The 72,089-nt window shown below is 41.3% G+C and overlaps 1 protein-coding gene across 1 annotated transcript; it reads left to right on the top strand.

The window, feature by feature from the left end:
• The first annotated feature begins 18,747 nt into the window (after nucleotides 1-18,747).
• On the top strand, nucleotides 18,748-48,430 carry LOC120050709 (cholecystokinin receptor-like). The gene is made up of 5 exons (XM_038997277.1): nucleotides 18,748-18,919; nucleotides 28,527-28,775; nucleotides 43,352-43,613; nucleotides 47,307-47,434; nucleotides 47,856-48,430. Exons 1-5 carry the CDS (start codon nucleotides 18,748-18,750, stop codon nucleotides 48,428-48,430), a joined length of 1,386 nt encoding a protein of 461 aa, XP_038853205.1.
• Nucleotides 48,431-72,089: the final 23,659 nt, after the last annotated feature.

The raw sequence follows: 72,089 nt of genomic DNA, 5'->3' as shown, positions 1-72,089 counted from the left end.
TGTGCTTGCTAATTCAAGAGGGAAATCGTTCGTTCTGGATCGAAATAAAGACGTTTCTGAACAAAGGACCCCTTGGAGAACATTCTGATGGAAGATCAACAAAGATAAGGACCCAATTTGGGATGCTTTTTCATATATCTGTCGAACTGTGCTATGCTACCGTTTGACTAGAATCAATGCTGCTGTGTGCTAGCTAATGTAGTAAGCTAATATAACGATATATTGTGCTTTCGCTGTAAAACACTTCAAAAATCGGAAATATTAGCTCTATTCACAAGATCTTTGTCTTTCATTAGCTATCCACCATATATTTTTCTGAAATGTTTTATGATGTGTAATTAGTAGTTGACGTTGGTGTCTGTATTTTCTCTGGCTACTCCCGTGCGATTTCTGACTGTAGCTATGATGGTAGCAGTAATGTAAAACTGATTTATAGCTAAAATATGCACATTTTTTGAACAAAACATAGATTTATTGTGTAACATGTTATAGGACTGTCATCTGAGGTAGTTTTTTCTAGGTTATTTAGGTTGGTTCTAGGTTAGTTAGGTTGGCTTGTGCATGCTACTTGCATCCTACTTGTGCTTGTGCTGAAAAATGTCTGTCCTCTTTTTTATTTGGTGGTGAGCTAACATAAATATATGTGGTGTTTTCTCTGTAAAACATTTAAAAAATCGGACATGTTGGCTGGATTGACAAGATGTTTATCTTTCAAATGCTGTATTGGACTTGTTAATGTGTGAAAGTTAAATATTTAAAAAAAATAGATTTTGAATTTCGCGCCCTGCACTTGAGCTGGATGTTGTCATAAGTGTACCGATGTCGGGACAGCCCGCCTAACAGGTTAAGCCTGTGTCTCACTGTCCTTTGTCTTCTGTCTCCAGGTCCATCTCTCCCCCCGGGTTATTGGTGGCCAGCAAGCGTATACGGTGAGACGCCTCCTGAAGGTTTGACCACGGGGTAGGGGTTTCCAGTACCTGGTTGACTGGGAGGAATATGGCCCGGAGGAGAGGTGCTGGATTCCTGCTAAAGACGTCTTGGACCCAGTCTCCAACAATCTACCTCCTGTGTCTGCATTTGGGTCTCGCCTTGATACTCATATTTGTCTTTAGGAGAAGATTATGACTGTTTTTCCGGAATTAGAGTGAAACGGAACACTGTGTGGAAGACTTCACCAGGGGGTCACCTGAAGATTAACTGTGCTGTTAACAGAACTTATTTAGCAGGCGAAACCCCGAGGACAAACCATTCAGATTTTTTTTTTTTAGGTCACTCTCTTTTCAATGATGGGAAACCAGATTTCTAAGGGACCTGCTTGCAGTTCCTACCGCTTCCACTGGATGTCAACAGTCTTGAGAATTTGGATGAGGTTATTCCTTTGTGTAATAAAGAAGTACGGCCATTTTGAACGAGAGTCACTCGACGTGTCAGGTTTGTTAGAGACGCGAGACCAGAAAGCATGCTACATATTGTTTAATCCTGTAATGAACACAGATCATCCCATCTTCAATTTTATCGATTATTAACTTTAAAAAATACCTAAAGTTGTATTACGAAAGTAGTTTGACTACTTTTAGTTTCTGGATCAAACGCGCCAAATAAATGGACATTTTGGATATATATTGACGGAATTAATCGAACAAAAGGACCATTTGTGATGTTTATGGGACATATTGGAGTGCCAACAACAGAAGCTCATCAAAGGTAAGGCATGAAATATATTTTTATTTCTGAGTTTTGTGTTGCGCCTGCAGGGTTGAAAAATGCTTATCTCTCTTTGTTTACAATGGTGCTATATTCAGATAATAGCATCGTATGCTTTCGCCGAAAAGCCTATTTGAAATCTGACATGTTGGCTGGATTCACAACCAGTGTAGCTTTAATTTGGTATCTTTCATGTGTGATTTAATGAAAGTTTGATTTTATAGTAATTTTAATAGTAAGTGACTCTCGTTCAAAATGGCCGTACTTCTTCAGATTTCCTTAACTCTAGGCTATTTACTGTATTACAAAAGCAATATTGAATTATTTGGTTGACATCGCAACCAAATCTTAACATTTAAACTATATTGAAAAAACATACATTACGATGATTTGTTCACATGTATCAAAAAAAATCTGAGCCAGAGATCATATTCACCTATAACGACGGTTTTCCAGGAGGCAATTCCAGGTCCAACTTCAGCCATCAAAAAAAAAATTATGGCGTACCTCTCACTCCAAGAGGTTGTATTCAATCCCAGAACGAGATATTCAAGTCCTTTCTGCTCTCACTTCCGCATGACACCCAAGGGAAGGTGTATGACGTGTTTCTATAGTCCCAAGTGACATGCCCTTTTATAGACAAGCTCTTGAAGAGAGACCTCGCTTTTGGAAATCTCACTTCCGGATAGGAAATGGGCTGCAGAAAGAGTTCTGGTTCACTTAGAGAAATAATTCAAACGGTTAAAGAAACTAGAGAGTGTTTTCTATCCAATAGTAACGATAATATGCATGTTGTACGAGCAAGAATTGAGTAGGAGGCCGTTTGAAATGGCCACCTCTTTCCAGGTTACTCAGTGCTGCCCCTTGCAGCCATAAGAAGTTAAATGTGATGAATCTAATGCTTGGATAGTTTCTCCTACTGTCACGATCGTTGGAAGCATACTCGGACCAACGTGCAGCGTGATCTGGGTTCCACAACTTTTATTAGAAATAAGTGAACCACACAACAAAACAAAAAAGACTAAACGAAACGACAATGGAGTGCTAACATGCAACTACACATAAACAATATCCCACAAAACACAGGTGGAATAAAGCTACCTAAATATGATTCCTAATTAGAGACAGCGATTACCAGCTGCCTCTAATTGGGTATCATACAAAATCACCAACATAGAAAAACAAAACTAGAACCCCACATAGAAATAATAAACTAGACTAACCCCCAGTCACGCCCTGACCTACTCTACCATAGAAAATAAGGGCTCTCTATGGTCAGGACGTGACACATACTGACCTTACTGAACCCATTATCTTTCTCAACCTTCAGTCTCAACCTTGACTGTGATTACTCATAATTATGAATTATGTTGTTTTAATTTGCTTGTTTTTTGTTGTTGCTGTACAGCCCTTTGAGATGTTTTTATGTTATGAATAACACTATAAAAGTATAATAAATTATTATTATTATTATTCATTTTATCTGAACCACTCTCTTAATCTTATTCTTTAACTTTTATTTTTGGTTTAGTTGGAGATGTGAATCCAACATATAATTTATTAACAAGTTAATAGGCTATGTATTGTATTGCAATAGTGATATTGAATTGTGTTTGGTTATCAACGCAACTGTCAGGGTTGTGTGCGGAGAATATTCGGAGTCAAACGCAGGACACAGGTGTTGAGCGAAACCACAGAGTTTTACTCAAAATTAATGCACAATTCCACAAATGGAAATAAACAGATACATACACGTATCAACCACAACACCTAACGCACAAACAATCACGGACAAAACAGAAATGAAAGCCAGAGGGTTAAACAGGGAACATGATGGGGGAATTAAAACCAGGTGTGTATAATACAGACAAAACAAAACGAAACTGAAAAATGGATCGATGGTGACTAGAAAGCCGGTGACGTCGACCGCCGAACACCACCCGAACAAGGAGAAGGGCCGACTTCGGCGGAAGTCGTGACAGCAACAAAATGTCAACATTTGAAGGGGATGTATCTTTTGTACCACTGACTTAGTCTGGCTCTAATTCCATTTTGTCTACAAATAAATAATGTATATGGTGGATTCATGCCTCTATCTTAACCATAAATCTAAGTTAAATAACAGGACTAAATCAAATCAAACTTTATAGAAAGTGCTTGTAGAAAAAAGAAGGTAGGGAAGCGCTGCTAAGGTATACAATAGTAGGTTTTTATAGACAGAAGGTGTTCTTTGGTAAAAGGGGCAAATTGATCATCAAAACGAAAGGAGAACCAAGGCACACGTCATATAATTAATTAAAATGTATTTATTTGTATTGCATGTGGTTACAGAATTCATTGGATAACACCTGGTAAGCAATACTATACACATTAAAAAAGTATAATAGATACAGTGGTGGAAAAAGTACCCAATTTTCATTCTTGAGTCGAAGTAAAGATACCTTAAAAGACAATGACTCAAGTAAATGTAAAAGTCACCTAGTAAAATACCACTTGAGTAAAATCTAAAAGTACATTGCTGGTCATCCCTACTGCCTCTGATCTGGCAGACTCACTAAACACAAATGCTTCGTTTGTAAATTATGTCTGTGTGTTTTACTGTGCCCCTGGCTATTCGTAAATTTAACAAACAAGAAAACCATGTTGTCTGGTTTGCTTAATATAAGGTCAGTAGCACATATCAAAGCTGGGTTGAGCTTGATTTAAAACCCTGGATGGGAGACCAAATGGATTGGTGTAGATAGATAAACTCTCCAGTAGGAGGTGCTGCCCAGCCTATTGTCATTTTTTTCAGATAGTGGATATAAAGATGAAGCTTGACATTGTTTCAAATGTACAAATTCAACTGATTTTATACAAGGTTTGTTGAAAATTGGTTACAATGATGACATAATCCTGTGGTAGAAATTTCACTCTCAAAAAGCATTTTTCTTTGATTACTTTTTTCAAATCCAATGTATTTTCAGTTTGTGCCCAGTGGGTGATGAATATGTTCTGTTATCAGGCGAGAGAAAACTTGTGGTAGAGCGTGGTGAAGAGAATGAGCCGGGGGAAGGTACAGTATGGTCCTCTCACTCACTGTATGACCAAATAACCTTTACCTATAGTTGTTAATTAAAAAAGAATGTACTTTTTCAATCTCACTCACCTCACCAAAACTGCTTTGCTATAATACCATTGATGTTTGATCCATGAGTGAGTGTTCAGTTAGTCAATGATGAATAGGTTCTGTTTAGCAGGATAGAGGAAATGTGTGGTAGATCATGGTGAAGAGAATGAGAATAAGCAGCGGGAAGGTATGACATTCCCACTCACTCATTTCAGTATGAACAAATCACCTTTACGTACAGTTATTCATAAAAAATCTCATGTACTTTTTCAATCTCACTCACTAAAACTGCTGGGGAGATGTTTTAACCTATTATCATCACATTTACAGTACATTGCTCTTCATACTGTCATTATTTTAGAAATGCATAACAATGTGGACATCTAACAAGTTTCCTAACACGTTTTTAGTATTTTTTGCCTATCAAAAGACAAGCTCAGTGTCATCGGGAACATCATGCGCATTGTCTTATTCGTGTCTCTCACTTTGGTTGTCATGGGGTTGTGTGGGCGTTGGGTTATGAAAGCTAAAGATATGGTACCACTCTTCCTTCTCCAGCTAAAATAATCCAACCAAACAGAGGACAATATCCATGTTTTACATTTCCTTGTATGTTTTGTCATGAAATCATTGTTGGGAGACTTTGGCCTAATCCCAAATGGATTCCTACCTTTTGGAATAATTTGATCGCTATAAGCAAAATTATGAAACTTTCACCTAGCCTATCCGAGGGCAAGGTGGAGTTGTTACAATATTGATTGCACCTGTCAAATCCTCTCAGATCTCCACAAGTGTATAGCGTCTAGCGGTCCATTTGGTCCGCTTACAGTATGTTAGTGAATGTCACCCCTGTGACCTACAGGAAAATGTTGTCCTGTGTGCATCCAACCACCAGAGGGCAGTGCAGTGTTCCAATGCAGAATCCCCACAGGCTGGCCCGTCTAACATGGAGATGACCACTATGGCTGCAGCTGCAGGGGCTGACTCCGCAGAAGACTCATGGGAAGAAGATTATGATGACTGTGAGCGATGCTGATCTGAGAAATACTATACAATAATACAATATGGCTAATATTGTGTAACTTCCACCAGTATAGTTTAACTGTAGATTAAGCATTAAAAGGGACATTTCACTTTTAGATGAAAGTTTAATATTTCCAGACCTCAAAAGGAGACGAGTAGACTAGTGTTGAGATATGTCAACAAACCCATAAGTTGTATAGATCCAGCTATAGGCCTCAATCACCAATGAATGGTAAAAATAAGTAACATCTAATTTCCTAGGTTAATTTGGTGCTCATCCATTCCATTTGTTTGGGGGTTGAGGAATATAGCTGGATCGACACAACCAATTGCCTGGGAATAGGATATTCTGTATTTTAACACTAGTTACCCTCTTGCAATCTATTGACTTTGATAAACATCTTCATTCTACATGGAGCTGTATTTCTATATTGATACTGTCAACAGGAAATCAGTCTAAGGTCAAACGTATGAAAATGACCAGTTGATCCCTGCTTATATGTGTCTGCTTTACTCATGTGCCTGCTTTACTCATGTGCTTTTATCCATATTAAAGAAGATTAATTAGATACATTGCCAGTTAAAATCAAAATGTTAAAGTGGTGCAGCAGAGCTTTTGTATCATTTCAGCCAGTAGTTTTGAAGTAGTGTTCACGAGCCAAAACGGGTTCACGGAAATTGTGCTCAATTGTGTACAACGTCAACCATTTCATATGATATGTTACATCACGCAAAACTATTCTATAAAATCCTGCAATTCGTATATATTATGGATTTGTAAGTGCTTAAGATCTCGTTCAATCTCTTTATTTAATAACAAGGCAACAGTAAAGATGTCATCCCTTACGAATGATGCAGAGGCTCACCTTTGGCCAATAGTCACAACAATTCAAGCTCAAAATGGGATAGGAGATATGCTTGTTCACAGTTTGAAATTACTAACATACGAACAGACGGAGACAGAGCCATAGTCTCCCCTCCGATTTCTTCGTGGTGCCAATTACACACCAGCGAAAAGCAAGACCGATGTGCGAGTTAAATATACTACCTTTTCACGTTTAGTATTTGTCAAAATTTGAATCTACTAGGGAAGACAGAACCTGCAAAGGAAGAAATCAACTAGGGAAGAAAAAGAAAAAGCAAATAGCCCAATACACAAACTCTGAGCCTCTATCTATTGAAGGGGAAATCTGGGATTGGTAAATCCATTTGGAAATTTGACCAGGGTGATCGCTTTGTTGTTGTTTGAATCTCAGATTGACCCTTTAATTCTGTGCTCATACATCAACTATTAATAGGTAGCTATTTATTCATGAAATCATGATTATTCAATTACATCAGAGGGATTCATTACCTTTTGCTCAGACATCAGGCTGCTTTTGCCACCAACAGAGAATATGTACTCAGACAACATATCCCTTCATCCAAATGATAGATGGATGAAATACCTAATGATGAAGGTAAATTCTCAGCATTAGGGTGCACTCTCCTGTGCTCATACATCACACACACACAGGCGCACACACACTGCAGTGATTTACAAGGCTTCTCCGTCAGACTCCCACTCATATTGGTCCTAAAAAGGGTCTAATTCAATGGCTTTCCCTTTTCATTACTGTCACTCACCATCATTACCCAAGATGCTTAGCGCCCTCTCTGAGCGGTCACTTACTCAACACAAAGTAGTACACAATAGGTCAGGCAGCAGAGTGTGCATTCCAAATGGCACCCTATTCCCTAGACTAGTGCACCACTTTTGACCAGAGCCCTATAGGCCCTGGTCACAAGTAGTGCACTAAATATCCATCAATCAATCAAATGTATTTATTAAGCCCTTTTTACATCAGCAGAAATTACAAAGTGGTTATACAGAAACACAGCCTAAAACCCCAAACAGCAAGCAATGCAGATGTAGAAGCATAGTGGCTAGCAAAAACTCCCTAGAAATGTAGGAACCTAAAGAGGAACCAGGCTCTGAGGGGTGGCCAGTCCTCTTCTGGCTGTTCTGGGTGGAGATTATAAGAGTACATGGCCATTAAGGTCAGCTCGTTCTTCAAGATGTTAAAACGTTCATACATGACAAGCAGGGACAAACAATAATCACAGTGGTTGTAGAGGGTGCAATAGGTCAGCACTTCAGGAGTAAATGTCAGTTGGCTTTTCATAACCGAGCATTCAGAGGTTGAGACAGCAGGTGCGGTAAAGAGAGAGAGCGAGAGATGGAGAGAGAGAGGAAATGAGAGTCGAAAACAGCAGGATCGGGGCAAGGTAGAATGTCCGGTGAACAGGCCAGGGTTCCATGGCCGCAGGCAGAACAGTTCAAAGTGGAACAGTAGCACGACCAAGTGGAATGGGAACAGGGACAGCCAGGAGTCATCAGGCCTGGTAGTCCTGCGGCATGGTCACGGGGCTCAGGTCCTCTGGGAGAAGAGCGAGAGAGAGAGATGGAAAAATTTGAGGGAGCATAGGACACCAGATAAGACAGGAGAATTACACCAGATAGTACAGACTGGCCCAAGCCCCCCGGCACAGACTATTGAAGCATAGATACTGGAGGCTGAAAGGGGGGGGTTGGGGACACTGTGGCCCTGTCCGATGATACCTCCGAACAGGACCAACCAGACAGGATAAAACCCCACCCACTTTGCCAAAGCACTGCCCCCAGACCACTAGAGGGATATCAACAGACCACCAATTTACTACCCTGAGACAAGGCTGAGTATAGCCCACAAGGATCTCCTCCACTGCACAAGCCCGAGGGGGCGCAGAACCGGACAGGAAGATCACGTCAGTTACTCAAACCACTCATGTTGAGTATAGCAAAAAAATCCTGGCACGATGTTACACACCCCTCCTAGGTACGGCATGGGAGAGCACTAGTAAGCCAGTGACTCAACCCCAGTAATAGGGTCAGAGGAAGAGAATCCCAGTAGAGAGAAGGGAGCCGTCTAGGCAGAGACAACAAGGATGCTTCGTCACTCTAGCACCTTGCCTTTCACCTTCCACCCCTGGGCCAGACTACACTCAATCATAGGACCCACTGAAGAGATGAGTCTTCAGTAAAGACTTAAAAGTCGAGACCGAGTCTGCGTCTCTCAAGTGAATAGGCAGACCGTTCCATAAAAATTGAGATAAATAGGAGAAAGCCCTGCTTCCAGCTGTTTGCTTACAAATTCTTCTAACTGTAGTGTATGTGTAGGTACAGTATGTTCGGCAGAACCAAATCAGAGAACAAGTTTGGAGCAAGTCCATGTAACGCTTTATAGGTTAGCAATGAAACATTGAAATCATTCCTAGCCTTAACAGGAAGGCAGTGTAGAGAGGCTAGCACTGGAGTAATATGATAGATTCGTTTGGTTCTAGTCAAAATTCTAGCAGCCATATTTAGCACTAATTTAAGTGTATTTAGTGCTTGATCCGGGTAGCCGGAGAGTAGAGCATTGTAGTAGACTAATCTAGATGTGAAAAAAGAGTGGATTAGATTTTGTACATAATTATTGAAGATGGAAAAAAGCTGCCCTAGAAATATTCTTGACACTGTATGTTCGTCTAAAGATAGATCAGGGTCCAGAGTAACACCAAGGTGTAACGGTTGTTCTCCTCCTCGTCTGAGGAGGAGCATGGATTGGACCAAAACGCAGCTGGTGATGAATACATGTTGATTTATTAAACAAGACGAACACGAAGCACACTTGAATAACTACAAAACAACAAAACGACGTAGACAGACCTGAACATGAGAACTTATAGAACACAAAGAACGCATGAACAGGAACCGACTAAAACAAACGAAACAGTCCCGTGTGGTAACAACACTGACACGGAAGACAATCACCCACAAACAAACGATGTGAACAGCCTACCTTTATATGGTTCTCAATCAGAGGAAACGTCAAACACCTGTTCCTGATTGAGAACCATATAAGGCTAAATACCAATTAACCTAAACATAAAAACACATAACATAGACTGCCCACCCAGCTCACATCCTGACCATACTAAACAAAGACAAAATAAAGGAAATAAGGTCAGGAACGTGACACAAGGTCCTTCAATGTGTTATTTTAGACGACTGTACAACCATCAAGTTTAATTGTCAGATCAATTGTCTGATTACATCTTGCGACCTAGAACTATCATCTCTGTTTTGTCCGAGTTTAAAAGTAAAAAATGTGCCTCCATCCACATCCTTACGTCTGAAACACAGGCTTCCAGGGTATGCAATTTTTGGCCATCACCATGTTTCACCTATGTTTCATTTAAATCTGTGTGTTGTCTGCATAGCAGTGAAAGTTGACATTGTGTTTCCGAATGACATCACCAAGAGGAAAAATATATAGTGAAAACAATAGTGGTCCTAAAACGGAACCTTGAGGAACACCAAAAACTACCATTGATTTGTCAGAGAACAAACCATCCACAGATGGTGTCAAAAGCGGCATCGATGGTGTCAAAAGTGGCACTAAGGTCTAACACGGAACCCAAACCGGCTGCGCGCATGCGCCATCGTGCGCCATCGTGCATACATTTATTTTATCCCACCACACAAAACGCAATCACGACACGCAGGTTAAAATATCAAAACAAACTCTGAACCTATGACATTAATTTTGGGACAGCTCAAAAAGCATTAAACATTTATGGCAATTTAGCTAGCTAGCAATTTAGCTAGCTATTCTATAAACCAGTGAGAAGATGGGAGAGGCAGGACTTGCAGCGCGATCTGCGTCAGAAATGGGAATGACTTCTATTTTAGCCCTTGGAAACGCAGACGCTCGTTGGCCCGAGCGAGCAGTGTGTGTGCAATAATTGAATAACATGGATTTCTTATAGGTGTGGTCAGCCTATAAGAGCACAAAGACCTTGGTTTGACGCCATTAAATAGTAATTTACCACCTTCACGAGTGCAGTCTCTGTACTTTGATGGGGTCTAACACTTTTGTATACATTATTTGTCTTCAGGAAGGCAGTGAGTTGCTGCACAACAGCTTTTTCAAACAATTTTGAGAGGAATGGGAGATTCGATATAGGCCGATTGTTTTTTTACATTGAAGGAGAGGCTTTATTACTGCCAATTTTAGTGAGCACAGGAAATAGCTCTTTCAGTAGTTTTGTTGGAATAGGGTCCAGTAGACAGCTTGACGGTTTAGAGGCCATTGCTATTTTTGTGAATGTGATGAGAGGTACAGGGTAAAAAAACTTGTCTCAATTGATCCTAGGTCCTGGTAGTTCTGTGCAGACTCAGGACAACTTAGTTTTGGAGAAATACGAATATTCAAAGAGGAGTCCATCATTTTATTTCTAATGATAATTATCTCTTTGTCGAAGAAGTAGCTTTGCGACAGTATAAAAACAACATTTTTGATTGTTTTTATTCTCCTTAATCAGGTTGGAAAAGCAGCAGTGAGGGCTCTTCGATATTGTACGGTACTGTCTTTCCAAACTAGTCGTAAGACTTCCAATTTGGTGGAACGCCACTTCCGTTCCAATTTTCTGTAAGCTTGCTTCAGGGCTCAGGTATTTTCTGTATACCAGTGAGCTAATTTCTTGTGACAAAGTTTTTTTGTTTTCAGAGGTGCGACTGCATCCAGGGTATTATGCATTCCATCATGCTATGGAATGTGGTCTCTTTAGGTTTTATCACCCAAAGACATCGTACATCTTCTGTCAGTGTGAAATCTCCCAGAGGCCCACTTTCAGTTCACACAAACACAATAGAGTTATAAGAACACTCTATTCTGTTGCACAAAACAACCATTTGATGCAATAACAGTATTATAAGATCATCTTCTAAATTGTCTCACAGTCCTTGGGAAGGTGGAGGGAGTCTGAAAAGGAATCTATGGGTTGTCTGAGATAGTGCGGCTTTTGATAATCCTTGTTTGGGGTCTGAGCAGATTATTGGTTGCTATTGCAGACGTTAAAGATGGTGGTACAATAGTCCAGGAGGAAAAACCTTTAGATCCACAATATTTATTCCACGGGACAAAACTAGATCCAGAGTATGATTGTGGCAATAAGTAGGTCCGGAGACAGGTTGGACAAAACCCACTGAGTTGATAATGGCTTCGAAAGCCTTTTGGAGTGAGTCTATGGACTCTTCCATGTGAATATTGAAGTCACTGAAAAGTAGGATATTACCTGCCATGACTACGAGGTCCAATAGGAACTCCGGGAATTCAGTAAGAGACGCTGTATACGGCCCAGGAGGCTGAATGTGGACCAGGAGGCCTGTAAACAGTAGCTATAAAAAGTGATTGAGCAGGCTGTATAGATTGTATGACTAGAAGCTCAAAAGACAACAACGCAGTCTTTTTTTTCGTGATTGAAATTTGCTTTCATAAATGTTAGCAACACCTCCACCTTTGCGGAATGTGAGGGAGATATGGTTACTTGTAAACCAGGAAGAGAGGCCTCATTTAACACAGTATATTCATCAGGCTTGAGCCATGTTCCAGTCAGGTTATGATCAGTGATTAGTTCATTGACTATGACTGCCTTGGAAGTGAGGGATCTAACATTAAGTGGTTCTCTTTTGATATGTGAGATATTTTCAAATTCTCTTTCAATAATGACAGGAATGGAGGTTTTTATCCAGTGAGATTGTAAAAGCGAACACCGCCTTGTTAAGTTTTGCCCGACCTAGAACGAGCAACAGAAACTGTCTCAATGGGGTTTCTGTGGACATGAGAACAGCGATTACTCACCTTGAACTGGACAAATAATTTTCCTTTAATGTGTTGGACAAGAGGGATTTACTCCAGACACCTGAACAGGCCCTCATGCCCGCCATTCGCAGGAGAAAGAGACGGAGGTTTTGCAGAAGGAGATCAGGGTTCCTGGTGACGATCCGGCAACGAGTGGCTAATCTGCCTTTGCCATCGGTACTATTGGCCAACGTACAATCGCTGGAAAAAGTGGGTGAACTACAAGTATGTATATCCTACCACGGGACATTAAAAACTGTAATATCCTAAGTTTCACCGAGTCGTGGCTGAACGACGACATGAATAACATACAGCTGGTGGGTCATACACTGTATTGGCATGATAGAACAGCAGCCTCTGATAAGACAAGGGGTGGCGGTTTATGTATATTTGTAAACAACAGCTGGTGCACGATATCTAAGGAAGTCTCAAGGTTTTGCTTGCCTGAGGTAGAGTATCTCATGATAAGCTTTAGACCACACTATCTACCTAGAGAGTTTTCATCTATATTCTTCGTAGCTGTCTAGTTACCACCACAAACCGATGCTGGCACTAAGACCACACTCAATGAGCTGTATACGGCCATAAACAAACAGGGAAACGTTCATCCAGAGGCGGCGCTCCTAGTGGCCGGGGACTTTAATGCAGGCAAACTTAAATCAGTTTTACCTAATTTCTACCAGCATTTACATTTTACATTTTAGTCATTTAGCAGACGCTCTTATCCAGAGCGACTTACAGTAGAGTGCATACATTTTATTAAATTTTTTACATACTGAGACAAGGATATCCCTACCGGCCAAACCCTCTCTAACCCGGACGACGCTATGCCAATTGTGCGTCGCCCCACGGACCTCCCGGTTGCGGCCGGCTGCGACAGAGCCTGGGCGCGAACCCAGAGACTCTGGTGGCGCAGCTAGCACTGCAATGCAGTGCCCTAGACCACTGCGCCACCCGGGAGGCCAGCATGTTAAATGTGCATCCAGAGGGGAAAAAACTAGACCACCTTTACTCCAACAGAGATGTGTACAAAGCTCTCCCTCACCCTCCATTTGGCAAATCTGACCACACTTCTATCCTCCTGATTCCTGCTTACAAGCAAAAATTAAAACATGAAGCACAAGTGAATCGGTCAATAAAAAAAGTGGTCAGATGAAGCAGATGCTAAGCTACAGGACTGTTTTGCTAGCACAGACTGGAAAATGTTCTGGGATTCTTCCGATGGCATTGAGGAGTACATCACATCAGTCACTGGCTTCATCAATAAGTGCATCGATGACGTCATCCCCACAGTGACTGTACGTATATACCCTCACCAGAAGCCATGGATTACAGGCAAGATCCGCACTGAGCTAAAGGGTAGAGCTGCTGCTTTCAAGTATAGGGAATCTAACCCAGAAGCTAATAAGAAATCACCCGATGACCTCCGACGAACCACCAACATCAATACAGGAGGACTAAGATCGAATTGTACTACACCGGCTCCAACGCTCGTCAGATGTGGCAGGGCTTGCAAACTATTACAGACCACAAAGGGAAACACAGACGAGAGCTGCCCAGTGACACAAGCCTACCAGACGAGTTAAATGACTTCTATGCTCGCTTCGAGGCAAATAGCACTGAAACATGCATGAGAGCGTCAGCTGTTTTGGACGACTGTGTGATCACGCTGTCCGTAGCCGATGTGAGTAAGATCTTTAAACAGGTTAACATTCACAAGGCCGCAGGGCCAGACGGATTAACAGGACGTGTACTCCGAACACGCGCTGACCAACTGGCAAGTGTCTTTACTGACATTTTCAACCTCTCCCTGTCTGAGTCTGTAATACCAACATGTTTCTAGCAGACCAACATAGTCCCTGTGTCCAGGAACACTAAGGTAACCTGCCTAAATGACTACCGACCCATAGCACTCACGTCTGTAGCCATGAAGTGCTTTGAAAGGCTGGTCATGGCTCACATCAACACCATTATCCCAGAAACCCTAGACCAGGCCTGGGCAATTCTAGTCCTCGGGGGCCTGATATGTGTCACACTTTTCCCCCCATCTCTAGCAAACACAGCTGATTTAAACTAATTGCATTTTTAACTGAAGATCATGATTAGTCGATTATTGGAGTCAGGTGTGTTAGCTAGGGCTGGGCCAAAAGTGTGACACCAATCAGGCCCCCGAGGACAGGAGTTGCCTAGGCCTTCCCTAGACCCACTTCAATTTGCATACCGCCCCAACAAATCCACAGATTATGCAATCTCTATTGAACTCCACACTTCCCTTTCAAAAATGGACAAAAGGAAAACCTATGTGAGAATGCTATTCATTGACTACAGCTCAGCGTTCAACACCATAGTTCCTCAAAGCTCACCACCAAGCTAAGGACTATGGAACTTCCCTGTGCAACTGGATCCAGGACTTCCTGATTGGCCGCCCCCAGGTGGTAAGGGTAGGTAACAACACATCCGCCACGCTGGGGCCTCTCATGGGTGCGTTCTCAGTCCCCTCCTGTACTCCCTGTTCAGCCATGACTGCACGGCCAGGCACGACTCCAACACCATCATTAAGTTTGCTGATGACACAACAGTGGTAGGCCTGATCACCGACAATGACGAGACAGCCTATAGGGAGGAGGTCATAGACCTGGCGGTGTGGTGCCAGGACAACAACCTCTCCCTCAACGTGATCAAAACAAAGGAGATGATTGTGGACTACAGGAAAAGGAGGACCGAGCACGCCCCCATTCTCATCGGCGGCGCTGAAGAGCTAGTCGCAGGTTGAGAGCTTCAAGTTCCTTGGCGTCCACATCAACAACAAACTAACATGGTCCAAGCACACCAAGACAGTCATGAAGAGGGCACAACAAAACCTATTCGACCTCAGGAGACTGAAAAGATTTGGCATGGGTCCTCAGATCCTCAAAAGATTCTACAGCTGCACCATCGAGAGCATCATGACAGGTTGCATCACTGCCTGGTATGGCAACTGCTCAGCCTCTGACCGCAAGGCACTACAGAGGGTAGTGCACACTGCCCAGTACATCACTGGGGCTAAGCTTCCTGCCATCCAGGAACTCTATTCCAGGCGGTGTCAGGAAGGCCCTAAAAATTGTGACCCAATTCAGGAAACTAGGCGTATGTCGCAAGTCATGACATCACAGGAGAGCCTTTTGAACTTTACTTTTTTTTTTTTATCAAATTGCATTTTTTGAAGGCTGCTGTCGATATGAGCACGTCAGTCTGTGTTGGTAATGTATTAGTCACATGCGCCGAATACAACAGGTGTAGACCTTAGAGTGAAATGCTTACTTACGAGCTATTAACTTCTTATGGCTGCAGCCCGACGCCGGTACACTTATGACAACAGCCACTTCAAGTGCAGGGCGCGAAATTCAAAATATATTTCTTTTAAATATTTAACTTTCACACATTAACAAGTCCAATACAGCAAATGAAAGGTACACATCTTGTGAAACCAGCCAACATGTCCGATTTTTAAAATGTTTTACAGCGAAAACAGCACGTATATTTATGTTAGCTCACCACCAAACACAAAGAAGGACAGACATTTTTCACAGCACAGGTAGCATGCACAAAGCCAACCTAACTAACCAAGAACCAACCAAACTAACCAACAAACAACTTCATCAGATGACAGTCTTATAACATGTTATTCAATAAATCTATGTTTTGTTCGAAAAATGTGCATATTTCAGGTATAAATCATAGTTTACATTGCAGCTACAATCAGAAATTGCACCGAAAGCAGCCATAATAATTACAGACACCAACGTCAAATACCTAATTACTCATCATAAAACATTTCTGAAAAATACATAGTGTACATGTAGGTCATTTTGCAGGGCTCTGGCAGTGCACCTCCTTGCACAAAGGCGGAGGTAGCGGTCCTGCTGCTGGGTTGTTGCCCTCCTACGGCCTCCTCCACGTCTCCTGATGTACTGGCCTGTCTCCTGGTAGCGCCTCCATGCTCTGGACACTACGCTGACAGACACAGCAAACCTTTTTGCCACAGCTCGCATTGATGTGCCATCCTGGATGAGCTGCACTACCTGAGCCACTTGTGTGTGGTCACCACCTGCAGAACCATTCCTTTTTTCGGGGTGTCTTACTAATTGCCTATAATTTCCACCTTTTGTCTATTCCATTTGCACAACAGCATGTGAAATTTATTGTCAATCAGTGTTGCTTCCTAAGTGGACAGTTTGATTTCACAGAAGTGTGATTGACTTGGAGTTACATTGTGTTGTTAAAGTGTTCCCTTTATTTTTTTGAGCAGTGTATATGTCTTAAGCTAAAGTGTACTGTTAGCTAGCTAGCTAACATTAGCTGGCTGGCTACCTAGCGGACGTTACTATTCGTTTCCCAGAGCTGTTTGATTTTCTAATTAGAGCCTAATGTTAGGCATTGTTGGCACTTTGTTCATTGTTGTTTGGCTGGCTCGTTAGCTAACGTTACGTGACGTGTGTACAACACCCGTTGAACATGGTCGGTGTCAGTAAACGTCTGCAAAAAGGCGTAATGAAATTGTTGCCAGCAGAGCTGGTTAAGCTGTTTTCATGTTATCCAAAGGTAAACAAATCATCGGTCAGAGCGTCAAGTGTGCGCTCCGAGAGCGAAACGAGATGGGTGGGGCTAAAGCTTCAGAGGGTGTGAACGATGCTGAATGGGTGTAGACAAAGAAGAGCTCTTCACTAGAAACCAAAACATTCAAATGTGATTTTCTCAAAAGTGAGTTTACAGGTTGATCAAGTTTCAAAGCAAAATTACTTTCCATTGTTCCTCAAATGCAGTGTATGATATACCATTTTGTAGCTCTGAGTCTCTACTTTTATCCAATGTATAAAACACAATTTCACATTTTGCTACATAAGGCCGAATCCAGGTGGTGAGTCACAATTGTAAAAGACTCCAGCCACCCTAGTCATAGACTATTCTCTCTGCTACCGTACGGCAGCTTAGAAAGAAGCCTCGATACTGTAAGATTTCTAAACTTTTAAAACCATGACTAGAGAGAGACAGCAAAAAGCTGCTGTTTATGTAAGTAAGTTAATTTTTTACGTTGTTATTCAGCACTGTCAACAATTTGTTCAACACTTTTATAAGCCATAAAATGCGCCTTCTACCTACTTCCACTCACGTTACAACCAGCACTGCAGCTGCAGTGAATGAGTATAGAAAAGGGCTTAGATAAGCTTGCATTGTTATTATTAGCGGCTTGTGTCTTTTTTAATACGAAGGAATATTTCCCTATCTCTGTTTATAGGAGGAACATTATGATTTGGTGCATGATGCAGAATTAATGCAGTGCAACTTGAGATCAGCTGGAAGACTGTGTCCCCTTTTCTCAACAGAGGTAGGGAGAGCAGAGGGACGGTGAGTTGGATGAGAGGCAGCCTCACCACTGCTCCCTCCCTCCCCTCAGACTGACAATCAGATGCAGACCATCAGTCCAGTAACATTTAAAAAGCTAATTATTATGCTCACTCAGCTGTGCCTCTCAAGAAATACAACAAATTATCTATTATCAGTGTGATCATATACCTATTATTTGGCAGGGCAATTTAAGCATAGGCAATATGCCATGAAAATATATTGCGCCTATAGCCTACTGCACAAACCTCATTGCTACATAACTGTTTTTAATAGGTTTTTTAAGAATTAAAAAAATAATCTGAATGGAAGACCTCGGCTTGCTTTCGGACTCAGAAAGTGATGTTGACTCAGAAAAGGTTGGTGACCACTAGGCTAAGGTGTTATATCTTCCACTGGGAGGCAGTGTCAAGCTACAGTATTTGCTACTGTGCTGCAGTTAGTAACTGCATGGCCCCTCATCCCAAACACCCCTCCCCAACGTGTGTTTTATAGTGATGCATTCTCTCTACATACCAGAAAATCTCTCCAGTCTCCACGCAACAATGATGCCAGTGTGCTCTCGTTGACTCTACACACGAATCTGCATCTTTCTGCGGACTGTCAGTTTATTGACATATATGACAGCTCGCCTACAGAACATTTCGATGTCAAAACGACAGGAGTGTAATTTGGAAATAATCCTCTGGACCAGACTTGCTACCATGGGCATTTTTGTGATGCACTCCACAACTGTAAAATTATTTAATGGAGATACAACTGATAAGGATGAAAAGTTATTGATTTGATTGATTTTAATAGTTTGAAGAACAGAGAAAAAACATGGCTTTACAAACTTCTAATGACACTTCTTTGTCAACATTCCTGGACTGTCTGCCACGCCTGCAGAGCAACTCATCTGTGAATGCATCTGGAAATATCAGCAAGGAAGTTACCAATCCCACCTGTAGCAATGCGTCTGTCATCACAAAACCCCCATCCATGCGGCAAAAAGGTAATACTGGAAGATTCATAAAGATTCTCTATAACAATCTCAGTTCTTTTGAGGTTCTTGAAACCTTTTCCTATCATTAAATTAATTACATGAGATTAATTCCTACATTAAATGATATGATGGGTTGCGAACAAAAGAGTGCTCTAATTGGCATTGTTTGTCACTGTAGTATAGGATTTAATTAAGTGAGAAATGCAGGTTGTTCACACCACATTGAACAATAGGGTAACTTGGAGGAAATGTATATCCACCTTAAGGTAAATGTATATTTTCTGACAGAAAAAAAAGTTACATTTGGTAAGATTTAGATATATTGCAAAATGCCCCCTGAAGATTAGTGACTTAATTGACTCTTAAAAGCTAAAGTCTAGGTATCTTATTTTAATTAAATAAATCAAATTTTGGAAAACAAAATGACATTGCATATGTAAACGACGTCATGTTGCTTGCTTAGAGATTACCACTTCCTCCTGATTTGGGGCATACCTTGCAAGAACTCAGGAGCTCTGCCATGGTAGCACAGGTGACACCCTCCTGAAGTGTTTTACCAGTCAGCACCACACAAAGCTAGTTATTCACTTGCGCAAGTGGGGTAACATCGGATAAAACAGATGAAATGTTTAGTTGCACAAGACTAGTGGCATCCAGGGAAAGTGTTGAAAATAAAATTGTTGACAAAAATTGGTTTCAGTTAGAATTACAGGTGGGGGGGGGGGGGGGGGGTTTTATCCCGGGGGTCATTTAACCCTAAGCCACCCTAACCACTAATTCAGTGTCGACATAAGGCAATGGTTCTTTATTAAGGCACAAACAATTGTTTATATACAGTACCAGTCGAAAGCTTGGACACGCCTACTCATTCATACTGTAAATCCAATCCATTTTTATTACTAATCAAGTCTGACAATTTTCATCCCCAGAATTCAACACACTATGAAAAGCGGTGACCAGTGATGGTCCCCAACTTGACAAAAGTGATCCGCTCGAACGCGACCATTGAGATGAGCACAATGCAAGACTTTGCTTTCACACAGTCACACAGGGTATCTGCACATGTGCATGGGTATGACTCAAACGCTGCTACAACATAGTAGCAATGTGACCAGAACAGCTGAGAGAACCAAATAATATAAAAATGAAATATACATATTTTTATAAAACTAGTCAAATGCATCTGAAAACTAACTGAAACTAAACTAAATTTAAAATAAAAACTGTTGAACTAATTTAAATAAAAATATATATATATGCACAAAACTATAATAACCTTGCTTCCATCACAATCATCGATTTTAGCTGTCAGTGTCACTGGCATTACAGTTGTCATTTTAGATCATCATCCCCATCTTTGATATCATAAAGGTTGTCAGAAGCGTTATGTTCATCTTACAGCATTTTGGTGATAGAAAGAAGCCACTCGATTGCTATAGGGAACAATGGATCAGATGCATGTCTTTGTTCTAACCAGGCACCTGGGTCAGTTAGGCTCAGTTTAGAATTTTCAATCACAATGAATGAGCTTAACATGGATAAGGGAGGGCTGAGCCTCTGAGACACTTCATACGACTCCGGCCACTGATCCAATGCACAGATAAGGAGACGACATGGACTTCCATTGATTTAACTGAAAGGGAGTCATTTTGGGAGCTGACACTGTCCTTCTGCATGGTTTAGAAAAAAATGTGTCATGAAGCTGATATGATACTGTCAACATTTATTCAAGTTCCCCTCGGGCACCATATATGGGGGTGGCGAGAGAGAGGGAGAGAGAGGAGAGAGAGAAGCGTTGTACTGCACCATAATAACGCCTAGAAGACCTTGTATCAGGGGTTTATGTATCAAGCAAGTTATACAGACGCCCCTTGCTATCTACTGGAGGTGGCTTAGAAATTCTGGGACCAAGTGAGTTTCAGGTATCCAGTGAGCATAGATGATCATGGTTTTCGCCTGATAGATTTAATGTGATTGGAAATTTGGTGGACAGAACCACTTATCTGATAACTGACGAAATCCTCCTCTCAGCCCACATCTCCTTCATACACCAGCCCCCAATAATTAAATCCGATCTCAAATAAAAAATATATTACATTTTTCACATGCTTCATAAACAAGAGGTGTAGACTAACAGTTAAATGTTTACTTATGGTCCCTTCCCTACCATGCGGAGAGGAAAAAAAGAGAAATAATAGAAAAATAATAACAAAAGGAATAAATGCAAACTGAGTAACAATAACTTGGCTATATGCACAAGGTACCAGTACCGAGTCAATGTGCAAGGGTACTAGGTAATTGAGATATATACTGTATGTTCTTACTATCAAGGAACAAGGCGAGGCCCAAATGCAGACACAGGACACAGATGGTTGGAGTCTTACAATGTTTATTGATCCAAAGGGACAGGCAAAAAGGTCAAAACCAGATCCGAGTCTAGGAGGTACAGAGTGGTAGACAGGCTCGTGGTCAATGCAGGCAGGTACAAAGTCCAGAAACAGGCAAGGGTCAAAACCGGGAGAACTAGAAAAAGGAGAATGCAAAAAGCAGGAGAACAAGAAACCACTGGTTGACTTGGAAACATACAAGACGGACTGGCACAGAGAGACATGAAACACAGATATAAATACACTGGGGAAAATAAGCGACACCTGGAGGGGGTGGAGACAAATCACAAGGACAGGTGAAATAGATCAGGGCGTGACACATATACAGTGGGGCAAAAAAGTATTTAGTCAGCCACCAATTGTGCAAGGTCTCCCACTTAAAAAGATGAGAGGCCTGTAATTGTCATCATAGGTACACTTCAACTATGACAGACAAAATGAGAAAAAAAATCCAGAAAATCACATTGTAGGATTTTTAATGAATTTATTTGCAAATTATGGTGGAAAATAATTATTTGGTCAATAACAAAAGTTTATCTCAATACTTTGTTATATACCCTTTGTTGGCAATGACAGAGGTCAAACGTTTTTTGTAAGTCTTCACAAGGTTTTCACACACTGTTGCTGGTATTTTGGCCCATTCCTCCATGCAGATCTCCTCTAGCGCAGTGATGTTTTGGGGCTGTTCCTGGGCAACACGGACTTTCAACTCCCTCCAAAGATTTTCTATGGGGTTGAGATCTGGAGACTGGCTAGGCCACTCCAGGACCTTGAAATGCTTCTTACGAAGCCACTCCTTCGTTGCCCGGGCGGTGTGTTTGGGATCATTGTCATGCTGAAAGACCCAGCCACGTTTCATCTTCAATGCCCTTGCTGATGGAAGGAGGTTTTCACTCAAAATCTCACGATACATGGCCCCATTCATTCTTTCCTTTACACGGATCAGTCGTCCTGGTCCCTTTGCCAAAAATGCCCCAAAGCATGATGTTTCCACCCCCATGCTTCACAGTAGGTATGGTGTTCTTTGGATGCAACTCAGCATTCTTTGTCCTCCAAACACGACGAGTTGAGTTTTTACCAAAAAGTTCTATTTTGGTTTCATCTGACCATATGACATTCTCCCAATCTTCTTCTGGATCATCCAAATGCTCTCTAGCAAACTTCAGACGGGCCTGGACATGTACTGGCTTAAGCAGGGGGACACGTCTGGCACTGCAGGATTTGAGTCCCTGGCGGCGTAGTGTGTTACTGATGGTAGGCTTTGTTACTTTGGTCCCAGCTCTCTGCAGGTCATTCACTAGGTCCCCCCGTGTGGTTCTGGGATTTTTGCTCACCGTTCTTGTGATCATTTTGACCCCACGGGGTGAGATCTTGCGTGGAGCCCCAGATCGAGGGAGATTATCAGTGGTCTTGTATGTCTTCCATTTCCTAATAATTGCTCTCACAGTTGATTTCTTCAAACCAAGCTGCTTACCTATTGCAGATTCAGTCTTCCCAGCCTGGTGCAGGTCTACAATTTTGTTTCTGGTGTCCTTTGACAGCTCTTTGGTCTTGGCCATAGTGGAGTTTTGGAGTGTGACTGTTTGAGGTTGTGGACAGGTGACTTTTATACTGATAACAAGTTCAAACAGGTGCCATTAATACAGGTAATGAGTGGAGGACAGAGGAGCCTCTTAAAGAAGAAGTTACAGGTCTGTGAGAGCCAGAAATCTTGCTTGTTTGTAGGTGACCAAATACTTATTTTCCACCATAATTTGCAAATAAATTCATTAAAAATCCTACAATGTGATTTTCTGGATTTTTTTTCTCATTTTGTCTGTCATAGTTGAAGTGTACCTATGATGAAAATTACAGGCCTCTCTCATCTTTTTAAGTGGGAGAACTTGCACAATTGGTGGCTGACTAAATACTTTTTTGCCCCACTGGAGTTAGGGAAAAAGTGACTAGGCAACAAGATAGATAATAAACTGTAGCAGCAGCAAATATGATGAGTCAAAATAGTTAGTGCAAAAAGGGTCAATGCAGATAGTTAACTTAGCTACCCAGACTAACTACCCAGACTAACTATCAGTAATATGGCTGGGGGGTAGAAGCTCTTCAGGGTCCTTTTGGTTCCAGACTTGGTGCATCGGTACCGTTTGCCGTGCGACAGCAGATAGAATATTTTATCACATGAGTGGCTCGGTGGCTTTTTGGGGCCTTCCTCTGACACCGCCTTGTAAAGAGGTCCTCAATACCCTCTGTAGTGCCATTTGGTCAGATGCAAAGCAGTTGCCATACCACCCAGTGATCACGCCAGTCAAGATGCTCTCAATGGTGTGGCTGTATAACTTTTTGAGGATCTGAGGGCCCATGAATCATCTTTTCAGCCGTCTTAGGGGGAAGAGGCATTGCCGTGCCTTCTTCACGACTGTGTTGGTGTGTGTGAACCATGATAATACCTTAATGGTGTGGACACAGAGGAACTTGAAGCTCTCGACTTGCTCCACTACAGCCCTATCGATGTGGATGGGGTTGTGCAGAGTGCTCCGTTTCCTGTAGTCCACGATCAGCTCCTTTGTCTTGCTGACGTTGAAGGAGAGGTGGTTGTCCTGGCACCACACTGCCAGGTCACTGATCAGTTTTTCACAATTCCTAACATTTAATCCTAGTAAAAATTCCCTGTCTTTGGTCAGCTAGGATCACCACTTTATATAAAAAAATTGAAATGTCAGAATAATAGTAGAGAGAATGATTTAGTTTTAATGATTCAAACCTGTGTGTATGTACATTTCCAACTTCAACTGTATTTACCTTACTGTGATTGTGTTAAATTAAAATGGCCCCAAAAAGAATAGTTTCTCAGCAAAAATGCAATTTCTCAAGCAAAAATGTTGCTAGTGCTGTCTGGGAGTGGTCTGAGAGAAGGGCCTAATTGGAAGAGCCTAATAGGAGGGAAGTATAACATGAAAACTAGCTTTTATTGGCAAAGAGGAGGGTAAGCTCTCTTTGTTATTGGTAAATTAACTTATACCACTTGGTGATGTCACCAGGCAGTCCAAAAAACCCAACCAGGAAAACAAGCTGTCTTTTCAAAAAGCTTTTACACTATAAGTGCATTATCATAATTTTCTCAATTTCACAGTATTATTCCAACCTCATAGTGTGGAAATATAAAGAAAACACAGAAAAATCATATTTTTACTGCACTGGAAGTCAGGATTTGTTATGTACAGAACAGTAAATAACCATTATCTGTTTACGTTAAAAATATACAATGCATTCTGAAAGTATTCAGACCACTTGACTTTTTCCACATTTTATTACGTTTCAGCCTCATTCTAAAATGGATTAAAAAAAATACACACAATACCCCATAATGACAAAGCAAATACAGGTTTTTAGAAATGTTTGAAAATGTAAAAAAAAAGAAATACCAGATTTACATAAGTATTCAAATAAAGCAGCTTTGGCAGCCTCGAGTCTTCTTGGGTATGACGCTACAAGCTTGGCACACCTGTATTTGTGGAGTTTCTCCCATTCTTCTCTGTAGTTCCTCTCAAGCTCTGTTGGTTGAATGGGGAGCGTCGCTGCACAGCTCAGGTCTGTCCAGAGAAGTTAGATCGGTTTCAAGTCCAGGCTCTGAATACTTTCCGAATGCACTGTAATCTTTAAGGTTTTGTTTCTATTGTTTGGATATACAGTACAGCCTAGTGTACATCATATAATAATATCTACCATTTAGTAGATGCTATTATTCAAAGCAACTTACAGCAGTGTACAACAATGCATTTCAGTACAGGGTGGCCCCATCAGGAATCGAACCCGTATTTATGTCATTGCTAGCTCCACGCTCTTACCTACTGCGTTACACAGGACCGGTCAAGTGTAGATTACTTTGTATAATTTGACCTTTAAAATGTATCTAGATTCAGCTCAGTTGATTATAGAGTAGCCAGGTTTTCTTCCACAAAACTGAAGTGTGTTTAGCAAGCCTCATGGGTAATTTTATGCATTTTTGGCATGGTGCCCAACAAGCAGACATTTTAAAAGTGCCAGCAGTAAGACAGCAAAAAATGCTTGGGTTAGTCTTGGCCCCTCTATGGTTTGCATCGCTCAAACACTAATTTACTTGAATAATGCTGATGTTATTCTAACTTATCTTGTTAGAAAGTAGACTATAAAGATAGTTGTTGTTTTCTTCAGTGTGTTAAGCTACAGCATATTTTTTAATAGTTCATCAATTAACTTATTGTTGTTGTTGGCGGGCTGTCAGGCTGGATGGCTGTAGATCAGTATATATTTATATAAAGTATATACAGTACCAGTCAAAAGTTTGGACACACCTATTCATTCAAGGTTTTATTTTTATTCTTATTATTTTCTACATTATAGAATAATAGTGAAGACATCAAAACTATGAAATAATGCATATGGAATCATGTAGTAACCAAATAAGTGTTAAACAAATCAAAATATATTTTAATTTTAGATTCTTCAAAGTAGCCACCCTTTGCCTTGATGACAATTGAAGACATATGGACAGAAAACCTGTAATCACTACTAGTGTAGGCTACCTGCTACTTTTCCCCAAGAATTTCTTATGAACAGAATTGCAAAGCGGGGCAGTATTGGTATTTCCAAAGCAGAAGTGGGGCATTTCGATTTGTTGTGAGCATTATGGTCGAGGAGCTTTGATTTAAGCACAGAAGTCTATTGATTAGTGAGAGAGTGCAGTGCCCATGCTGAAAGCCTTACCGGCGTGGCACCAGAGCAATGGGGAGCAGCTCGGGAGCATAAGAGCAGGTAGAGACTGATTAACTGTGGCAGCACTAACGCAGCCATTCTGTAACGGTGTAACCCTTAATTTCCACACACACCGGTTCTATTAACCCTGTGGCTCCCCCCATCACAGCCACAGACCTTACCGCAGACCAGTCTGATAGGTTATTTAACCTTTATTCATCCCACACCTAAGGTGCAAGGAAATTAAAGTCTGAATTACCTATCTCTCTAGACACCAATGGAGTCTACAGAGTTAACCAACCCTGTTAAAGGGTAATTTTAAATCTTAACAGTAATGTTAGGTAAGTCGGAAGTTTGTGGCTTTGTAAACAAACAGTGAATAATAATGTGATCTATGATTACAATGCGGTCCAGCCAAACTTTTTGTAAAGAATAAAGTGATGAGTAACAAACTGTCTCCTTTGATAAAATGAATTGTGCCCTGAAAAACAGCATCCAAAGGTTTAGGAGTAGAGGCAGCTGCACTTTAATAAATGGTATTACAATAATCAAGAACAGATATACAGTGCATGCGGGAAGTATTCACAACCCTTCAAATTATCCACATTTTGTTACGTTACAGCCTTATTTTAAAATGGATTAAATAGTTTTTTCCCCCCCGCTTCTCAACAATCTACATACAATATCGCATAATAAAAAAGAGAAAAATCACATTTAAATAAGTATTCAGACCCTTTACTCAGTATTTTGTTGAAGCACCTTGGCAGCAATTACAGCCTCAGGCTCTGTCAGGTTGGATGGGGATTGTCGCTGCACAGCTATTTTCAGGTCTGTCCAGAGATGTTAGATCGGGTTCAAGACCGGGCTCTGGCTGGGCCATTCAAGGACATTCATAGACTTGTCCCGAAGCCACTCCTGTGTTGTCTTGGCTGTGTGCTTAGGGACGTTGTCCTGTTGGAAGGTGAACCTTCGTCCCACTCTGAGGTCCTGAGCACTCTGGATACAGGTTTTCATCAAGGATCTCTCTGTACTTTGCTGCGTTCCTCTTTTTTTAATTTAACATTTATATAACTAGGCAAGTCAGTTAAGAACAAAATCTATTTACAATGACAGCCTACCCCGGTCAAACCCGGACGACGCTGGGCCAATTCTGCGCCGCCCTATGGGACTCCCAATCACGGCTGGATGTGATGCAGCCTGGATTCGAACCAGGGACTGTAGTGATGCCTCTTGCACTGAGATGCAGTGCCTGCTGCACCACACATAAAGGCCTGATTGGTGGAGTGCTGTAGAGATGGTTGTCCTTCTGGAAGGTTCTCCCATCGCCATAGAGGAACTGTGAGAGTTACCATCGGTTTCTTGGCCCTTCTCCACCCCTTAAAAAATAAATAATTAAAAAAGTAATTAAAAAAGGCCCTTCTCTCCCGATTGCTCAGTTTGGCCCGGGCGGCCAGCTCTAGGAAGAGTCTTGGTGTTTCCAAACTTCTTCCATTTAAGAGTGATGGAGGCCACTGTGTTCTTGGGGACCTTAAATGCTGCAGAAATGTTTTGGTACCCTTCCCCAGAACTGTGCCTCGACACAATCCTGTATCAGAGCTCTAGGAACAATTCCTTCGACCTCTTGGCTTGGTTATTGCTCTGACATTCACTGTCAACTGTGGAACCATATATAGACAGGGGTGTGCTTTTTCAAATCATGTCCAATCAATTGAATTTACCACAGGTGGAATCCAATCAAGTTATAGAAACATCACAAGGATGATCACTGGAAACGAGATGCACCTAAGCTGAATTTCGAGTCTCATAGCAAAGGGACTGAATACTTATGTAAATAAGTATTAAAAAAATATATATATAAATTTATCAAAAAATAAATTAAAAACTGTTTTCGGTTTGTCATTATGGGTTATTGTGTGTAGATTGATGAGAAAAACATTTAATCAATTTTAGATTAAGGCTGTAACGTAACAAAATGTGGAAAAAGTGAAAGGGGCTGAATACTTCCCGAATGCACTGTAAAGGTTGATTGCACAATCTGCTTCCTGCTGACTAGAGAGAAACAAGATATGTTTCTGTAAAAAACGGCTACTTTAAGTCTTAGTTTCTCAACAAGCTCAGTCATATGCTTTGTAAACTATAAGTCATTGTCAAACAATAAGTATTTGAAGTATGAGTATGCATCCTGCAGACATTAACCCTTGACTTTGGGGGTGACATTACTCTTGTAATCACTCAGCTCAGCAGATAGTCAATGGTGACCTTGTCCCGTCACATGCTGTCAGCTTCAAGCACAGGGTCCGTGACAGTGTAATGACTAGCATCAACTTCACTGGCATCCTTGGAGCTCTCTGTCCTTGCAGTCATAGATGCTCAGTTGCAGACCAGCAGATTGTGTTGCAGACCAACTATGGTGTGTTGTGATTATGCTCCGTATAAAATGATATAATACTGATATGTTTTAATATGTGATCATTGTCATCTGTCTCTCTCTCTCTCTCTCTCAGAGATGGACTCAGTGCGGATCCTGCTTTATTCTCTCATCTTCCTGCTCAGCGTCTTTGGCAACCTTCTGATCATTGTGGTCCTGATGGTCAACAAGCGCATGCGCACGGTCACCAACTCCTTCCTGCTTTCGCTGGCGGTCAGTGACCTGATGATGGCAGTTTTCTGCATGCCCTTCACACTCATCCCCAACATGCTGGAGGACTTTATCTTCGGAGCCGCCATGTGTAAAACGGTCACCTACTTCATGGGTAAGATTGTGACCGTCTGCAAAGCAGTCGCACTGCACAAATTCACCAATTATTAAATTGCATGTAATCTACATTGCAGTTGAGCATCAGATTGCAATATTATATTGGTGTAGTTACTGACATGGGCAACACTTATCCAGGCATTATGAGATTTGGTGCATGACAGCTTTGTAGACAGGCTGGATATTACTGGCCTGGAACTGTCACATAGATCTGAAAGCAATACATTACATTTTTTCAGTATTCTTACAAGATATCAGAGCATAATTAGGTTCTGGAGTCAATAATCTTTAAACAGTGGTTTGAGAGGTCTCTTCCTAGTGACATCCTGTTTTGGAGTCGTAACAATACCCAAAGGGGAATTAACTGTAGCTCTTTTATGCTGAGGTCAGGGTGGACACAACCCATCATGCCAGAGCCAGTTGGAGTGTCATATGTCCGCAGGAGTGTGACTTACGGATGAGCTGGCCCTTCATCAGGCTGAGCCCAATGGACCACAATAGCTCCCTGAGTCAGAGAGAGAAAAAAGAGAGGAGAGAGTGAGAGGGAGTGAGAGTGAGAGAGAGAGGGGAGAGGGGCAGACAGAGAACGAAAGAGAGAGAGAGAACGTGAGAGAGAGAACGAGAGAGAGAATGAGAGAGAGAGAGAGAGAGAGAGAGAGAGAGAGAGAGGACATTTCAAATTTCACATTTTATTTGTCATGTAAGGGATAAACATGGTATACACTGTCCAAGAAAATGCTTATTTGCAGGTTCCTTCCCGACAATGCAACAACAATAAGAAATACAAAAATATAATAATACAAACATAAAGTAAATGGCTCCGTAAAATATATTTGTTAAATTTATAGTACAGGACGGCACATTTTACAGTCCAACATGTGTTTTGGGGAAGGGGGGATTGGGGGGCAAGTGTTTAATTGTGAAGAATTTAGCAATCATAATAAGAGTCTGGTAGCAGCAGTTGCGATGTTTGTGTAGCATGAATGTGTGTTGTCGTAGAAATTCATTCTGAGAGAGACTGTCATTTCTTGAAACAATCATCCCGACACTGTTGACTGTTGGGCCGAGCAGCCTAACCTTTACAGAAATGCAGAGGTCTTTATATAGCTGACACTAAGAATGCTACACTAAGAATGCTTAGTCATGGCTGGTTTCACCCCTCCCATGCAGATTGGGGCATCATAAGCCATTCTGGGTTCATCCTGTCGTTATCTGCACGGGGTGCATTGTTTTAATCCCCACCAGGCTTAGTCTCCCAGATGCAAGGATGATGCTGGAGGACATTGTGGTAGTGGATGGAGTAATTCCCGTACCAGGCTGTGATGCAACCGGTCAGTACGCTCTCAAGGGTATAGCGATAGTTTTTGGAGAGGAGCCAGTGTGGCAGGCCAAATTTCTTCAGCCGCCTTAGAAAGTAGAGACGCTGTTGTGCCCTCTTGACAAGAGTGGTGGTGTTGTTGGTCCACTTCAAAATATTAGCCATCCAAATACTAGGAAGACGAGGCCGTATAGCCCGTCTTTTCAGCCAAGCTTGGAGTCATCCTTTTCTTCCTCTCCTTCATCACTGGTGTTGCCTTTGGTCATCTAGGGTCAGGAGCAACAGGTAAGCCCACTGTGTTGGGAACAAAAGAGCGAATGTAGTATTGCAGATTCGGGAGGCTGAGAGATATGTGTGTATCTTCCAATTCATGATCCAGAAATCTTTGCCAGTGGTAGGAAATTATTGAACAAACATTCTGAGCTAACAAAGTAATCATTAATAGCTATTTTAAAAAACTAAGTCGAGCAGGAACCAGCAACACCTGCTCCCTTCTCAGCACCACCATATTATCTTATCATAATAAAATGAAGGAAATGGATAGAGAGAAAGAAAGAAAGAGAGAGAGATCCCCTGTCTAACTCATCTAAAGGCCCATCACTTAAACACTTGCTGAATCAAACTTATTTGAACAGTTTATTTATTTCAGACATTGTATAAGAACAGCAGCAGGACAAAATAATAGCAGTAATCAATTAATGTTTGCTGTATTGATTAAATCAAACACATTAAATCCATCAGAAGTAGGGCTGTAGCGGTCATGACATTTTGTCAGCCAGTGACTGTCAAGCAAATAACTGCCGGTCTCACGGTAATTAATCCTAATTAACATAAACACATTTAGAATCCCCTGGCTTCTACGCATAGCCTACAAGCCACTGATTTTTTAAACCCTTTATTTAACTAGGCAAGTCATTTAAGAACAAATTCTTATTTTACAATGACGGCCTACCCCGGCCAAACCCTCCCCTAACCCGGATGACGCTGGGCCAATTGTGCACCACCCTATGGGAATCCCTATCACGGCCGGTTGTGATACAGCCTGGGATCGAACCAGGGTCTGTAGTGATGCCTCTAGCACTGAGTGTCACGTTCCTGACCTGTTTTCTGTTGTTTTGTATGTGTTTAGTCGGTCAGGGCGTGAGTTGGGGTGGGCATTCTATGTTATGTGTATCTATGTTGGTTAATGGGTTACCTGATATGGTTCTCAATTAGAGGCAGGTGGTTTACGTTTCCTCTGATTGAGAGCCATATTAAGGTAGGTTGTTTCACATTGTTTGTTGTGGGTGGTTGTCTTCCGTGTCTGTGTCTATGCACCACACGGGACTGTTTCGGTTTGTTTGTTCGTTCGTTCATTTTATGTAGTCTGTTCCTGTTCATGCGTTCTTCGTGTATATGTAAGTTCGTTAGTTCAGGTCTGTCTACGTGCGTTTGTTATTTTGTAATTATATAGTGTATTTCGTGTCAGTGTTCGTCTTGTCAAATAAATCATTATGTATTCATCACCCGCTGCGCCTTGGTCCACACTCTCACCCAAAAACGATCGTTACAGAACCACCCACCAACAAAGGATCAAGCAGCGGTGTAACGGGAGAGAGAGACAGCGCACGAAGGAGGAATGGACATGGGAGGATGTTTTGAACGGCAAGGGTTGCTACACATGGGAGGAGATCCTGGCTGGAAAGGATCGCCTCCCATGGGAACAGCTGGAGGCAGCTCGGAGAGCGGAGGAAACCGGAGAGAGGAACCGGCGTTATGAGGGGACCTGTCTAGCACGGAAGCCTGTGAGTAAACCCCAAAAATTTCTTGGGGGGGGGCTAGAAGGGAGAGTGGCGAAGTCAGGTAGGAGACCTGCGCCTACTCCCTGTACTTACCGTGGAGAGCGAGAGTACGGGCAGACACTGTGTTACGCAGTAGAGCGCACGGTGTCTCCTGTACGTGTGCATAGCCCGGTGCGGGTTATTCCACCTCCCCGCACTGGCAGGGCTAGATTGAGTATTGAGCCGGATGTCATGAAGCCGGCCCTACATATCTGGCCACCAGTGCGTCTCCTCGGGCCGGCTTACATGGCACCAGCCTTACGCATGGCGTCCCCGGTTCGCCTACATAGCCCGGTGCGGGTTATTCCACCTCCCCGCACTGGTCGGGCGACGGGGAGTATACAACCAGGTAAGGTTGGGCAGGCTCAGTGCTCAAGGGAGCCAGTACGCCTGCATGGTCCGGTATTTCCGGCGCCACCTCCCCGCCCTAACCCAGTACCACCAGTGCCTACACCACGCACCAGGCTTCCAGTGCGTATCCAGAGCCCTGTTCCTCCTCCACGCACTAGCCTGAAGGTGCGTGTCCTTAGCCCAGTACCTCCAGTTCCGGCACCACGCACCAGGCTTTCAGGGCGTCTCCAGAGCCCTGTACGCACTGTTCCTTCTCCCCGTACTCGCCCTGATGTGCGTGCCCTCAGCCCGGTACCACCAGTGTCGGTACCACGCACCAGGCCTATAGTACGCCTTGAGAGTCCAGTGTGCCCTGTTGTTGTTCCCCGCACTAGCCTGAAGGTGCGTGTCCTTAGCCCGGTACCTCCAGTTCCGGCACCACACACCAGGCCTACAGTGCGTCTCAGCCGGCCAGAGTCTGCCGTCTGCCCAAACGCGCCTGAACTGCCCGTCTGCCAAGCGGCGCCTGAACTGCCCGTCTGCCAAGCGGCGCCTGAACTGCCCGTCTGCCAAACGGCGCCTGAACTGCCCGTCTGCCCAACGCCGTCTGAACTGTCCGTCTGCCAAGCGCCGCATGAACTGCCCGTCTGTATTGAGCCTTCAAAGCCGCCCGTCTGCCATGAGCCTGCAAAGCCGCCCGTCTGCCATGAGCCTACAGAGCCGTCCGCCAGACAGGAGCCGCTAGAGCCGTCCGCCAGACAGGAGCCGCTAGAGCCTTCCGCCAGACAGGAGCAGCCAGAGCCTTCCGCCAGACCGGATCAGCCAGAGCCTTCCGCCAGACCGGAGCAGCCAGAGCCTTCCGCCAGACCGGATCAGCCAGAGCCTTCCGCCAGACCGGATCAGCCAGAGCCTTCCGCCAGACCGGATCAGCCAGAGCCTTCCGCCAGACCGGATCAGCCAGAGCCTTCCGCCAGACCGGATCAACCAGAGCCTTCCGCCAGACCGGATCAGCCAGAGCCTTCCGCCAGACCGGATCAGCCAGAGCCGTCAGCGAGCCATGACCAGCCAGAGCCGTCAGCGAGCCATGACCAGCCAGAGCCGTCATCCAGCCATGAGCAGCCAGATCCGTCAGCCAGCCATGAGCAGCCAGATCCGTCATCCAGCCATGAGCAGCCAGATCCGTCAGCCAGCCATGAGCAGCCAGATCCGTCAGCCAGCCATGAGCAGCCAGATCCGTCAGCCAGCCATGAGCAGCCAGATCCATCAGCCAGCCATGAGCAGCCAGATCCGTCAGCCAGCCATGAGCCGTCCAGCCAGGATCCGCCAGAGCCGTCATCCAGCCAGGATCCGCCAGAGCCAGCCAGCCAGGATCCGCCATCCAGCCAGGATCCGTCCCTCAGTCCGGAGCTGCCCCTTATCCTGGTGCTGCCCCTTATCCTGGTGCTGCCCCTTATCCTGGTGCTGCCCCTTATCCTGGTGCTGCCCCTTAGTCCGGTGCTGCCCCTTAGTCCGGTGCTGCCCCTTAGTCCGGTGCTGCCCCTTAGTCCGGTGATGCCCCTTAGTCCGGTGATGCCCCTTAATCCAGTGGGGTTAATGTGGAGGGTGGCCATTTGGAGAAGGCTACGAAAGCGGGTAGTGACTATGGTGGGGTGGGGAACTCGCCCAGAGCCTGAACCACCACCGTGGTCAGATGCCCACCCAGACCCTCCCCTAGACTTTATGCTGGTGCGTCCGGAGTTCGCACCTTGAGGGGGGGGTTATGTCACGTTCCTGACCTGTTTTCTGTTGTTTTGTATGTGTTTAGTCGGTCAGGGCGTGAGTTGGGGTGGGCATTCTATGTTATGTGTATCTATGTTGGTTAATGGGTTACCTGATATGGTTCTCAATTAGAGGCAGGTGGTTTACGTTTCCTCTGATTGAGAGCCATATTAAGGTAGGTTGTTTCACATTGTTTGTTGTGGGTGGTTGTCTTCCGTGTCTGTGTCTATGCACCACACGGGACTGTTTCGGTTTGTTTGTTCGTTCGTTCATTTTATGTAGTCTGTTCCTGTTCATGCGTTCTTCGTGTATATGTAAGTTCGTTAGTTCAGGTCTGTCTACGTGCGTTTGTTATTTTGTAATTATATAGTGTATTTCGTGTCAGTGTTCGTCTTGTCAAATAAATCATTATGTATTCATCACCCGCTGCGCCTTGGTCCACTCTCTCACCCAAAAACGATCGTTACACTGAGATGCAGTGCTTTAGACTGATGCGTCACTCGGGAGCCCAAAAATGGCAGACCTTTGGAACATATACATTTTAAAAAGTCGAATAAATCCATGTATTATAGGCTACACGATAGTTCAAATCCATTATTTATTTTAGACTAGTCTAAAGACATGTAGTCTATTTCAGAAGAACAGAATGGCATACTCTGAGTTGTCCTTATGTTAGGCCCTGATCTGGCTATGCCATATGGCTGTGGGCTACACTAGTTAATTTAGCAGACAACATTTGCTTAGAATTCCATGGAATTATTTTATATTATTTTATAGTATGAAGAATACAATTGAACATAGCTGAATGAAATAGGGAGCGCAGACGTGCGCACTCCCTATTTTATGTCATACAAATTATTTGAGGGAGTGCGCACATGCGGCTATTCTGTGTTGAGCGGTTAACAAAGAGACAGGTACTCTTATATGCTTAATTTACAGTTATTTATGTAACTTTAGTTGTGAAATAAATGTTGGGATATATGTTTTGATTGTTAATACATTCTAAGGCTGCATGATGCAACTCTATTGATGCTTTTTTTAAAGTCGCATGAAAGGCATGAGCTCTGCTCAAGGACCCCTTGTACAACATTCTGATGAAAGATCATCAAAAGTAGGACCCATTTTATGATGCTATTTCATATATCTGTCGAACATGTTGTACTAGTTGTTTGCGCCCAGATTTTGGGTACTCTCTCGCTATACCTAAGCTGGATGTCGTAATGAATTTTTAGAATTCTAACACAGCGATTGCATTAAGAACTAGTGTATCTGTCATTTCCTATACAACATGTATTTTCTAGTAACGTTTATGAATAGTTATTTGGTCAGAGTAGTTGGAGTGTCATAAAAATATCCGCACATTCTGGGAAAAAGATGCTACGTTAGCACAATGTATAACCACTGATTTCAGCTCTAAATATGCACATTTTCGAACAAAACATAAGTGTATGTATAACCTGATGTTATAAGACTGTCATCTGATGAAGGTTTATGAAGGTTAGTGAAAATTAATATCTTTTGCTGGTTTATTCCCTATCGCTAACGTGCCTATTGCTATCGCTAACGTGCCTTGATGAATGAATGCGGTAGTGTGGTATGCTATTGTAGTAAGCTAATATAATGCTATATTGTGTTTTCGCTGTAAAACACTTAAAAAATCGGAAATATTGGCTGGATTCACAAGATGTTTGTCTTTAATTTGCTGTACACCATCGATTTTTCAGAAATGTTTTATGATGAGTATTTAGGTATTTGACGTTGGTGTCTGTAATTACTCTGGCTGCTTCGGTTCTATTTCTGACGGTAGCTGTGATGGTAGCTGCAATGTAAAACTGATTTATACCTCAAATATGCACATTTTTCGAACAAAACATAGATTTATTGTATAACATGTTATAAGACTGTCATCTGATGAAGTTGTTTCTTGATTAGTTTGGTTGGTTCTTGGTTAGTTAGGTTGGCTTTGTGCATGCTACCTGTGCTGTGAAAAATGTCTGTCTTTTTTTGTATTTGGTGGTGAGCTAACATAAATATATGTGGTGTTTTCGCTGTAAAACATTTTAAAAATCGGACATGTTGACTGGATTCACAAGATGTGTATCTTTCATTTGCTGTATTGGACTTGTTAATGTGTGAAAGTTAAATATTTCTAAAAAATATCTTTTGAATTTCGCGCTCTGCCTTTTCAGTGGAATGTGGAAGGAGTTCCGCTAGTGGAACGCCAGAGCCAGACAGGTTAATCTTGCCTTTACATATACTAAAGAATAAATGTGCAAGATTTTTTTTTATTTAGAATGGACCATTATCATGCACCTGTCTCGAAACAGGGGCAGTGGAACAAAATACATGTTATCTATGCAATTAAATAGCGAATGGAGGACGCTTTTCCCGTGGTTCATTTTCATGCCAGCCAGGTAGGCTGTAAAGAGAAATAATGTGCTTAATATTAGGAAAGTTGAGAAATAAATATAGTAGGCTTAGCCTATAGAAAGCTGATGGAATCCTCCTCTTTTTAATAGAGGCCATCAATGTTTTCTTTATGCAATTGCATAACATATAGAAATGTTGCACAACATGAGCTCATGGGTTCTCATGAAGTGTTTGATTACATTGATTACAATACATTGTATTGATGTCAGAGTGATTAGAGGGACAATAGAGTACTGTGTACCAGGCAGTTAGCAAGTTTGGTAGGCTACTACTGACCATCAGTAGCATCAGAGCTTCGAGAAGCCTAATTACTGTGACTAAATGATCACATGAAATGTTACTGCCGTCATGACTCGCGGCCGCCATTGTGGCAGTAATATTGTCATTGTAACAGCCCTAATCAGAAGTTTACTTTGTGGTAACCATATGTAAAAGTGTCCTGTGAATTCACACATCAATAAATCACTCAATCAAATTGTATTTATAAAGCCCTTTATACATCAGCCGATGTCACAAAGTGCTATACAGAAACCCAGCCTAAAACAGCAAGCAGTGCAGATGTAGAAGCACGGTGGCTAGGAAAAACTCTCAGAAAGGTAGGGACCTAGGAAGGAACCTATAGAGGAACCAGGCTCTGAGATGTGGCGAGTCCTCTTCTGGCTGTGCTGGGTGGAGATTATAACAGTACATGGTGAAGATGTTCAAACGTTCATAGATGACCAGCAGGGTCAAATAATAATAATAATAATCACAGCGGTTGTACAGGGTGCAACAGGTCAGCACCTCAGGAGTAAATGTCAGATTTTTATAGCTGATCACTCAGCGTTAGACAACAGGTGTGATAGAGAGAGAGTTAAAAACAGCAGGTACTGGACAAGGTAGCCCGTCTGGTGAACAGGTTGGGATTCCATAGCCGCAGGCAGAACTGGGGCAGCAGCAATACCCTGAGACATGGCCGAGTACACCCCATGAAGATCTCCCCCTCGGCACGCACCCGTGGGGGGCATCAACCCGGACAGGAAGATCACTTCAGTGACTCAACCTTCTCAAGTGGCGCACCCCTCCTAGGGACGGCATGGAAGAGCACCAGTAAGCCAGTGACTCAGCCCCCGTAATAGGGTTAGAGGCAGTGAATCCCAGTGGAGAGAGGGCGGTTTGTTGCTCCAGTGCCTTTCCGTTCACCTTCACACCCCTGGGCCAGACTACACTCAATCATAGGACCTACTGAAGAGATGAGTCTTCAATAAAGACTTCTGTTTCTGTCTCTCACATGGACAGGCAGACAGGGAGAAAAGAGAAATCCCTGCCTCCAGCTGTTTGCTTAGAAATTCTAGGGACAATAAGGAGGCCTGCGTCTTGTGACTGTAGCGTACTTCTAGGTATGTACAGCAGGACCAAATCATAAAGATAGGTAGGGGCAAGCCCATGTAATGCTTTGTAGGTTAGCAGTAAAATCTTGAAATCAGGCCTAGCCTCTCTGGGGCAGGTGGGACGCAATCGTCCCACCTGGCCAATAGCCAGGGAAAATACAGAGCGCCATATTCAAATAAAATTATATAAAAATCTAACTTTCATTAAATCACACATGTAAGATACCAAATTAAAGCTACACTCGTTGTGAACCCAGCCAACATGTCAGATTTCAAAAAGGCTTTTCGGCGAAAGCATAAGATGCTATTATCTGATGATAGCACAACAGTAAACAAAGAGAGTAGCATATTTCAACACTGCAGGCACGACACAAAATGCAGAAATAAAAATATAATTCATGCCTTACCTTTGACGAACTTCTTTTGTTGGCACTCCAATATGTCCCATAAACATCACAAATGGTCCGATTAATTCCGTCGATATATATCCAAAATGTCAATTTATTTTGCGCGTTTCATCCAGAAAAACACAGCTTCCAACTTGCGCAACGTCACTACAAAATATATCAAAAGTTACATGTAAACTTTACCAAAAAATTTCTAACTACTTTTGTAATACAACGTTAGGTATTTTTAAACGTTAATAATCGATCAAATTGAAGACGGGATGATCTGTGTTCAATACAAAAAGAAAACTGACGCAACTTTTCTAGTAATGTGCCTCTCTCAAACAATTTACTTCAAGTGAACCTCATTTAAGATGGCCGTAATTCTTCATTACACAAAGGAAAAACCTCAACCAATTTCCACAGACTGGTGACATCCAGTGGAAGCGGTAGGAACTGCAAACAAGTCGCTTATAAATCTGGTGTCCCAATGAAATCTCATTGAAAAGACAGTGACCTCAAAAAAAAAATCTGAATGGTTTGTCCTCGGGGTTTTGCCTGCTACATAAGTTCTGTTATACTCACAGACATGATTCAAACAGTTTTAGAAACGTCTGAGTGTTTTCTATCCAAATCTACTAATACTATGCATATCTTATATTCTGGGGATGAGTAGCAGGCAGTTGAATTTGGGCATGCTATTTATCCAAAAGTGAAAATGCTGCCCCCTACCCCGAAGAACAAAATTTTTACAAATTGAAAACAGCACCCCCTATTGAGAAAAGGTTAAAAAAAAAAAAAAAAGGTTCTCAATAGGGGGTGCTGTTTTCACTTTGTAAACATTTTGTTCCCAAATTAAACTGCCTCGTACTCAATTCTTGCTCGTACAATATGCATATTATTATTACTATTGGATAGAAAACACTCTCTAGTTTCTAAAACCGTTTGAATTATATCTGTGAGTAAAACAGAACTCAAGTTGGAGCAAACTTCCTGTGAGGAAGTGAGAAATCTGAAATCAGGCAGGCTGTTCTGGGGTCAGTTTATTAATTTGCATGTCTTCTATTGGTCGAGATGCACTGCATACGCCTTCCCCTAGATGTCAGCAAATAGTGAGAATTGGAATGGAGTTGCTAGGCAGATCTGAAGCCTTATAAATGGGCTGGCAACGTGGTGTCCTTTCTTTTTTCCCTTCGCCATGGCGCAAGACAGACCTCAGGATGGCGTTCTAGAAAGCTCCCGTTATAGCCCTTAGATATATCCGGCTCTGATTTGATTCGATATAGGTGTTAAAGACATCATAATGTTGTTATTTTAAACCGAGTTATATCAGTTTATATCAGTATATTGCGATTTTCGGGTATTTATTTGTGCTGCGTTCTAGGGAGTTGGACACGTCTGGCCCACATGGCTAATGTTTACTGCTAATTCCAACGTTGAAGGCGACAATCTACAACCGAGAAACGATTCTTTTGGAAAAAGGACAACTTGCCCAAGATTCTGATGGGAGCTCATCAAAAAGTAAGAACTATTTATGATGTTAATTCGTTGTTCTGTTGAAAAATGTAAAACTCATATTCCGCCATTAATTTCGGTGCGGTTTCGCTTTAACGCACGCTGTATGTCGTAGTAACGTTAATTTTGAAAATCTAACACAGCGATTGCATTAACTTCTACTTCATCACAATCCCGGATCCGGGAGCACCCCCATCAGTAAAAAAGCTGACTAGCATAGCCTAGCATAGCGTCACAAGTAAATACTAGCGTCTAAATATCATTAAATCACAAGTCCAAGACACCAGATGAAAGATACACATCTTGTGAATCCAGCCATCATTTCTGATTTTTAAAATGTTTTACAGGGAAGACACAATATGTAAGTCTATTAGCTAACCACGATAGCAAAAGACATAACTTTTTTTTCCCACCATTTTTTTCCTGCATAGGTAGCTATCACAATTTCGACCAAATAAAGATATAAATAACCACTAACCAAGAAACAACTTAATCAGATGACAGTCTGATAACATATGTTTTGTTAGACAAATGTGCATATTTCAGGTATAAATCATAGTTTACCATTGCAGCCACCATCACAACTCTCACCAAAGCAACTAGAATAACTACAGAGACCATTGTGTATTACCTAAATACTCATCATAAAACATTTCTGAAAAATACACAGCGTACAGCAAATGAAAGACAAAGATCTTATGAATCCAGCCAATATTTCAGATTTTTTAAGTGTTTTACAGCGAAAACACAATATAGCATTATATTAGCTTACTACAATAGCCAACCACACAGCAGCATTGATTCATGCACGTTAGCGATAGCGAATAAACCAGCAAAAGATATTACATTTTTCACTAACCTTCTCAAAACTTCATCAGATGACAGTCCTATAACATCATATTACACAATACATATAGAGTTTGTTCGAAAATGTGCATATTTAGCGGCACAAATCGTGGTTATACAATGAGAAAAGTAGCCAAGCTGCCAACAATATGTCGGGAGAAATCTTGGGAGAGGCACCTAGTCTAATCAGTAACTAATCCTAAACTTGACTAAAAAATACAGGTTTTTAACTTCTACTTCAAGTAGAAGTTAAAGTATTACTAACTACAAACCGCCCTAAAATGGTTTCACCCGAATCTGGCAACCCCATTTAGCTTTCGCACTACAGCTAGGCTAGGCAGTAGGTTTGTATTTGAGGTGATAATCTGTGAGGTGAAAACATTCATTTGCTTTGTGATTTGTTAGAAACTATAAACGACTTGTCAGGTCAAGTGCCCTGGTTCTTGTATACACTGTAACAAGCACATCGAAGATTTGTAATATGCTGAAAAGTGGCCAAACTAAGTTAATCTTATTCAGGCAATGGGCGCTGCCATCTTTGACTTTGTTTATTTGTGTCTTATAGTCAATGGCATTCTGGGATTAGGGAGTTTTCATTGGTCAAACATAAACAAACATGTCTGCAATCATGAAGATTTTAGCCGCTGTTAGCTTAGCTGACACGTACCTCTATAATATTACATTTCTCCCTTGTCTCCCAGAGATGTGGAACATTGTAAACAAGTCTAGCTGTTAGGTTGCAAATTTATGTTTAGTTTTTTGTCAGCGCAACCTGTTTTTTAGACTGGTTTATGGAATGAGTTTGGCTGTGGATGTGTTCCGTGTGATGCTTGGATGCTAAAGTTTGCATTTACAATAAAATGTAAAATTGAGGAATAAAGTTGTGAAAAGCTTTATTTTCCATCAGTACGTAACATTTTTTAGATGCTTTTCAGACAACAACGTCATTTAGATGTGTTTGTTATATGTAGACGTTCTGTTACTTCTGTTCCAATCACATATTTGCGATGGTACGCTGCAGGGACCATTCAAAAATGATCACAAATATGTGACCGTACGCTTGAAAAGGTTAAAGGTCCAATGGAGCCATTTTTATCTCAATATCAAATAATTTCTAGGTAAGAATGAAGAAGTATCTTACTGTAATTGTTTCCAATTAAAATAGACAAACAGAGCTTCTTAGCAAAGAGCAATTTGTCAAGAAAGACTTTAGCTAGGACTGTCTGGGAGTGGTCTGAGTTGTGAGGGGAAAACTGAATGCCGTGGCTGTGAATACAGAGTTTTCTGTCACCTGCCGCCCCTCCTGAAACCTTTTAATCAAAGCTAAGGATACGTATGACATTCTGCGCATGTGTTATTTTACATACACTACATAGCTGCTGCTCATACTACCTCTCTCTTGATTCCCCCTTTTCTGTAGCCTACAGTACGTCTGCCTCATATTCCTGAACATTTTGAATAAGTAAAAACCTGCAGCGATTTGAATGAACTTTCCCAAAAATATATATTAAAGGCTATACAACCTTCTCTGTCTGTTGTAATGGATATTGCAGTTGCACAAGCAGGACACAGTCCCTTAACATCGCATTGGAGCAAAAACAATCACTGATGATGTAGGCTAATCTTATAGTTTCTGCCATATCGTAGCCACTAGCCAGAGTTCCTGAAAAAAGAACACCCCTACTTTTGACTGTCCGTCTGTCTCCAGCTTAGCCAATGTTCGGAATGATGATGAAAAAATAACATCAAATCGCTTGTGATTGATATGCTACCTAGTTTAGAGGAGCATCAAATCAACACATCCACGCTAGACATCAAAAACAATGAGAATACACAAGGACCTCTGTTGTTTAGGATGGTGACCAGCTGTCAATTTATGAACTACAAACCAATTCAAGGCCACCCCGTGAGGAGACTTTGCAAGAATTCTACTTGGACTGCTGAAATCCCTTGTTGTGGAGAGTTGAAGACCTTTGGTTCCAGACATGATATACGTAAGAGAATCCATCTCGATCTCACCTATCTTTACCCTGATTGTGTGTAATCTGTATCTGTTGCTTTATTATTACTATCTACACTGAACAAAATCTACACTGGATCTTTCTAAGGAGGGAGGATTAGTGGGTGGAATATATTGAAGGGATTCTCAAGAGGTGGGTAATGGCTGCCGGTTTAATGCATGTACAGTATGCCTTTATTGATGCTATTTGTCTTCACTGCCAACTCTTTGTCTGAGTGCACTCCCTCAGTGGAGCTTCATGCATATTCATGTAGGCAACACACAGTTTGGGTTGAAGATTTTTTTACTAAAGGGTTTTCACTCAAGTTTGAAACCAATTACAAGGGTGTCCTTGGGTATTATAATGCAATTTAGAGATCTAACACTGAGCAGAACAGAACGACAATGGTGTGATTCCATCAGTGTGAGGCTATTTCTCTGAAATGTAATGCACTTCGTGTCTTTACTTAATGATAAGCTAAAGAGGCTTTACCATTTGTCTTTACTTTTTTGGTGGCCTACGAGCATCTCTCTGACGTGTCAAGCCTGCTCAAATACATGGAAGGTGTTTATCACTATCAGACCTGGTAATATAGTATTTGTTTTCTTTAAAATATTTTTCCTGCTTATTTGAACTTGCCTTGCTCAATGGAGACAATGGAATTGTCTCAAAAGCTTAAACCCCGTCCATCTGGCACTCCAGACAGAAAACAAGTACTATTTGAACCCAGGTCTGATCACTGTTGATACAGTCATTTTAATTTCTCTTATTGACCCCTCCCTCTTCCCTGCATTCCTATAGGGCTCTCCGTCAGCATCTCCACCTTCAGCCTGGTTGCCATAGCAATCGAGAGGTACAGCGCCATCTGCAACCCGCTGAAGTCGCGGGTGTGGCAGACACGTTCCCATGCCTACCGGGTCATCGCCGCCATCTGGGTGTTGTCGTTGGTCATGATGGTGCCCTATCCAGTGTTCAGCCAACTCAAGTCCTTCCCCAAACCCGACCGAACTACGGGACACATGTGCCGCCTGGAATGGCCAAGGGGTTGGGTGGAACAGACGTGGTGAGTGAGTTTCTGACTGGAGACCTCTAGTGCAGTGGTCAGAACTGGTTTCTGACCGGTCCCTGAGTTTCCTGACGCTAATTAAGTCAGTTCTCGAGTGGTATTTTCAAAGTAAGCAGTTATCAAAGGAACATAGATTGCCAGTCCCTTGTACAAAAAAGAGTCTTGGGTTTGTTCGGTCTGTTTTTATGTTTGATTGCTTTTATTGAATAGATTTGTTTCACAATAAATTATTTCCCCCCCATTTCTGATCAGGGAAGCAATGAAGCGTTTCATGCTGTTTTCATTATATTTCACTTATATTAAAAGTAATGCCTTCCCCATGCAAGACTGAACAGAATCGTCATAGCCGGACATTTAGGAGCACCACAGCAACATCTAAGGCAAAGCAATTATATTATTAGGCGGATTTGTTCGCATTGACTCAGGGCTAGTGAAGCAGTTTTAGAAGGTAATTCCACTCTAAAGATTAGTAATATAGCTAGAATAAAGCTCCACTGCCCAAGTATCTGCATCTGCAGTTCAAGGCAAGGCTTTTTCTGTAGAAACTGTTGCTGTTAAGTTTGGGCACAGACGACTATTCATCAATTGGCCCATAAACATATAGAGAGGCTGTGGAGCAGAGCAATTAAAGGAAGATTGACATTCTCCAGGGGTTCTCCCCAGCCTAATACAGCTCTCTCATCTCTCTCCTCCAGACTATACTTCTTATCTTTTACACTAAATAAGCTCTCTCTCTGCAGACCTTACTACTTTAATTGTAGTTGTTTACTGATTGCAGCCTGTTAAAACCTCTCCAGACTTTACTTTTTTTTTTACACTACAACCCTAAGAGTCCTTTGGGAATCTACAGTGCATTCTGAAAGTTTTCAGACATCTTGACTTTTTCCACATTTTGTTGCATTACAGCCTTATTCTAAAATTGATTAAATCGTTTCACCCCCCCCCCCCCCCCCCCCCCCCCCATCAATCTACACACAATACCCCATAATAACAAAGCAAAAAAACATATTTAAAAAAAGTAAATAAATAAAAACGTAAATTTCACATTTACGTAAGTATTCAGACCCTTTACTCAGTACTTTGTTGAAGCACCTTTTGGCAGCTATTACAGCCTCGAGTATTCTTGGGTATGGAGCTACAAACTTGGCACACCTGTATGAGGAGTTTCTCCCATTCTTCTCTTCAGATCCTCTCAAGCTCTGTGATATTGCTGCCCAGCCAAGCCACTCCTGGATTGTCTTGGCTGTGTGCTTAAGGTCGTTGTCCGGTTGGAAGGTGAACCTTCGCCCCAGTCTGAGGTCCTAAGCACTCTAGAGCAGGCTTTCATCAAGGATCTCTCTTTACTTTGCTCCGTTCATCTTTCCCTTGATCCTAACTAGTCTCCCAGTCCCTGCCGATGAAAAACACCCCCACAGCATGATGCTGCCACCACCATGCTTGACTGTAGCGATGGTGCCAGGTTTCCTTCAGACTTGATGCTTGGCATTCAGGCCAAAGAGTTTCAATCTTGCTTTCATCAGACCAGATATTATTGTTTTGCATGGTCTGAGAGTCCTTTAGGTGCCTTTTGGCAAACTCCAAGCGGACTGTCATGTGCCTTTTACTGAAGAGTGGCTTCCGTCTGGCCACTCTACCATAAAGGCCTGATTGGTGGAGTGCTGCAGAGATAGTTGTCCTTCTGAAAGTTTCTCCCATCTCTACAGAGGAACTCTGGAGATCTGTCAGAGTGACCATCGGGCTCTTGGTCACCTCTCTGACCAAGGCCCTACTCCCACGATTCTTCAGTTTGACCGGGCGGCCGAACTTCTTCCATTTCTTTGTGGTTGCAAACTTCTTCCATTTAAGAATGATGGAGGCCACTGTGTTCTTGGGGACCTTCAATGCTGCAGAAAGTTTTGGTATCCTCGATACAATCATGTCTAGGGGCTCTAAGGACAATTCCTTTGACCTCATGGCTTGGTTTTTGCTCTGACATGCACTGTCAACTGTTGGACCTCACATAGACAGGTGTGTGCCTTTCCAAATCATGTCCAATCAATGTAATTTACCACAGGTGGAATCAAGTTGTAGAAACATCTTAAGAATGATGAATGGAAAAAGGATGCACCTGAGCTCTATTTCGAGGCTCATAGCAAAGGGCCTGAATATTTTTTTTATATAGATTTGCAAACATTTCTGAGGATTTATTGATATTTCTGAGTATTTTCTGTTATCTAATCCATTTTAAAATAAGGCTGTAACCTAACAAAATGTGGAAAAAGGGAAGGAGTCTGAATAATTTCCGAATGCACTATTTCTCTTAACAATGCCAGGCACAATCATTTTAATCGGATTTATATTTTAATTTGTATTGATATTCAAAAAGTTATCAAAGCAGTGGTGACAGTAGATGTCATCAACAAGCACACACAATATAATACCTATGTAACGGCAGCCTTCCCTCTCTTCACGAGAAGAGAGGGTGTAACAGGGATCGGACCAAGACGCAGCGTAGTTGGTGCTCAACATATTTAATGAAGACAATAAACAGTGAACACTCAACAATTACAAAATAACAAAATGTGGCAAACCGATACAGTCCTAGCTGGTGCAGACAAAACACAGAGACAGGAAACAACCACCCACAATCCCCAACACAAAACAAGCCACCTATATATGATTCCCAATCAGAGACAACACAAAACACCTGCCTCTGATTGAGAACCATATTAGGCCAAACATAGAAACAGACAAACTAGACACACAACATAGAATGCCCACCCAGCTCACGTCCTGACCAACACTAAAACAAGCAAAACACACAAGAACTATGGTCAGAACGTGACAACCTATCATTTTTAAATTATTACAATATACTTCAGAAAAGATGCTATTGAAATATAACTTGTGACCTTAGTACTTTTGTACTTTTGGTGACCTTTTTGAGGCCAAGCATCTTGGTGTAATGGCTAAGGTGTTGGACTGACAGTCACAGGGACTAAGTGACTGAGTCCATAAGAGTCCATTACGGGCTACTCCCCAAATTGGCTATTGAATCAGCGTGTCTAATTATGCTTACTAATGATGCCGGTCATGAAGAATCCTCAAATAATGTGAAACAGAAATATTATAGAGAATAAGGATCAAAGACTAAACAAAAGATTAACCGAAACCTCTAACCTCTATTTACTACCTCTCTGTATGTCCTTCCTTCCTGTCACCTTTTGTCCCCCAATCCCTGATGTGTGAGTACTGATGAAAAGCTTTGAGTATCGGAGGCTGCATTAATGAATGAATGAGTGAATGAGAGCCTAACCTGCTGCAAAGGCTGTTGGGAGATGAAAAATGAACCATCCATGGAGGATGTTCAGAGGAAAACACCCACGCACCCATTAGAATTTCACACAACGCAAAATAAAGGCTTCTTCTCTACTAATTCTCAAAGTGTGTGGAATGAACAATAGTGAATTTGTACTTTTTTTGTACAAGGCCAAGTTGATAGTATCCAGATTGATGTGAAGATATTTGGAAAAATGCAATGACCACCATAGAAATTTTATTTTATGACCACAATGATCAAAGTCACTTTTTTCTCTTCCTGTCTGGCTTCCTGTCCCTCTTTCCCTCCGTCTTTCTCTCCCTCTTTCTTTCCCTCCCTTTTTCTCAAATTTTCCCTCTCTTTCCCTCTTTCTTTCTCTCCTTTTTTCTCAGGTACATGCTGTTGCTTTTAATCTTGTTCTTCATCCCTGGGGTTGTGATGATTGTTGCCTATGGACTCATCTCCAGAGAGCTGTACCGGGGGATGAAGTTTGAGTTGGACCAAAACAGAGAGAACAGTGGTGAGACTCCTACACCACATGTATCTCCTGCCATGGAAATGATTGAACATATAATTTGTTTCTTATAAATAGAAAGTTATATAAGTGAAGTTGAGGTTTTGGGTTAGGGATTGGGGTTGGGGTTTTGAAATAGGGTTGTGCTGGGCAGAAGAAATGAGGGTAAGGGCTAGGATTAGGGTTTTTAAAACAGGCAATGATAAGGCTGGGGCCAGAATAAGGGTTTTGCATTCATACAGTAACTATTTTCTCATAAGGCCTGTTTATTTGTGAATGCATGTTCCCCACAATGCAGGCTTATGTCACCAACTCTTTTCTCATTCTATTATTAGTAATGTGCTGTCTTCAACCTACACACTTACACTCACCTACACACTTACACCCAATTCAGACCCACGTACATACTTCCATGTACATTCCACAGCACTGAAGAATGGCGTAAACACCACCGTGACCACCAGCAACAACGACACAGACGATGATGGCTGCTACATCCAGATACCAAAGAAGCCACCGTCCATGGAGCTGTCCACCCTCACCAACCCTACTCCGGCCCCTCCCAAACCCAGAGTGTCTGCCGAGCACCCTCGAAGCAATACCTCGGAGGCTAAACTCTTGGCCAAGAAGCACGTGATCCGCATGCTCATCGTCACTGCCATTCTCTTCTTCCTCTGCTGGATGCCCCTGTACACGGCCAACACGTGGAAGGCATTCCACATCAGCTCAGCCCACCGGCTCCTCTCGGGGGCACCCATCTCGTTCATCCACCTATTGAGCTACACATCGGCGTGCGTCAACCCCGTTATCTATTGTTTTATGAATACACGCTTCCGCAAGGCGTTGCTCACCACCTTTGCCCACAGCCGTCCGCCCTGCTGTCGGCGCCGCCGGGGGAGGTGGAACGGCGGGGATGATGAGATGACAGTGACGGGGACTATGGGTCCTTTGTCCATGTCTAAGATCAGCTATACCACAGTGAGCACCGCGGGTACCTACTGATTCTTTGTGAAGGGGGCTAGGGGTACAGTGTCCATATTAGGACAGCCTCATTCTCAGCAGGACTTCTTCCTAATATGGACCCTGTATAGGGGAACACAGGGGGCTGTAGCAGTGGGTACACAGGTAGTTGTGACCAAGGATGGCAACCGACAGAATGCTTGTGTATTTCTTTGCTTGTTTGCTCCTGATTTCTTCACGTTTTATTGTGTTACATACTGGGATTAAAATTGATTTAATTTAAAAAAAATTGTCAACGATCTACTCAAAGCACTCTGTAAAGTCAAAGTGGAAGAAAATATCTAATGAAAAATAAAACAGTAATATATATTGATTTGATAAATATTTACCCTCCTGAGTCAATAGATGTTAGAAACACCTTTGGCAGCGATTACAACTATGAGTAATCTTGGTTAAGTCTCTAAGAGCTTTGCACACCTGGATTGTACAATATTTGCCCATTTATTATTTTCAGAATTCTTAAAGCTCTGTCAAGTTGTTGGGGATCATGACTAGACAGCAATTTAACGTCTTGCCATACATTTTCAAGCAGATTTAAGTCAAAACTGTAACTTGGCCACCCAGGGACATTCACTGTCTTCATAGTAGGCAACAGTGTAGATGCAGTGTAGATTTGGCCTTGTGTTATAGGTTATTGTTCCACTGAAAAGTGAATTCCTTTCCCAGTGTTTGGTATAAAGCAGACTTAAGCAGGTTTCCCTCTAGGATTTTGCCTGTGCTCAGCTCCATCCCATTTATTTTTTGTCTTTGCCAATATCAATCATACCTATACCATGATGAAGCCAACACCATGCTTGAAAATAAGGTGGCAGTTAGTCAATGAGGTGTTTTGTTGGATTTACCCCAAACATAAGGGTTTGCATTTAGGTCAAAAAGTGTATTCCTGTGCTGTGTTTTTTTTCAGTATTACTTTAGTGCCTTGTTGCATACGTATGCATGTTTTATTCTGTATGTTTGTATTCTTCTTTTCACGCTGTCATTTAGGTCGTTATTGTGGAGTCACTACAATGTCGTTGATCCATCCTTCGTTTTCTCCCATCACAGCCATTTCAAATCAAATGTATTTATATAGCCCTTCTTACATCAGCTGATATATCAAAGTGCTGTACAGAAACCCAGCCTAAAACCCCAAACAGCAAGCAATGCAGGTGTAGAAGCACGGTGGCTAGGAAAAACTCCTTAGAAAGGCCAAAACCTAGGAAGGAACCTAGAGAGGAACCAGGCTATGAGGGGTGGCCAGTCCTCTTCTGGCTGTGCTGGGTGGAGATTATAACAGAACATGGCCAAGATGTTCAAATGTCCATAAGTTACCAGCATGGTCAAATAATAATAATCACAGTAGTTGTCGAGGGTGCAGCAAGTCAGCACCTCAGGAGTAAATGTCAGTTGGCTTTTCATAGCCGATCATTAAGAGTATCTCTACCGCTCCTGCAGTCTCTAGAGAGTTGAAAACAGCAGGTCTGGGACAGGTAGCACGTCCGGTGAACAGGTCAGGGTTCCATAGCCGCAGGCAGAACAGTTGAAACTGGAGCAGCAGCACGGCCAGGTGGACTGGGGACAGCAAGGAGTCACCATGCCAGGTAATCCTGAGGCATGGTCCTAGGGCTCAGGTCCTCCGAGAGAGAGAAAGAGAGAATTAGAGAGAGCATACTTAAATTCACACAGGACACAGTGGCTGATACAGCAGATGTTCTGACATTATACACTGCACTCTTTGAGAAAACTTTATTAAGCTTAATGTCAGACTTGTTATTGTTACCCTTCTATCAATCACTGCCCTTCTTTATGAGGCTTTCGAAAAGCTCCCTGGTCTTTGTAGTTGAATCTGTGCTAAATTCAATACTTGACTGAGGGGCCTTACAGATGTTGTATGTATGGGGGACAGAGGAAGGGATAGTCATAAAAAAATAATGCCAACCCCTGTTATTTCACACAGAGTTAGTCCATATATTTAACTGCTGAACTGATTTAGGTTTGCCTCAACAAAGGTGGTGAATACTTATGCAACAACTATATTTAGTTATTTAAGTTTTATTCATTTGTACACATTTGTAGTATTCTCTTTTCACTTTAACAATGGAGTATTTTGTGTAGATCAATAACAAAAAAATTACAAGTAATGCCACAAAATGTGAAAAAAATCCAAGGGGGTGAATATATTTATAGGACTGATTACCTGAACATATAAGGTATTTCAAATACAAAATGGAATGTTGATCTTTTATGTAGTGCTTAAATATGTGTGTGCTGTATATGTAATGTAAATGTTTTCGTATTTTTTATTGTTTTTATAAATCAATGCCAAACTGTATAACACAATGAGGAAAAGATAACATAAGGCCGAAAACACTGAGTGTACGTGTGCCATTCAGAGGGCGAATGGGCAAGACAAAAGATTTAAGTGCCTTGTGTCAAGAACTGCAACACTGTTGGGTTTTTCACGCTCAACAGTTTCCCGTGTGTATCAAGAATGGTCCACCACCCAAAGGACATCCAGCGAACTTGACACTTGACACAACTGTGGGAAGCATTGGAGTCAACATGGGTCAGCATCCCTGTGGAATGCTTTCGACACCTTGTAGTGTCCATGCCCCAAAGAGTTGAGGGTGTTCTGAGGGCAAAAGGGGGTGCAACTCAATATTAGGAAGGTGTTCCTAATGTTTTATGCACTCAGTGTAGAAGTTGTCTGATTACTCATCCTGAATTGAATTTTGCTGGTCTATCAATCCCTCCGTACATCAGTCTGAACCTACTACTCTAGAAGTCGTTTGTGCTGATGTGAAGATATGTATAGGCCCAACCCATCGGTTTCTAGGACCAACCAGAACGGTTTGACTTTGTTCGCATTTAAGAAGGCAAAATTCCGAAACTTTAGTGGGTGTGGCATTTGGCCGGAGATGTGGATGGTTAACCAGACAACATAGAAGATCTGTCACCCAAAGACTATTGATACAGTAGCTTGGTGGTTGGTGTCTTATAGCTCCTTACCGGAAATGTACAGTATACAGTATGTTTAAAACTAGTTGGAAAAACAATAATTACACAATAGCACATTTAATTTCAACACAAATTAAATGATTACATATTTTCGTATTTTACCCCCTTTTTCTCCCAATTACGATCTTGTCTTGTCGCTGCAACTCCCCAAAGGGCTCGGGAGAGGCGAAGGTCGAGTCATACATCCTCCAAAACATGACTCGCCAAAGTGCACTCCTTAACACCCACTTGCTTAACCTTGAAGCCAGCTGCACCAATGTGTCGGAGGAAACACTGTTGAACTGACGACTGAAGTCAGCCTGCAGGTACCCAGCCCACCACAAAAATCATTAGAGCGTGATGAGCCAAGTAATGCCCCCTCGGCCAAACCCTCCCCTAACCTGGACGACGCTGGGCCAATTGTGCGCCGCTCTATGGGACTCCCGGTCACAGCTGGTTGTGACACAGCCTGTAATGCAGTGCCTTAGACCGCTGCGCCACTCGGGAGGCCCCAAATTGTAACATGTTAAATGCATTCTATTCCGCCTTTGCTTTCACAAACAGCTAAAACGCTTGTTTGGAGTGCAGTTTTTTTTCCCTAAATATATTTCAAATGTATTGGAAAGAGGTTATCAAGTCCTTTCAAATACATGGAACATGTTACAATTGCAAACGTGTAAATCTTGTGTGAAATATCCGGTAAGGTTTCCCAATATCCGGTAAGGTTTCCCACAGACAGTTATTACCTCCTCTGAAATGCTGTTGAAGCTTTTTATTGAGGGAAGGTACCACAGCCACAGTATATCTACCATCCTCTCGTTGAACATATGAAAAACCATGTTGTACCTGCTGTAGCAAGTATTTGCTTTGTTATTTCATGGTCAGAAGGAAAATTACTGCTAAAAATATGTTTCAATGTACCTGTTTGCATTGCAAAGTTTCAGATCCATCCATGCATTATGTGATTGGTCTGTGTACCGCAGGTGAACTTGTTCTTTGCTCAATGGTGTTCTGGCTACACATGGTACAGAAAAGCTGTTTTAGTCCAAGTCAACCTTCATGCTTGAGTTTCTCTGCAGTGTACTCTGCATGTCCTCACCCACCAGCCGTAGCAGAGGCAAATTGACCGTGCTCAGCTTTAGACATGCTCAAAACATCCATTTTATGGTTATAGATAAACAGCTGTATTTTGGAGATCTCCTGCAATGCGTATCTCATTGCTTCCTCATCTTAAAATTGTTTACAAATAGCTGTATACTGATATATCTCTGTATTATTGACTGTGCCATGGTATGGACTAAATCCTCCTTTTAGTGTGTGGTAATACACTATACTTTCCAACAATCCACAGTGTAGCAAAGATCTGACACCATTTAGATTATGCTGCTTTACGGTGTCCATATTAGGACAGCCTCTGTCTTACCAGAACTGCTTAGATTAATCATAACACAGTCAAATTAAGTAATGAACTGATGAAACCCAAAATGTGCAGAAACCCCACACATTACATGCTTATTTATTTCCACGCAAGCGCGCACACACACACACACACATACACACACACAAAGGATCAGAGCTAAATCCTATGCATGATTACACAATTATACAATTTCAATGCCCTCGCTGTTTCACCTTTACTTTTTCTCCCCTTTGGAAATGAAAATAGGCCTCTTTCCATGTCCTAACCTTAGCCCCTTATACCTTTTCTCTCTCAGCAGAGAGGCGTTGAATATATGAATGGCAATAGAGACACTGCTGTGATGTGCTTATGGTCTGTGTTCAATAACGGTATGTCACATAGACTTTAGGGGATTATTTGACACCAATGGGCACATGCATAAACTCGCACATACCTTGTAAAAGACATTGTTCAATCGTAGGTGTCTCTTAATCTTGGTATGACAAATGCCTGGAAGGGAATTCGGTAACACTCTACCTATAGCCTGTTGGTGTAATGCTTTATAAGTATTATGAGCCCTACAATGCATTATAACTGCAGGCTTTGTGTAAAGTGTTACTGGGAATTCATCACTTGGCTGTCTCTCTCTTCGCTGATCAGTGTAGAGTAGCATGCACCATACTTAGTATCGTTTGCTGCTCTCCCTGGCCTCAATTTTACCTTGCTAATCTACAATCTGTTCATATTGTTATGATCTTCTGTCCCGGTTCCACAAAGCCAATATCCATTTTAATACTCTGTTTAATTAGTGTTAATCTAAACTTCGTCCTTACACACGATATGAATAGCAAACATATCATTGTGTGGTGTGTCTCTTACTTGTAGTGTCAGCTTCACAAATGTTGTACGTATGAGGACCATAAAGAAGAGGAACAACCATTCACAACAACGTTGTGACTAAAAATCTGTCTTTCTTTAAAAAACATTTTTATTTCTTTATTTTGTTAATTTTTTCCCCAAATTACAAACCTTCCCCTGCCTTTGTAAGAGCAATTGTTTATTGCTAGATATGGTTGGAGCTAAGAGGGCAAAGCCAACAATAACTACAAATAGGATTTTAATGATAATAGGTTCTTATCCTCCAAGATATAAAAACTCGAACACAATTCTCTAATGTAATTGAAGAAATGGCTCCTGGGAATCGGAAATGGGACCGAGAATAAGACCCTGGTGTTAAAATGTCTGTGACTGATTCCAGAAACTCTAAAGTCAACATGGCACCCTTAATGAAAATGTAAAATTGAAATGGACCTAGACAAGGTGAACATGTCACTTGTTCCTGTGAGAGCATTTATTCAGGATAAACTCCATGTCTCTCTTCTTAAATAGGTGTTAAAATAAGAAAAATGCAGGCGCCATGGACAAACAACCTTGGTCTCGCCTCGTTTTCCAGTAATTGTCTTGTATGTTTCAAGGTACCACATGTGGCACCAACTAAATTACCTAGGGGACTTTATTAATTTACAATACATGATTAAACTGCCTTGTTGTCTTTGTTTATCATTTGTTCTTAGTCAGGTGATGCATGCTTTTTATTTAGTTAAGGATCTATCGCTGTTTTTCTTTGCTCTGTTCCTTCTTGTTATTCGCATTGACAGTGTAATGCATGTAATGTAGTCCAAATGAGAACTTGATTCAAGACAGTATTAAATGATAGTGGCTTTACTGATAGTTCATTCAGAGTTAGCTTGGTTTTGCACGACAGTGCCAGTGTGTCTCGGATGGAGGGAGAATGGGAGATGGAAAACTTGATTGAAAAGTAATCTTGCACACAAAACCAGACTGACAATTTATACATCAAGTGACAACTATATTCTTCATCCAGGACATGCTGCTGTGCAAACCAAAGGGACAAGACAGACCAACACAAATGTCGGACATGCGCAATTGATCACTTCCTGGCTGACGACAAACGGTGACGATTCAATATGCAGAATCGTATGGAAATGAAAGGAAAACGATGGCTGATGTTCTGTGGTCAGAGGCAATAGGATGGCCTCTCACTTTACACGACGCCCACCCACTTAAACACAATTCTGAAAGTATTATCTGAAATCTAATTAACTGCAATTGATTGAATACAGGATAAATGGGAATCTAAATGTGATTTGATGTATAATTTCTGCCAAATAATAGTAAGCCAACAGCATATTTTCGAAAGATGCTGACATATCATGTGCATTATATGGTTCATTCTGTGGTTCTGTTTACTGGATAAAAGTTTCTGTGCTTAATCTTGGGAAGTCATTTTTACATTATATCAAATGTGTGTTATAGAGAAACAATTTTCATACAATCTTCCCATATTTCGGAGGATTTTGAATTATTGAGATAGGAGTAAGGGCGGATTACTGTTTGTATTTGGGGTCTTTTGAATCATCCATCATCTTGCTCTCTGGTGAGTAGAGAAAAGCATGATGAATGTTTGAGCCCAAGCTCTAGTGGATTACACACCGTCAACCCATTTTTGGAATGGTAAGGTTATGTTATAGCAAGCCAAATTATACTGGGAAAAAACAAACACAGCATGTAAAGTGTTGGTCCCATGTTTCATGAGCTGAAATAAAATATCCCAGATTTTTTCCATATGCACTAAAAGCTTATTTCTCAAAAATATTGCACAAAAATTTGTTTACATCCCTGCTGGTGAACATTTCTCCTTTGCCAAGATAATCCATCCACCTGACAGATGTGGCATATCAAGAAGCTGATTAAACAGCATGATCATTACACAGTGCAACTTGTGCTGGGGACAATAAAAGGCCACTCTAAAATGTAAAATTTTGTCACACAACACAATGCCACAGACATCTCAAGTTTTGAGGGAACATGCAATTGGCATGCTGACTGCCAGAGCTGTTGCCAGAGAATTGAATGTTAATTTATCTACCATAAGCCACCTCCAAAGTTGTTTTAATGAATTTGGCAGTACGTCCAACCTGCCTCACAACTGCAGACCACGTGTAACCACGCCAGTCCAGGACCTCCATATCTGGCTTCTTCACCTGTAGGATGATCTAAGACCAGCCACCCGGACAGCTGATGAAACTGAGGAGTATTTCTGTCTGTAATAAAGCTCTTTTGTAGGGAAAAACTCATTCTGATTGGCTGGGCCTGGCTCCCCAGTGGGTGTGCCTGGCTCTCCAGTGGGAGGGCCTATGTCCTCCCAGGCCCACCCATGGCTGTGCACCTGCCAAGTCATGTGAAATCCATAGATTAGGGCCTAATGCATGTATTTCAATTGACTGATTTCCTTATATGAACTGTAACTCTGTAAAATCATTGAAATTCTTGCATGTTGTGTTTATAATTTTGTTCAGTATATTTTCATTGCAATTTTCAACCATCGACTAGGGGCAACACGAGTGCCTGCTAATTTGGTCGGATCGCAACAAGCTAGGGCGTTAGGGAGGAGGATAAGCTAAAACTTTGCGCTATGGCTCCAAGAAATCACAGGTTCAATCCCAGCGTTAGGCATTTCTTTTGTGTTTAACCCTTTCCCAAACCATAACCATTTTGAATTAATGCCTAAGCTTAACCCTAATGCCTAAACTTAACCCAGACCTTAACACTTACTCAGTTAATGCCTAAACAAATGTTTCCCTTTTGCGTAGTTTGACTGACAGCTAACAGATGTGGATAAATAAGATACTTTTGTACATGGTTCAATTCTTACTTGGTTGAATCCTTGAAGTCTTTTTCAGACAGAAATAGTTTCTGTGTCTGTGTTGTAAACTGCAACCATCAAGTCTGAACAACTGACTCTGTCATTAACTTTTGATAGCGTTATACTGCATTTTTTTTCTGTGTCAATCTGATTTGTCCATGCCAGGCCAGCTTTTGGTGTAAATTATTATCTGTAAAATGTTAGTGTCGCCACTTTGCAATGTTTTCAGGATTCTGGTTAGTGTCCCCACTTTGTAATGTTTTCAGGTTTCTGTGTTTATTTGTGTTTCATGTAAAATTATGTTTAAAAAACAATAAATGTTTGGACAACAGATAGGCGCTCTGTCATTAAATGTACATTGTGTTTTTTTGTGTGTGTTTGTCTGTGTGTGTCTCTGTCTGTGTCTGTGTGTGTGTGCATACATACACACATGTCTGTGGCTGTGTGTACCATAGTGTGCATGCATAGACCTACGGGTGTGTACGTGTTCATGGGAATTTGAATTCCACCAGCACTGAACAGTATCTCCTCATTTGATGTAACTTCTCTGGTTGCTGCTACCATAAAACAGGTTCTCTCGTGTGTCCGTTTATAGGCCTGGGAAAGATTTTGCGCGTGGTCAACACTAAATAAATCTCATTGGTTCACTCTATAGAGGCCAGTCTTTCATGCTATCAGGGCCAGGTCTCAAAGCTCCCATTTGACGTGGTACCCCCTCAGGTGAAGGGCATTTACAGTGAGGCAGTGGCCCCGTAAACACTCAGTTTGTACAACTGATGTACAACTAATTTGACAAAACAGACAACACACAATGATTGTGTAAAAAAATGTGTAAAGACAAACTGTTGCATCACAAAAATATCAGTTGTATCACATCCATTGTATCAACTGTGTTTTACGTGAACAGTGTGGCTGAATACAATTTGTGTGGGTGTGCGGGAGAGTGTTGTTTAGCAATATTTGTGTGTGTGTGTGTGTGTGTGTGTGTGTGTGTGTGTGTGTGTGTGTGTGTGTGTGTGTGTGTGTGTGTGTGTGTGTGTGTGTGTGTGTGTGTGTGTGTGTAAATGCATGAGATTCCACTTGCTCATCCACACATTGCTCTGACAATGGGAGTCTTCAGAAACGTGTTTCTCAATCCTTAATGGACCCCATTTTGGTCAATGTTGGAAATGCTTGTTGATTTTCTCTTTCTACTACTTTCTCTTTCCACTGAACGTTTTTTCCCAACACTGACTGGGGAAAAGCTCATTGTTGAATGGAACAGGACTTTCAGAGAGGTACAGTATGGGAGAAGAAGGTATAACAAAACAAAAAAACAATAAAAAACACGAACAGCTTTAGATTTTATTGCCATAGTAACAGACTTTTTCCCTCAGACTTCTTTACTCATAAAACTGGAGCAATATATTTCTAAACGTTATCTATCAAAGACACTGGTCCCATCACAATAAAATCAATTTCCAAGAGAGTGCCAGAGATTATATCGGGATGCAACTAGTCATAGCTTGTCTTTCAGCAGGTGTTTGAAATTATGTTTCGTAATTTGAGCAGAGTATGTTAAGGTATTGACTGTGGCATAAAGTTTAAAGAATAAATACGTTTTGTCAAAGCACATGGCATATTATCATTAGGCTTATATTTGCCATATTCTTAAACCTGTAAAATCTTCCAGAGTAGATTCAGGTGTAATGCACATAAGGATTTCAATAGCGACATGATGTCAATAATGAAGCATATGAACCTTTTTTCCCCATTACCTCTACAAACAGTAAATAGTATGTATTTTCTATAATGTTACACAAACAGAACACGTTTGGAATAGATGCATAGTGTCCATTATTAGTCCCCTGCCTCCATCCCCATGTGTTATGTCTGTGGGCCGCTCCAGGGTACATTACTAACGTCAGATCCAGCACTCCAAGCAAATAGACTCTCACTCTCCCAATCAGCCTACCTAGACAGACAGAAAGGCTCATTCATCTCTCTCCGGTCCCTGACGCACTCTCAGGTGTACCCCACTCTCCTTTTCTATATAAATTGTTCTCTCCTCCCTTCATCTCTAATTTCTGTATATACAGTGCATTGCAAAGTATTCACCCCTTTGGCGTTTTTCCTATTTTGTTGCATTACAACCTGTAATTTAAATAGATTTTTTATTTGGATTTCATGTAATACACAAAATAGTCCAAATTGGTGAAGTGAAATGAAAAAATAACATGTTTCAAATAATTCAAAAAAAATGTAAACGGGAAGGTGGTGCATGCATATGTATTCACCCCCTTTGAAATGAAGCCACTAAATAAGATCTGGTGCAACCAATTACCTTCAGAAGTCACATAATTAGTTAAATAAAGTCCACCTGGGGGCAATCTAAGTGTCACATGATCTGTCACATGATCTCAGTATATATACACCTGTTCTGAAAGGCCCCAGAGTTTGCAACACCACTAAGCAAGGGGCACCACCAAGCAAGCGGCACTATGAAGACAGAGGAGCTCTCCAAACAGGTCAGGGACAAAGTTGTGGAGAAGTGCAGATCTGGGTTGGGTTATAAAAAATTATTCAAAACTTTGAACATCCCATGGAGCACCATTAAATCCATTATAAAAAAATTGAAAGAATATTGCACTACAACAAACCTGCCAAGAGAGGGCCGCCCACCAAAACTCACAGTCCATAAGGACCACTTTAATCCGTACACTCCACAGAGCTGGACTTTATGGAGGAGTGGTCAGAAATAAATAAGCAAACATGTTTGGTGTTCGCCAAAAGGCATGTGGGAAACTCCCCAAACATATGGAAGAAGGTACTCTGGTGAGATGAGACTAAAATGTTGCTTTTTGGCCATCAAGGAAAACACTATGTCTGGCGCAAATCCAACACCTCTCAATCCCCAGAGAACCCCATCACACAGTGATGTTTTTCATCATCAGGGACTGGGAAACTGGTCAGAATTGAAGGAATGATAGATGGCGCTAAATACAGGGAAATTCTTGAGGGAAACCTGTTTCAGTCTTCCAGAGATTGTAGATTAGGACAGAGGTTCACTTTCCAGCAGGACAATGACCCTAAGCATACTGCTAAAGCAACAGTTGAGTGGTTTAAGGGAAAACATTTAAATGTCTTGGAATGACCTAGTCAAAGCCCAGACCTCAATCCAATTGAGAATCTGTGGCATGACTTAAAGATTGCTGTACACCAGCGGAACCCATCCAACTTGAAGGAGCTGGAGCAGTTTTGCCTTGAAGAATGGGCAAAAATCCCAGTGGCTAGATGTGCCAAACTTATAGAGACATACCCCAAGATACTTGCAGCTGTAATTGCTGCAAAAGGTGTCTCTTCAATGTTTTGACTTTGGGGGGGTGAATTGTTATGCGCGCTCAAGTTTTCTTTTTTGTTTCACAATAAAAATATTTTGCATCTTCAAAGTGGTAGGCATGTTGTGTAATTTAAATTATACAAACCCCCCAACAATCAATTTTAATTCCAGGTTGTAAAGGGAACAAAATAGGAAACATACTTTCGCAAGCCACCTTTCTCTTTCTTTCTTTCTTTCTCTCTCTCTCTCTCTCTCTCTCTCTCTCTTCTGTTTAGATTTCCTCCTCTCTCTCTCCTATTCCATCTCTTTTTCTGAAAATGTTTGTTCTTCTCTCTCTTTCCCTCTCCGTCTTTCTAAGGTTCTCGATTCAATCTGTATTGCTCAAGTTCAGCGCTATAGCGTGATAAAGGCAATGTTCGCAGAGGCTGCATTGACGATAAACGCTCCATATTTCGGCTCAGTCGGAATTTACTTTAAAATATAGCGCTGAACTTCGGCAATACGAATTGAATTGAGCCCTTGATGTCCCCCACCCGCTCCCCAGCTGTATTTTATGGCAGTAATGTTGTGTAATAGTTGTAAAAGACTGACGAAGACACACACACTTTAACAGTGTTCCAATTTGGAGAGACTGAAATTTTCATGATCCATGGGAATAAAAGTATGTTACACTAGGCTAATGTCGTGAATACACCACTGGAGTTATGTACAGTATATCTCCATATACACATCTCTCAGCTCGGTGTAGTGACGTGGTTTGGAGAAAAGAAAGCAGTAGAACAAGAGGTACTATACATTAGATGCTAAAAAGGTTTGTTATAGTATTTGTGGAGCTGAATTCAAACAAATTTGATGTATTATTTAAGCTGAGTATGTGTAAAACAACTGCTGCTTTAAGGGCTATATCAGTGATGTTAAAATGAATGATAAAATAACTGTAATAAAAATGTATAATTTGGTAATTTTGTCATCTTCATGTCTTTTCTGCTTGAAAAAATTGATTTCTGAACTAGTACTTCCAAATTTGCGGTGGTCTGGAACAAATTGCTTAAGGAGGCCAGGGGAAAGACAGCCTCGCCGTGTGCCTTTCTCCCACCCTTCAAACTCCAAACTCAATGTAAAGCATTGATATGACTTGTGCATGAGTGTTTCTACCTTATACTGCCAGCTAACAGACGGTAAAAGGCAGGCAGAGAGCTTCACAGCCTTTCATTTGTCAGCGTGTCTTATTTATTTTCCTTGCACTCAAATAATAAGTGTGCAGGTATATTGGCGTGAAACAAATAATGGGATAGGCAGGAGGATAGGCAGGATGGCTAACATATTGCATCTGAAACAATTTTCAAAGTTGGATTTTCTAGCGAAATAGGGCCAGGGGTGATAAAGGATGAAAGAAAAACAACTGAGCTTGGGGACCTACATCATGGAAGGGACAGAAAATACACAATTATTTCAATCTGAGTGGTATCAATGGAAAGACTGGCTCTGTGGCTGCGGTGCTAGCAGCCGACTCTACTGCTTCCCCTGCCTGCTTTTCCCCACCAGCAACAGTGTGTGGACAATAACCTGTTACTGCATCTTTACTTTATCTTTTCATTACTGCAACTTGCCTATAGCACTCAACAAGCATGAGAAATGTGTGTCTCACATCCGAAGGCAGATAGCTCTTAAGACATTTCGCAGCTCACAGATAGATCTGGCATTGAATGAATAACATAGATTGAAAATCAGCATGCACAATGCAAAGGTAAATGAGAACCGTGAGATTCTGAAAGATCAAATTAAATAATGCTACCTGCTACCGAAGTAAACATGAGTTGGCATTTTGTGGCAACGATGAGAGTGCCAGCTCATCAAACAAGCCCAGGGGCAACCACAGTGAGTGTACAAAACATTATGAACACCTGCTCTTTCCATGACATAGACTGACCAGGTGAATCCAGGTGAAAGCTATGATCCCTTATTGATCACTGTAGATGAAGGGGAGGAAACAGGTTAAATAAGGATTTTTAAGCCTTAAGACTATTGAGACATGGATTGTGTATGTATGCCATTCCGAAGGTGAATGGGCAAGAACGGGTTATTGCAATAGGTGCCAGGTTCAGGAACTGCAATGCTGCTGGGTTTCCTGTGGGCATCAAGAATGGTCCTCCATCCAGCCAACTTGGCACAACTGTGGGAAGCATTGGAGTCAACATGGGCCAGCATCCCTGTGGAACGCTTTCGACACCTTGTAGAGTCCATGCCCAAACGAATTGAGACTGTTCTGATGGAAAAGGGGGGGGGTGCAAATCAATATTAGGAAGTTGTTCGGCAGCGACAAGCGGCAGCGACAAGACTTTCATAGTTTCTATAAGCAATTTGAGCAGGAATGCAATTAACTGGGCCTGGCAGAAAGCGAAACAAGTAGTTAACAGGTGATCAGAGTAGAGAGGGGGCGAATCTGGCCAGGTTTGACCACATTGGTGAACTTCATTTCTTTGGCTTATTGGACTGCAAAGAATTCAAAACAATGTCACAAAAGTTTGACTCCAGCAAGTGAGAACCTGTCAAAATATGCCAAGTACTTTGATTTTGTTAGGCTTAAGCCTGATCTTGTCAGATTGTACAGTTCACAAATGGTACGAGACAATCACCTGGACAGCTCCTCAGCTTGTTGTTCCAGAATGACCTCACACACACTCTTCCCTAGGCGACAAAGTTACTGCAGCTGGTCCTCCCTATACAAGCTGTAACAGCATCCGTTGACAGGTTATTTTCTGCGCTGAAACGAATATTAACCTATATAGTCGAAATCGGACCGATAAAGGACGACTCTCATCCCTTGACATTTTCTACATCGAGACCGAGAGACTTCTAAAACTGAGGGCCAACAGGGAGGAGTTTTATAGTCCAGTCACGGATGTCTTTACTCAGAAGGATAAATGGATGGACTTCGTTTACAAGTAAACGTAAGTGCAAGCAGGTATTTATTTGCAGTAGAGCCGTCTACTATTATTACATTACAAATCTATTGTATAAGTACCAGTCAAAGGCTTTGGACACACCTACTCATTACAGGGTTTTTATTTACATTTATTTTTATATTGTAGAATAATAGTGAAGACATAAAAACTATGAAACAACACATATGGAATCATATAGTAACCAAAAAAGTGTGAAATAAATCCCAAATATATTTTATATTTGAGATTCTTCAGAGTAGCCACCCTGTGCCATGATGTCAGCTTTGCACACTCCTGGCATTCTCTAAACCAGCTGCATGAGGTAGTCCCCTGGAATGCAATTCAGTTAACAGGTGTGCCTTATTAAAAGTTAATTTGTGGAATTTCTTTCCTTCTTAATGCGTTTGAGCCAATCAGTTGTGTTGTGACAAGGTAGGGGTGGTATACAGAAGATATACATATTTGGTAAAAGACCAAGTCCATATTATGGCAAGAACAGCTCAAATAAGCAAAGAGAAACAGCATTACTTCATTATTTAAAGACATGAATGTCAGTCAATTAGGAAAATTGTAAGAACTTTCAAAGTTTCTTCAAGTGCAGTCGCAAATACCATCAAGTGCTATTATGAAACTGGCTCTCATGAGGACGGCCACAGGAAAGGAAGACCCAGAGTTACCTCTTCTGAAGAGGATAAGTTCATTAGAGTTACCAGCCTCAGAAATTTCAGCCCAAATAAATGCTTCACAGAGTTCAAGAAACAGACACATCTCAACATTATCTGTTTAGAGGAGACTGTGTGAATCAGGCTTTCATTGTTGAATTGCTGCAAAGAAACCACTACTAAAGGACACCAATAAGAAGAATAGACTTGCTTGGGCCAAGAAACACGAGCAATGGACATTAGACTGGTGGAAATCTGTCCGTTTGTCTAATGAGTCCAAATTAGAGATTTTTGGTTCCAACCGCCGTGTCTTTGTGAGACGCAGAGTAGGTGAACGGATGATCTCTGCATGTGTGGTTCCCACCGTGAAGAATGGAGGAGGAGGTGTTATGGTGTGGGGGTGCTTTGCTCATGACACTGTCAGTGATTTATTTAGAATTCAAGGCACACTTAACCAGCATGGCTACCACAGCATTCTGCAGCGATACGCCATCCCATCTGGTTTGTGCTTATTGTGACTATCATTTCTTTTTCAACAGGACAATGACCCAAAACACACATCCAGTCTGATAGAAGGGCTATTTGTCCAAGAAGGAGAGGAATGCAGTGCTGCATCAGATTACCTGACCTCCACAATCACCTGACCTCAACCCAATTGAGATGGTTTGGGATGAGTTGGACCGCAGACTGAAGTAAAAGCAGCCAACAAGTGCTCAACATATGTGGGAACTCCTTCAATACTGTTGTAAAAGCCTTCCTCATAAAGCTGTTGGAGAGAATTCCAAGAATGTGCAAAGAGTGGCTACTTTGAAGAATTTTTGTTTTGGTTACTTCATGATTCCATATGTGTTATTTCATAGTTTGGATGTTTTCACTGTTCTTTTACAATGCAGAACATTTTACAAAATAAAGAAAAACCTTTGAATGAGTATGTGTGCCCAAACTTTTGACTGGTTCTGTATATATATATTTATATATATACTGTATATATATATTTTTTTACCCCATTTTTCTCCCCAATTTTGTGATATCCCATTGGTAGTTACAATCTTGTCCCATCGTTTCAACTCCCTTACGGATGGAATATGGGGAAAAATGCACCAAATGATTCAACATAGAATTTTGAATTAACAACATAGAATCTTTCCACCCCCATGCTTCACAGTAGGTATGGTGTTCTTTGGATGCAACTCAGCATTCTCTGTCCTCCAAACACGACGAGTTGAGTTTTTACCAAAAAGTTCTATTTTGGTTTCATCTGACCATATGACATTCTCCCAATCTTCTTCTGGATCATCCAAATGCTCTCTAGCAAACTTCAGACGGGCCTGGAGATGTACTGGCTTAAGCAGGGGGACACGTCTGGCACTGCAGGATTTGAGTCCCTGGCGGCGTAGTGTGTTACTGATGGTAGGCTTTGTTACTTTGTTCCCAGCTCTCTGCAGGTCATTCACTAGGTCCCACCGTGTGGTTCTGGGATTTTTGCTCACCGTTCTTGTGATCATTTTGACCCCACGGGGTGAGATCTTGCGTGGAGCCCCAGATCGAGGGAGATTATCAGTGGTCTTGTATGTCTTCCATTTCCTAATAATTGCTCCCGCAGTTGATTTCTTCAAACCAAGCTGCTTACCTATTGCAGATTCAGTCTTCCCAGCCTGGTGCAGGTCTACAATTTTGTTTCTGGTGTCCTTTGACAGCTCTTTGGTCTTGGCCATAGTGGAGTTTGGTGTGTGACTGTTTGAGGTTGTGGACAGGTGTCTTTTATACTGATAACAAGTTCAAACAGGTGCCATTAATACAGGTAACGAGTGGAGGACAGAGGAGCCTCTTAAAACTTCTTCTGGCTGCAAGCCCGAGGCCGGCCACAATATGACAACAGCCACTTCAAGTGCAGGGCGCGAAATTCAAAATATATTTTTTAGAAATATTTAACTTTCACACATTAACAAGTCCAATACAGCAAATGAAAGGTACACATCTTGTGAATCCAGCCAACATGTCCGATTTTTTAAATGTTTTACAGCGAAAACAGCACGTATATTTATGTTAGCTCACCACCAAATACAAAAAAGGACAGACATTTTTCACAGCACACGTAGCATGCACAAAGCCAACCTAACTAACCAAGAACCAACCAAACTAACCAACAAACAACTTCATCAGATGACAGTCTTATAACATGTTATTCAATAAATCTATGTTTTGTTCGAAAAATGTGCATATTTCAGGTATAAATCATAGTTTACATTGCAGCTACAATCAGAAATTGCACCGAAAGCAGACAGAATAATTACAGACACCAACGTCAAATACCTAAATACTCATCATAAAACATTTCTGAAAAATACATAGTGTACAGCAAATGAAAGACAGGCATCTTGTGATTCCAGCCAATATTTCCGATTTCTTAAGTGTTTTACAGCGAAAACACAATATAGCGTTATATTAGCTTACCACAATAGCCAGAAACACAAGCCCTTCCCCAGTAGCAAAAGTTAGCGATCGTAACAAACCAGCAAAAGATATATAAGTTTTGACTAACCTTGATAAGCTAACGTAGCATCTTTTTCCAACAACGTCCGGATATTTTTCTGACACTTTTTCTGACACACATATTCTGACCAAATAGCTATTCATAAACATAACTAAAAAATACATGTTGTATAGGAAATGATAGATGCACTAGTTCTTAATGCAATCGCCGTGTTAGAATTCTAAAAATAACTTCATTACGACATCCAGCTTAGGTATAGCGAGAGAGTACCCAAAAGCTGGGCGCAAACTACTAGCACAACATGTTCGACAGATATATGAAATAGCATCATAAAATGGGTCCTACTTTTGCTGATATTTCATCAGAATGTTGTACAAGGGGTCCTTTGTCAGGAACAATCGTTGTTTGGATTTAGAACGGCCTTTTTCCCTCCCGATTTAGCAAGCACACTTGCCAAGTGGCGCGAATCTCTCCATGTCAACAAACGGAAGAGAACGGAACACGGCAAAACTCCCGAAAAAATTTCAATAATCTGATTAAACTATATTGAAAAAACATACTTTACGATGATATTGTCACATGTATCAAATAAAATCAAAGCCGGAGATATTAGTCGTCCATAACGACAGCTTATCAGAAGGCAAATCCAGGTCCCTTGACGCGCTCTCCAGAAAACAGGAAACTGGTGACACGTCATACAAAGAGCATTTATTCGAGTCCAGATCAAGTTACACACTCAATTTCTTCTCTCACTCCTTGTCGACATCTAGTGGAAGACGTATGAAGTGCATCTAAACGAATAAATATCAAGGACTTTAATAGGCAGCCCCTAGAAGAGAGCATCGATTTCAGATTTTCCACTTCCTGTCAGGAAGTTTGCTGCAAAAGGAGTTCTGTTTTACTCACAGATATAATTCAAACGGTTTTAGAAACTAGAGAGTGTTTTCTATCCAATAGTAATAATAATATGCATATTGTACGAGCAAGAATTGAGTACGAGGCCGTTTGAAATGGGCACCTTTTATCCGGCTACTCAATACTGCCCCTGCAGCCCAAACAGGTTAAAGAAGAAGTTACAGGTCCTTGAGAGCCAGAAATCTTGCTTGTTTGTAGGTGACCAAATACTTATTTTCCACCATAATTTGCAAATAAATTCATTAAAAATCCTACAATGTGATTTTCTGGATTTTTTTTTCTCATTTTGTCTGTCATAGTTGAAGTGTACCTATGATGAAAATTACAGGCCTCTCTCATCTTTTTAAGTGGGAGAACTTGCACAATTGGTGGCTGACTAAATACCTTTTTGCCCCACTGTATATATAAATATGTTTACAAAAAAAAGATATGGGGATTGGAAATTATGCAATCTATCTGCAATATTAAAGCTGATCTACCCCCTAAGAAAAATGGGAGAGGCAAAGGCCAAGAGTCCTCTGAAACACAACCCTGCCAAGCCACACTGCATGCTTAACCCATAAGCCAGCCACACTCCTCTGTGTCAGAGGAAACACTGTACAACTGGTGTCTGTGTCAGGTATCATGCAACTGGCCTGCCACAGGAGTTGCTAGAGAGCAATGGGACAAGGACATCCTGGCCAGCCAAACCCTCCCCTAACCCAGACAACGCTGGGAAAATTGTGCACTGCCTCATGGGTTTCTCGGTCGCGGCCGGCTGCGACACAGCCAAGTTTTGAACCGGGGTCTGTAGTGATGCCTCTAGTGACTGCAATGCAATGCCTTAGACCACTGTTCCACTCGGGAGTCATGTACATTATTAACCACATAAATATGAAATAATGTTTATTTACTTCACAATTCTAAAAACTAAATGATACTTATTAGTATTAAAATGCATATTTACTATAATTTGATTAAATGATGTTAAATATGCATTTTAATACTAATATGGATTGTACTTTGACAAAAGAAGCACCTTATAAAAGGGAAAAAATATATTTTATTTTTGACAGCATATGCAAATTAACTGTAATTTTGCTAAAATAAGACCATGTTTTGGTACATTCTTATTTCAGATAACATTATTTACATGTCTAATGATGTTTTGATAATAATTAAGCTTATATTTTGATAACATTGACCCCAGTTGGTAATCCATGTGTAAAATGTTGGTAGTTTGAGGGTTAAACGTTAAATAGGAATGTGAAATGATAATTACATTTTTATTTTCACGAGTGTGCATGATTCATGCCACAATGAAATTGCTAAATTGAAATAGTAAACGGTTAAATTAAAATTGGTAATGGTAAACAAAAATGATATTACAAATCCTAAATGGTAAATGGAAAGAGACAAAACCATTTAATAGTAACCAGAAAATCATGAACACAATGCGCATAGCGGAAATGAAAGTTATAATGCCACAGGATGAGACACAGATGCAGACACAGGAGGCAGATGGTTTGAGTCTCTGAAATGTTTTAGAATACAAGGGGCAGGCAATAGGCAGGTCGAGGACAGGCAGAAGTTCATTAACCAGGTCAGAGTCCGAAAGGTACAGTGCGGCAGGCTCGAGGTCAGGGTAGGCAGTATACAGTATATTTCTGTTGATCTACTCAAAACATGTCCCTACACCTCGACACATGACCATTGGGAAAAGCCAATTTGCTTCCCCCCAGTATTTTCTGCAATGCATACACATATATGTTTTACAGTATGAAGGACTGACAAATGTTTTCTCATTAAATAACAGTTTAATAAAATAATTAATGTATTATTTGTATTTTTTAAGTGTTTTACATGGTGCCAAAGTCCAGGGACAGCATTACAGTACAATTCAAAAATAACCCAAAGAAATATATTTTCAGCCTTTGTCTTCTTTAGGAACAAAATTAAATTGACCTAAAAAGTATTTCATGGATTTAGTTTAACCTCATGAAAAGTTAATCTGCCAATCTTGTGGGGAAACAACTCATCTTGACTCGACATGCTAATTACTTGGCCTCGGCTAAGTGTGGGAACTGAACGCAAGATTATTGGCTTCATCTTCTGTGACAGCTTGTAGACGATATCACATATTTGGCTAGTTTGCAGGGTTCCTTTCCTGTCCCCAAAGTTACAGACCAGCAGTTTGCAAAGCATGCCACATCATTAGCCATTACCACAGTTTTGCTGGTTCATTTCCTGTTCCACAGCGTTAGTGCTGTTAAGTGTCCCTCCAGCTTCTCCCACTCTGATTTAACACCAATTTGTCTTTACTCCCACGACTTGCCAGCTTGAGAGTGTTTTACTTTAGGAGTGCCACATGAAAATAGCCAACTAGCAGAAGAGAAGGGAGCCTTTAAAATAACAACGGGTGTTAAGATACATTTTACATTGGCGTCATCCTTGGATCATGTTTATAGTGCCAGGCGTCATAGGAACAGATGGTACAAGGTTACCCTGTATAGGGGAAATACTTAGCAGTGATCTAAAACAGATTGTGTTTGGCTACAGTATGTACAGTAAATATGTATGATATCTGCTAGACATCACCTTGTTAACATATACCTATTATTTTTCTCTTATTTTGTTTTAAGGAGAGTACTGGGATCATTGGATTATGCCCATAGCAGGAGGTGTTATAGCAACAGATGATAGTCCTAAGATTAGTTTAGCCTACAAGTTGTGATAAAGATGAAGTTGACAGATATCATTTGGCAATGTGATAAAGTGCAATATGTTGTTACTCGCTAATTGAATGATTGTCCTTTGAAATAATAATCTCAGTTATTTTCCTGAAAATGTATTACTATCGCATTGCCAAGTGCATGGAGAAAAAACGGTTTATAGAAAAGAAACTCCAGTACCCTGGAAATATTGATGTTCCACAGATTAAATTGATAATTTGAACCTCTTTGTCTATCAACTGAAACTTGGGTTAAAAAGAGCCAATTAGTTTCTGGAGCATTCAAACACCAATGTGCTGGAGTGTTCTTTTCTATTCAATTATCTTCCAACAAGGAATAAAATAAATAAAATATGAAAATGTTACTGATCGGTATAGGCACAATGGTATTTACCTTAAAGCAATGTTTTATTATTTCAAAAACCATTTTCAATTCTACAATAAATTATTCAAAAATACTTTTATTTTCCACTGCAATCAAGAGAGATCACATTAAACCAATTTACACTACGGAGATTAATAAATAAGTCCCCGACTGAATGAATTACCATTAGTGTGTCCGAAATGGCATCCTATTCTTTGTGTGGTGCACTACTTTTGACAAGTTAAAAAATTGTGCGCTACATAGAGAAAAGGGTGACATTTCAGACGCAGACCATGTCTTCTCAAGGCCAGCAAATGTCCAGATGACCTTTGTTTTGGTCATATTCGGTTCCATTATTTTGAGTGTAAAGGTGATTTTCTCCGGAAACATCTCTTTTATCACTGTCACTGTTTGACCTATACTGGCCATTGTAGCCAATAATAAGGCAATAATTTATTATGCATCTTCTGCTTCACCTTCTGGGGAAATGATTCATTTGTTGTTATCTGTCTGTGCTCTGAATATGTAACAATTCAGGTGTCTCAGCTCATTATTTCAAAATGACAAAGAAAGCACTCAATTTAAAGGTACAATCTGGGGTTGGTACATTATTCTATGGACCTTTAAATTAATGGTGACAAGTGGCACATTTCTATTTGTTTGAATATTGCTCTTTTAATGGCTTATATGACCTGACTCAATGAAACCACTTGAACAAAGCGAGCTTTGAGAAAAACAATGAGAACCTTGCTATGGCTCTGATCACAACATTCTGGTGTATAATTATAATTATACCACCTGTTTCCTGTGTCCTTTTGTGTCTGTGTCCTTTTTGCCGCTGTTTATAGTTATGCTTTGTTTATTTGTCACTCTAGGATGACAAGTCAGTTTCGATTGAAGAACTTATTGTTGAAAATAAGATGACAAGACAGTTTCGGCTCCTGATGTGAAATTAACACATGCAGTGCAGTCAAAAATATAGTATAGTAAAAAGGACTATAACTATAACAACAAGTCTATAGTGTGTAAATTATAATTTTAAGGCTGTTTTCTTCTGTTTCGTACCTACTGAGCACTCTCATCTAAAGCGTGGGCTACTTATGCTTTATTAATACTTCAAATTTTTTTGGAGTGACCACTGTAATTTCTCACAAAAAGATGAACATGCCATTGGTAGACATTCCAGCAGTACCTGATGCGCCTTAAGGTTTCAAAATAGTCTACAACATATTAATGGTAAAATAATAAGCACACAACACAGGATGTTAAAATAAAAATATCAAACATTTTATTCACAAAAACTTTTGTGAATAAAATGTTTTGCTCATGTTGTCAACCTTGTGAAAGCGAACTTATCATAAAACACACAACTAGTTACATTACTACTGATATTGGATTGAGGTACAAATGTTCCATGTATGATTTGCAGTTAGAAATATTACATGTATAACATTTAATTGCTTCCAGTGCTTCAGTCTTTTAACCGCAGACTTTGGCTGAGAGTTTCCTTTTGCGAGGGTGGAGACCTTGCAAAACGGTATTCCCAAATTCGAACATGTATGGACCCAGAACTTAATCACGCAGACTACTCAAAGGAGTGACTGCAATCCACACTTTAGTTTTGGTAGAAAAGTCACTGCCAGGAAACGCTTTATGTTAGTATTTTCGGACTAAAAACATTATTTTACTTAGCGTACAGTGTGTCTAAAGTAACACATCACACTATTACAACAGTGTGACTGTTTTGGAATAAAATGTTCAATATATTTCCTTAAACATCCTCTATATTGTGTGCTTATTGTTTAATCATTGATATGTTCTAGAGGGCAATTTGGAGAGCATCAAGTACTGCTGGAATTCCTACCACTGGAATGTCCATCTTTTGTATTTAAGAAATTACACTGTTCACTCAAAATATTTACAAAGTATTTATAAGGTATAAAAAGCCCACACTTTAGATGAGGCCACGCAAAAATACAACTAATGATTAGTAAATGGTTTATAAGGTCCAATATTAAACACCTTAGGAATGATCTTATGAATCATTATTAAATACTTTAAAAGTTGTTTATAAATGTGTGAATAACTAGGTTTCTATTGTTGGCAAATTTGGGAGTAATGATTAATAAA

The sequence above is a fragment of the Salvelinus namaycush genome, chromosome 7 (assembly GCF_016432855.1).
Source record: "Salvelinus namaycush isolate Seneca chromosome 7, SaNama_1.0, whole genome shotgun sequence".
NCBI classification, from domain to species: Eukaryota; Metazoa; Chordata; class Actinopteri; order Salmoniformes; family Salmonidae; genus Salvelinus; species Salvelinus namaycush.
This window is presented reverse-complemented; position numbering and strand designations above follow the sequence as displayed.

Coding starts and splice junctions, on each gene's coding strand:
- LOC120050709 (XM_038997277.1), top strand. CDS start 18,748: ATGGCTTTACAAACTTCTAATGACACTTCTTTGTCAACATTCCTGGAC. Junction 18,920..28,526: donor CCCATCCATGCGGCAAAAAG/GTAATACTGGAA, acceptor TCTCTCTCTCAG/AGATGGACTCAGTGCGGATC. Junction 28,776..43,351: donor AACGGTCACCTACTTCATGG/GTAAGATTGTGA, acceptor GCATTCCTATAG/GGCTCTCCGTCAGCATCTCC.